A 72,089-nucleotide genomic window follows, 5' to 3' on the forward strand; every position below is an offset into this window, starting at 1 on the left:
AGCAGCCATCTTGATTTGAGTTCGGAATTGTGGTCGGATCAAGTCTGGATAGACCCCTCCCCCCATTGGAAATCCCAGTTCAGGTAGCATTCCAGATTACATTTTTGCTGAGGAAATAGGAAAGTCCCAGTTCCCAAGGCAACCGGAACACAGCATTAGCTTGGAATTTAGCATGGTATTCTTGTGTCACCAAAGGGACTGGTTCTATACCCCTTTGTCATACTCCTTGAACCTGATGAGTCTGTGAGATGATGGTCAAAGGATGGTGTGATAGTAAGGTGTAATAAAGGTTCTTTAAGATGTGATGGTATCCAAGTTAAGGACCTTGAATACTCTGGACACCGTAAACTAATGTCTTGCTCAGTTAGTACCTTTCCATTCTCCTGAGGTTCTTGTACTTCAGTGAGCATCTTGGGCTACGGGATTCTTTGTGTGAAGAGTGAGTTATTGGTGGAGATAAGACTCTTAAACTTAGAGGGTAGGTAGGTAGGGTACTTTATTAATCCCCGGGGTAAATTGTACAATGTTGCATAGAACAGATGGGTTGCATTTATTGGACAAACTATGTTGTAGAATTCCCTATTCTGTATCTCCCAATTTGAGTGATAATGCATGAAAGGAAACTGCCCCAAAACACAAATGGCAACTAACTTGTACAAATATAGTTGTGATATATTGTCACATCACTGTAAAGTGAGTTAAATTATTTTTCTCTGCTGTCTTACACAGCTATCAAGCACAGGGTGTACCCCATGATTTTGCTCGGTCTTGGACCAGCGACCTTTCGGTTAGTGGTCTGACGTTCTTGACCACTGCTCAAAAGCGCCACCTACCTTAATATTTGACAAATATATAATCACAATTTTCTAGCCTGGCTCCAGCCCCTGAATTTTCTAAAAATGATTTAGACTCTGGAAAGGCTCTGGTCTAGAGTGATTTCTTGGTTGGAATTCCAACCAGTTCAATCAGGGTCCTTTGAATGCAATGACAGAATTAAACTGTGAAATGTCATTGGTTAGGTGTTGAACTAATTTCTGAGCACTCCCTCTTCGGCAATGCCCATCTTGGAAAACGGCTGCAATGGGAGTCTGTTCAGACTAAACAATGAAGTGAAACGAAATGGCCATTCAGTCTGAGTGTCAGGCTACCAATTTTTTGCCCTTGCCCAAGCCCTTCAAATGTTCTTAAAATGAATTCAGGCAAGTGCATTTTACCACAACCACACCCAAAAGACAGCCTATTCCCTACAAAGCTGCAGGCGCTTCTACATCATTAATTTCATCTGCAGTGCAAAGTTGAACCACAATGGCAAAAATAGCCAGATTTATCCAAGACGACCTCTTGCCTCGTGAGACCATCCTGATCTCGCAAGCTCACATTCTGTTTCTCTCGCAAATCAGTCTGGATATTCTCCATAAAGATCCATTTGTGCTAGATCAGAAAACGATCTAGCCAATCAGCGTTCTATGAGGAAATACAAACAGTTATGCTGGGCGGGTTTAGATGTGACAACATTTGTGTGATAAATGTGATAGACAGATGGTTCATCCAATCACCTTCATTTTTTTGAAAGTGCCTGCCCTTTTCCAAACAGTTTCTAATGGAGAGTTCCCAGATGGTTATGCGAAGCAAACCTTCTGGCACCTCAGGTTATAAGACCTCTGGGCTGTGAAGTCATTTGGCGTAGTGGCCAGGCTCGCAAGTCTGCAAGTTGCAAGTCACATGACGAATTTGGGCCCAAAAATACAGTACTTACAGTACAGGATTTTAGAGTGCTCTGAAATAAAAAGGCGTGACTCTCGATCTTAAATTTGTATGACCCTCCCCTGGATTCAAATGAAAAGACAGTATACCCTCCCTCAGACTAAAATTTTAAAAGCATGACTATCCTGTATTCCTCAAGTAAATCCATACATACATTTTGAAAGGGTACCCAAAATATGACTTTTGCAAACAAAATGATGAACAGGATTGGTGTTTCACAAGCCTAAAACATTGGTACACACTCTCAAAACAAATTAATTAATTTTCAAGTAACAAGTTAAGTAAAGCTATTAAAGGCTGATCTCAAGGTTAAAAAAAATACCTACTGTGTGTACTGACTAGCAACACCATTGTTAGTTGCCAGTTGCCTTGTACAATCTGATTTCTTCAATTGCAGTGATTCGTCATGAACTCAATAGTTTTTTGCAACATCCATGAACAAGTGTCTGACATGAAAAAATTAATTCCTCCCATATCACAGGGATAGAATCTTTCTAGAGAGAAATTAAACAACTGTACATTTAACAACAGCTAACAATTGGGAACACAGCTCTGTGTAGCAGATCTTGTTCAAACAACACTCAAGTGATGAGTAGCCCTCACTGCAGCTCAAATGTTGCCCCAGACTTGGCAGTAGCAATACATTACCTTAGAGTCATTTAGCAGACACTTTTATCCAAGGCAACTTACAATAAGTACATTCAACGTAGGTAGTCAAGAGAACTACTACTTGCCAGAAATCATAAGTTAATTTACTTTCTATACAATCATCTTTCTAAGAACATAACTGTTGCTTAAAGTCGCACTGAAACGGACGTTTGAGATCATCTAACTTCCGTAGTTCTGACGAAAACAAGCTATGAGGGTGGGACATATGTTTAGAGGAATTTGATTGGAACATTGACAAGTGGACGGGTTTTAAGAACTTTAGACAGATTCGATAGAAGGATAGCGTTGATTGACGGGTGGATGACGTGAGATTATTGGCCTAAAATCTAAGGTACCTGTTATCGTCATTGCACGTGACCTACCATTTTCCAGGAAGTAAGAAATTATATACTTTGATATAAGATTACAACAAAAGTAGAATTTTGTAATTTTTTTGGCATACATCGTTGAATAGGTGAACACTATGACCAATTATGTGAACCAAAATGGGACAGAATGCTTTTTTCATTTCATTGCGACTTTAAGTTTAAGTGCAAAAACAAATAAATACCAATACCATAAGTGCTAAGATGAGGGGTCAGGGTAGTACTTCTGAGTGAAGAGGTGAGTTTTCAGCCTGTAACGAAATATGGGCAGCGACTCTGCTTTCCTGACGTCAGTGGGCAGACTTCATTCCACCCCTGTGGGGCCAGGACAGAAAAGAGCCGTGATCTGGTCAATCGGCTGCAGGGGCCTCGGAGCGATGAGGAAACTGGTTGCCTCAAAGCAGCAAAGCGAAGTGGTTGGCCTGGAGGTAGGAATGAGCTGTTTCACTGCCCTGTAGGCTAGCAGCAGAGTCTTAAACTGGATGGGAGCTGCGCTACAGGAGGACAATGTAGAGAACGGAGAAGGGAAGTTGTGAGAACTTTCTGGAAAGCTGCAGCTTTCTGGACGCGCTCCAGAGGTCTGAAGAAGGAGGGAGTTGCAGTAGTCCAGACAGGAGATCACAAGAGCCCGGATGAGCACCCGCGCTGTCTCGTCAGTGAGGAATGGGTGAATCCTCCTGATGTTGTAGAGCAGTAATCTGCAGGAACATGTAAACGATGCAATATTTGCCTCACAGTTTGTCGTCTAGGATAACACCCAGATTTCACGCAATCCGAGTTGGCGTCACCACTGTATCGTCAATGGTGACAGGTCACGCTGTGGGCATCCCTTCCCCAGGAGGAACACCATCAAATGTTTCAGTCTTGTCCAGTTCACTTCCACTTCCACAGTCCACTTCCACTTTGAGATGTCAGCCAAGCACACTGCAATGCGTGCCTCCGCTTGTGTGTCAGACGGTTGTCATCGACATAGGAGAAGTCATGGGAATGACAGAACCCAGAGAGGTCATGTAGAGGGAAAAAAGGACCCAGAACTGGACCTTGTGGAACACCCATAGTCAGCTTGCATGTTTCCCCACGGACCCTTTTCGTGTAATCTGGCAGGAGCGACCCGTCAGATAGGATTCAAACGGAGAGAGTGCAGAGCCTGAGACGCCCCTCCCCTTGAGGGTGGAGAAAAGCATCTGGTGGTCCACTGTGTCAAGCGCTTCTGACAGGTCCAGGAGTATCAGGACAGAGGAGAGAGTTCGCTCTCGTGGTATGAAGCGACTCTGTTCACTGGGAGGGCAGACTCTGTTGAGTGACCCACCTTGAACCCGGACTGGTGGGGTTCCGATTGTTCTGGTGGAGATACAAAGACAATTGGTTAAAGACAGCACTTTCAAGTGTTTTGGATAGAAAGGGTAGGAGGGAAACTGGTCTGTAGTTTTTGAAGGGCCAATTGATCGTTTCTTCAGTGGGGGGTGACTCTGGCAGTCTTGAAAGCAGAGGGAAAGCATCCTGACACAAAATATGTGTTGATGAAGTGGGTTAGGAAGGGAAGGAGTTCAGATGCAATAAGGGTTGCAAAATTCTGGGAATATTCATAAACGTCCCATTGGAATCAATGGGAATTAGTGAGTAATTAAGTCCCATTGGAAGTTTGTGAATATTCCCAGAAATTTGTAACTCTAGATGCAATAGACTGAAGAAGAGTGGAGGGGACCGGCTCAAGGGAGCACATGGAGGGGCAGCTAGATGTAACAAGGGGAGAGGGTTAAGATGGGATGTGCGAGGGGAGGGAGAGCAGAGGAAAGAGATGGAGAGGGTAGAGAGGGAGAGGTGGGGGTGAGGGAAAGAGGCTCTGATATAGTTTACCTTCTTGTCGAAGAAGTTGACGAAATCGTCAGGGAGAAGGAAGTAGGAGGAGCGGGTGGGGGTTGGAGGAGTGAAGAGAACATTTCAAAGAGTTTTTTGAGATTGGAAGCAGAAGAAAGTAGCTTTAGCAGCAGATAGAGGCAGGGCAGTAGAAAGAAGAGATAGGAAGTTAAGGTCTTCCAGGAGTTTGCCTGTTCTCCATTTACACTCAGCCATTCTCAGGCTCCGTCTAACAGTACGCACAAGTCCCACAACCAAGGGGCACGTGGAGTTGGCCATGCTGGCCTGGAGGTGAGGGAACAGAGATTGTCCAAAGAAGAGGAGAGAGTAGAGGAGATGATCAGCAACAGCAGCAGAAGGGTAGGAGAAAGAAGGATTTACGGGTAGGGATAGCAGAGGTAACAGAAGAGGAAAGATCAGTGGGGGAGAGCGAGCAGAGATTAATACGCGTAGAAACTATGTGGATAGGGGGAGGAAGTAAGGGGAAAGAGGAGAGGGAGAGAGTAGTACATGAAATAGTGGTCAGAGAACTGGATGGAAGTGACAGAGAGGTGTCTCGTAAAGATAAGATTCAGTTGGTTGCCAACCTTGGAGGATATGAGTCAGGTAAAGGTTAAAGGAGGAGAGGAAAGAGAGGTTCCAACTTCTCAGTCTGGATGCTGGAAGTCAGGATTAGTGCGGAGCTATCATCAGGGAAGTGTGCAACTAGTGTGTCAAGCTCCTCCAGGAACTCACCAGGGGGTCCTGGTGGGCCATACACTACAACAATGGTGATCTTGACTGGATAAGTGACAGTGACAACATCAAATTCAAAAGAGGGCGGGGGAATTATACAATACAGAACTTATGCGCTACCTGTTTGCTATGATGGTAAATATAATTTGTGACGGTAAATTCAGTCTGCTTTAGGGTTATGGTTCTAGGGTTTGGGTTCGCCCTCACTCCCAAATAAGGCCGTAGATGAACGCCTCGTGCTGCTGGTTGAATCTAAGCATGCGCACATGGTTTGAACAGACTATTCAGCAGGGAAACGAGTGGATTCACCTGTTTCTGTCACTTGATTTGCACAGAGGTTTTCACGTGATTCAAGAAGGGTATATATTTGCGAGCGCTTCTGAGGAGGGTAGGTGGGTAGGCCAAACAATCCCAATGTGAGTACAAAACTAGCTAGCTTACTAGTGTTCTTATTTAGTAGCTACCGTTCTTACTAGCTCACTAGCTAGCGTTTTTACTATCTCACTAGCTAGCGTTCTTACTAGCTAGCTAATGCTCTTACAAGCTGGCTATTCGCCATGTACACAAGCAACGTCCACGTGGACACAGGTCAGACATGGATACAGGGATCAGGCAAATTTATTAGGTTGGTCCCAGGAGTGAAATAACTCGGATGGCGCACTCCGCATATCGCAATACCCCTGCGTACCGCCATGCATTTCAACGTCACAAATTATCGTGTGCGTCGACCCGTTTTACCCGACATGTAGAACTGTGTGATATGACACGTATGATTGTGATGTTGTGTTGGGTTTGAAACAGGTGTAGCCATGTCTCTATGGGAGGAGGCACCCTCAGCTACAAGCTGCATTTTTCGAGCTCTGGAGTTGCAGCCTCGTGAGCCCATCCTGACCTTTTGAGCTCACATTCTGTTTCTCTCCACGGATCAGTCTGATTACTCAACCGTACAAATCGTTGTGCTAGAGGCTGGCAATTGGATCAACCCCATCTTCACTAACATTACCAGTGGAGTTTCCAAACCCAGTCGGTGAAGAGCAAAAAGTTCTCCCCTGGGAAAAGCCAGTTATTTGTTATTTGCAATAAATGTATGGCCACAAGTGCTGCTTTTCCGCATCAACGGCAAACTCCTCAAGAGAAGCCATACTGTTATGATTTTCAAGAGAAGGCGCTGATCGGTCAGTTCATCTGGAGCTGCTGTAGCAGGTGTCACTGCTATTGCTCGATAGCGTGGGTGGGCTGTATTTATACTGAACAGTATTTAAGCAATTCATACTCACCCCCCTAAACTCTCACCACAGCGACTCCAGCTGCTCAACCTAAGCCCAGTGTATGAGTCTCTCAGAGAGACTTGTGTGGGAATCTGCAGCACCAGGGGGGATCCTCTTCTTGCCATCCCCTAATCAAAAAGGGATTTCAGCATCTCCTTCAGGGTGGGAGTAATGGTGGATCTTCCTAAAACAGAATGAAACATACAGTATATATTATATATTTGGTCAATAAGTAACAATTATTGAATGTAAAAAGGCTACTTATTTATATTATAAATGAGAGGGAGTGGAGGACTGTAGTAGGACTCTTTAGGGGTGTGGTTTAACAGCTGGTGTTCTCCCTGGGGTGTTGGCCATGGTCACAACTGCGTAGAGTGGTGAACAGTTCTTGGAAACTGATTGAAGGTGGCAACATTGTAGGGGTGATGGTTGATGTCCAGCTGGGGGAATGTCTGTTAGAGATGGAGAGGAGCCACTTGCCTTACCCTAAACTTTCTCTCCCCACTAAAGCTTCCCAGCCTTTCTTACATATATAGAAAGCATAGGATTAGTTTAAATGGAGTATTATTCATTTAAGACACGCATTCAGTTGGCATTAACAATTCAATGCTTATATCCACCTAGGTTGTTATTGTTTCTGGGTGGTCTAATTATATTGGGTGTGGAGAAAGTAGTTTGCTAGCCACCAGGTGAACCCTTACTGAAATCATTAGCTGCTGCTGTCCACCATTTTGTTAACAGGCAGCAAACATGAAAAGACTCTCAGTACTCTCCTTTTCTGAATATTGTACTTTTGAGTATGATTCCTGACTTTGTTCTAACATTTACAGATATGCTAGAGGATTTTGACACAGAATTTCATTGTGCTGGTAGACACAAAGTATACAGGTTAATCAAGTTGACCTTTCCTGCTCATATTTCTAGACCAAATTACAGGCAAGTCATATAAGCATGGTCACCTAACCAGATGAGTTACATTTTGCTCACATTGGATCTACTCCTGTATGAAGATACCAAGGTGAGTCAGTTCCAACCAAGGTCTACTGCTTGCCACAAGATGAAAAGTCAGGTCTAGAGTCGGAGTGCCTTATTGGAGTCGACAGCACTATTTGTGATGCCGAGGTAAACACTCCACTCTTAACAGGAGTAACTATATTCTTAACAGGAATCAGAGTTCAGTGTATTAGAGGCGGACCATCCCTGCCAGAGCTCCCTAGCCTTACTTGAGTGAGCGTCTTGGGCTATGGGATTCTTTGTGATACTGCGAAAGGTGAGTTATTGGTGCAGATAGGATCCCTAAACTTAGAAGGCAAGTAGGAAGGTACAGGGGAAATTGCACAAAGTTGCATAGAACAGAAAGGTTGCATAGATCTATTTTATTGGACAAGAATGTTGTAGAACTGCCAATTTGAGTGATACAATAAATGAGAGGACACTACACCAAAACACAAATGGCAACTAATTTAAAAGACAAATATATAAATATTTGACAAATATACAAATTTGGTAATACTCATAATATATCTGGTGGGTGAGAGTCCGGTGTTCTTGGTATCAGGTCAGATTGCTTAGTCTTCCTTCTAAATTATCTGGGCAAAGTCCTCAGCCTACAGGTAACATTGAATATGAAGTAATTAAAAAACATGAAAATATCAAAGCTTTAAAAGTCATTATATCACTACTGTAAAAAAATATATATAAAAAAAAAATCACAGTTCGTAACATCAAAATTGTATTGCATGATAAAAAAAAGAAAAAGAAAGGGACCACAATTCCAGTAATTCACATTTCTTATCATCATACACAATATAGAGTACATATGATCAGGCTAATATGCCTACCCAAACTTTACTCTTACTTGATTCTTGTAAACTAGATGGCAGAATTGAGTCCTCATTCTCTCAATAACTTTGTCATGAACTGAGACATGCAAACGAAGACTGAATTCAATAGGAAATAAGAGGGAATTGGCTTTGGGTGAATTAAGTAAAGTTAGGTGCATAGTAATTAATAAAGGATTAAACATGGTCGTTGGTCACCTTCTAGGTTTTTATATCCTATTTTAGCAAGAGGGCATTGAAGAAATACAAAAGTATTTTTGGAAAAGTAGGCGTGTTAAATGTATCATCCTATTTTGAACCGGTTGAGAATGTTCTCCTCTTATCGTAGCTATCAATACTTATTCTAGCTAGCTTGTAAAAATTCATGATGGTTACAAACGTGTGGGGGGGGAAATTATGCACCCGTTGTTGTTGTTGCCTAAAGACAACTGGCAAGTGTCACATTCAACGACCATGTTAATCCTTTAACTACCCAATGCTGTCTGACCCATGGGAAGTCTGGTGCTGTAGAAACTTCTGCAAGCAGGAAAAATTCTCTGTGCACTCAGTGCATTCATAAAGAACTTTTCCTGAAGCCCCTTGATCACCCACAGGATGCTCCATGTCTTCCTCATCCTCCAACACCTCTACTTTGTCATTTTCATGGTCAGGGTCCTGATTGGATCCAGTAGGAGATGTTTGTCCTTCCATGTCTACTTCCCCATCCAACTGATCTGGGTGATTGTTGAGATGAAGCTTTAGTGCAGAAGATTGCTGGAAGCGACTTGGGCAACGAGGGCACTTCAGCAATTCACCGCTAGGTTGCCTTTTGTGGTACCTCAAATGCCTCTGGTACACACACAACAGCCCAAACCGTTTTCCGCATTCTTGACACTTGTAGTTCACCCTTGGCTTAGGAGCTTTCGATCTTTTCCTTGTGGTTTGTTCATTTTCACCCTCTATTTCTGCAACGTCTGAAGACTCCTTGGATTTACGTCTACGTCGTCCACTTGTCTCACTTTCAGAATACATTTGAGGACCACTTTCGGGCTTGGTGTGCAACGCCTTGTACTTCAAGCCTGGCTTCTTCTCCAATTCTTTTTTGTGATACATGGCTATGTGCCTTCTAACATCACAGCGTTGTGGAAAATGTCTCCCACAGAAAACACAAGTGTGAAGAGTCCCCTTGTGATATCTCATATGCCGGGATAGACTACTAGAGTGATTGAATGCACGGTGGCAATATTTGCATGGATGCAATTTAGAGCCAGGGCCTCCTCTTCTACGCGGCCTGCCCCTCTTTGCTGGTGTAGTGGTAGGCTTTTTCCGCTTTGGCAAAGTCTGATCAATATCTGTTTGTGTTTGATGGGAGAAGTGATGCTTCTTTAAATCTGCTAACTGCTGGAAACGATCCCCACACAAACCACATCTGTATGGTCTAAAAGAGGATTGAGTGGCAGTGCCAGAGAAGGCGTTGCCATCGTCAATCTTCATGTTAAATGATAGATCATTTTCATCGTTGTCAGTGTTGTCGTAACTGTTGTGTGAGTTCTCATCCAGCAGAGGCGGCACTTTGATTTCAGGCGTAGGGGGTTCAGTATCGTCTTTTCCCTTAGAGTGGCTGAGTGAGTGGCTCTGCAAGTCTGACAGCCAGAAAAAGTGCAGTCTGCACTTCTTACAAGGATATGTTTTCTCAATGCTGTTTTCTTGTTCACTGTCTGACTTTTTTACAGATCTAATCCCGGGTGATTGATGGCGCTCTTTCTGATGAGCATATAAGGTCTCTAGTTTCAGGAAGCGTTTTCCACAGTGACCACAGCAGTAGAATCGTTCGTGGGCATGCTCCTGCAGGTGTCCCTTTAGCTCCTCCTTATCTGAAAAGACCTTGCAACACAAAGTGCACTTGTGACCCTCCTCTGTTTTTCGATATTGCTGATGTTTTTGTAAATTACGCAGGCTGTTAAATGATTTGTTGCATGTTTCACATCCATAATTAGCTGGTGTAGGGGTTTGAACTTTAAATGTAGCTTCAATCGACTTGAACCTAGATGTGGGTTGGTGAACTGGATAAGGGGGGAGGGGCTTTGGAAGAGTTGGAGATGGAGGTTTCACAACAGAATCAGATCTTTCGACCACTGTGAGTGTTCCATTTTCATGCAGCATATATTCACGGGCAACATCAAACCCGTTAGAGGAACCATCTAAGGAAAATGAATCCAAGGGTCCATGAATAACCAAATGCTTTAACAAATCAGAGTAGAGGCTAAAGCCTTGGCCACATTCTGTGCAGATGAAAGTTGCTCCTCCAAGCTTGTTAGTACTGATGAGATCCATTGGATAGCATAAGATCAAATCATAGAGTCCATCTTCTTGATGCTGATGATATCAATCCTGAAGAGAGAAGGGAGAAAAGGTGAGAGAATATAAGTACATTTCTGTGGGCAGCTGACACTATTATAATATAGGCAACATCTAGTACTTGATAATGTAGTCCACCAACAAACCTAACCCTGACCACTGTTGTTTTTGCTGTTGTACTTTGGGTTTGGAGCATTTGAAAAAAAGGGGATTAGACAGCAGGGACCTTAAAATGTATGTCAGGGCAGCTAGTGAAGTAACAAAGCCGCAGAGAGAGCATCTCTCTGCCCATCAGCCAGAAATAGATTTCACTTGTGATCCTGCAAACAGAACTGTTTCGCAGAGTGAAGATCCAGTCCGAGTTGGAGACAAGTCAAAGTCCAAATTCAGAGAAATTCTACAGAGCTAACGGACAAGTTTAGGCATAGTGTTAGTTAGTTTTGCCAGCTAAAGGTGTGTAGATCAAATGGCCCATACTTTCTATTACTATTCATATTCAAGTTTTTTTTAATCATGGAACATCTCAATCCAAATGCAGCCTACCTGTTAAGGCCTTACTTTCATTATTATAAACCCCTATAGTCTTCTCACACACCTGTCTCTTAAAATAGCCAGCTGTCAAATACGTTGAGTAAGCCACGGTCTTCCATGGATGCAAAAATGTAATTTCAAGGTCCTAAATTCAGACCACCACTCTCCAAGAATAGACAGCAGATACAGTTGTGACCTTTCATTGGCATAATCTGTCCTATCAGTTAGAGTTGGACTCACAACTAGACACCGAAGACATTTGTTCAGATTTCGTTGCTAAAAGTGTGTGGAAACTAGGGATGTGCATGACTGAACAAAATCTTATCTTATCGAATATTCTACTGGTCTTATGACTGAATATTCAAAAGGTATTCAGCAATGTATTGATTAAAAAAACAAAACATAACACATTTTTTCACATCTTAACATATAACATCCCAATGATTTAAAAGGCAATTTTGTCTACCTGATTTATTTTGGTACACACAGAACAGATTTGTTTAAATCTTTTTTTACACAAAGTGCAAGTAAAAGGTTGAAATAAATATTTTTTCGGCATTTATCCTTTCTAAGCTACCAGTACTTTGATAGGCCTACCTTTCTCTCTCTCTCTCTCTCTTTGCATGATCCGCTGTGACTCGGAGCCAGATCAAATGAATGACTTGTAATTTATGTTATTAGATAAAAAAAATTACAAGTAATATTCATAATGGTTTAAATTAGGGTTGGGCCGATCACCGATGTCATCGTCCATCGCTCATGATGGCTGACAAAACATCCGTTACATCGTGTTAAAATTATTGCAGGGCACATTTTAAACACTTAGGCTGTCAAAATGAACAGTTGGGTATTATATTTGTGCAATTAATAAGTCCCTGTTAGTTATTTTCCATATTGTGTCCATCTTGAAGAATTTGAGCAGCGAACTGGAGCTAGAGGCGCCTTAAACCTGAGTTGCTTAATGTATAGCATTATTTCTGCCTCATTAAACATTCATGTATATGATTAGATGATGATGAACGCCACCTCCTCTACGGACGCGTACCCCCGGCCCAACGGCTGAAGTCCAGGAGAAGCTTTCTCAGCCATGTCCAGCCCCTAACAACATCACGGGAAGAAACCAGACTCCAACTATGGACTAAAAGGCTTGAGGACGACCCCCCCTCCCATTGAAATGGGTATCCCTCCCTCTGAAGCCCTCCCTCCAGGCTCAGAAGCACCATGGGTCCAGTGGAAGACGCTAAACCGCCTGAGAACAGGAACAGGGCGATCCAAAGCTGCCATGGCCAGATGGGGCTATGAAACTGGCCAAACCATCTGTGAATGTGGACTAGAGGAGCAGACAATGCAGCACTGCCTCGTCTGCCCTCTACTACCCAACCAGTGCAGCTCAAAGGACCTCGCAGTGTTCAATAAAAATGCAAAGGACTGTGTAAAGACATGGGAAACTGTCATATAACCAACCAGCTTCAAAGACACGAAAGAGAGAGAGATTAGATTAAAATATTTTTATGCTCCATTATACAACGGTTAGTTCTGGTTCTTGATTCTGGCTGGAAGACGTTTTAAAATACTTTTCCCATTTGATCCAATGCATTGTAGTTGTTGTTGTTGCTTGACAACCCTTTTGTTAGGGTAACTATTTTGCTCGGCGGAATTGAGGGAATGAAGCTTCGTTTTGAATAAATGTTAATATTTTACATTGCTGTGTGTTTATTTTACACTAATAGCTGTAGTAACCGTTGTATAAAAGCAATAAACCACTCAAGGCCGTGTGTTATAGTGATTTTATAACAGCTAGGGGGGTTTTAACAACGCCCCCTAGCTGTTATAAAATTCACTATAACACACGGCCTCTCGTGGTCAATTGCTTAATTCTACAACGGAGAGTTTGGATACTTGATTCTTATTGGCTAGCAGCCGTTGTAAAATACTCTGTAACCCACGGCTGCGACCACATAACAATTAGTATTAATGCACCGTCAATCTCATGGCCGAGGCTATTGATAAGATCTAGCGGTAGGCTACTATGCTTTGCATAGCAACTACTAACAGCAACCTCGCCTTTATTAATTACACCCATGTTTACTTAAAGTCCAGGTTAACCCAGTTCAAATTTTTGTTATGAGCTTCACACACCACAGGAAAACATGTCATTAACCACCCAGCCAAATCTGAGTGATTAAAAATGTCGCTAAGTATATAAAATAAGGCTTCAAAATCGGTTAAAAATCAGCAGCATTCTCTGGTCTGAGACTGTGGGGGCGTGTCTGCTGAAGGCACCGAAGCCACACCCAATTGCGTGGGGAGGGGGTGTGGAGGGAAGAACCTGTCAAATAGTACCGTTCTCTGGTCTGCATATTGTCACACTGGCACGCCGTCTCTTTTGTGGTAGGAAGGCACAGCTTTGTGAAAACAGAGAGGAGTTGAAATTACACTTGTCAAATGAGTCAAACGCACAGATGCTTCCTCCTAACCTACCTCCTGACAAACAACACAGGTAAAACTGTAGCTACTCTATACCAACGCGCCAGTGTTACTGCCCTTAGATGCAAAATACAAAAACAGGCAACGAGGAATGTATGAGTCTGTCCCTATTTTCTCCCTGCCACCTCCGGACCCATTCCTATCCCTCCCAGGCGATCCTGTCGTCCCTTGGGATCAATGGAAAAAGTTGTTTAAAATGTACCTTTTAGTCACTGTCTTGAACAGCGCTGATAGCGCGAAGAAGCGTACACTACCGGAGTTGATAATCGGGACAGACTCATCCACTCTCGTTGGCAATGTTATGTGTGAGAATAACGAGCCCTCGGCTTCAACTTTCCCGCAACATATCCAACAGAACTGGGATGTTCAGCCAGTAGCCGCCGAGCACCGCTTCCCTGGGAGAGGGTGCGTCTTTCTCCAGCTGCAGCTGGTCTACCTAACCATCCCCCTCGCTCCCGCCTCCCGGTCTCCCGCTGGACAAATATACTGTAACCATTACCGGTGAACCCATACGCACATCAGGTGCCACAAATATGGCAGGCAGTTTCTGTATAGTTAACGCTTATAGTCATAATATATCATCCGTAACGTTATTTGGTGGGTGGTCGCCTGGTCGGTGCTGCTAGCTATGTTAGCTAGACTAAGGTTATATACACACTCCCATCTGCAACAAGCTACATAGCTAATGTTAGCTATAATTCCTCCTAAGATTACATATAATTATTCATAGCTGACATTACCAAATAAATGTCAAGACACGTTTTGTAGATTAACGTAGCAGTGTATTTTCCTATTGCTTACGTTACCTAGCTAACGTTATAACGTTAATTAGCTATAAGCACACAAGGCAGCGGTGTCGGCACCAAAGGTTGATGCGACAGGAGGAGAATGGAGGCCGGGGAGGGAGATGGTTGGCTCCGCCGAATTCACCAGGACCAGTCGTGAGTCCGTGAAACCCAAAAGCCTCATATTATAATTGCAGAAGCTTTCGGGAGTGAAATGTTTGCTGCAGAGGCGGGCGCTAGCGGTGACAGACTCCTCTGTAACACCATGGCTCTTCAAAAATGCTAACCATTTGCTTCTCATTTCAGCTTTACTCAGGAGTGAAAGAAGGAGACCTTATCATCCCATTCCTGCTGGCATCCAGGAAGGATGCATTTTCGTTTAGTTCTATGCATAGGCATTGCTGACTAAGAAAAACTAGCTAATTCTAGACTGTTGGTTAAAACTAGCTAATTCTAGACTCAAGATTGAGCAGGAGAACCGAAGATTCAAATCCGTTCTAGCTTTATATAGTGTTAGGGCGGGGATATGCTAAGAACACCGCTCTACGTCATCCGGTACCGTTTTAAACCCGCCCAGAAAATCCAGAAATCAAAACTGGTCAAAAACACAAAACTGGTCTAACTTCACAATTCAGTACTACGCATGGTTCATCCCATTTTTACATGTTATCAGCAATGCATCACTAACACATAGAATGTGTTTTCAAGCAAATCTCTGATTTTGGTTAACTGGGACTTTAAGTACTTCAAAAATGGACTCATCAGTCCGACTCCAACACTTCCACACCTCTACCAGCAAAAACGAGTGCTCTGGCAATATGATGAATATATTGTAAATATCCAATGTATTTCTGAGATTGCGCATGCGGACACGTGGAAAATTCCGCCCCGAGCGGAAAAATGGATTCACAGCCCATCTGCACACCGGCAACCTAGAAAGAGCCAATCAGAACCTAGACTTGAAACCTAAAGATAGAGATTATTTTGAAATGCCCCGTTATCGTTTTGTAATTAAAAGGTAGCTTTGCCTAAAAGACAAAGAATACAGTGTAAATGCATCAGTAATAGGCCTATAAAATAATGAAAACCAGTGGGCTATTTTATAGGATTAGGTTTTTATTTTTATTTTTCAAACCATAATACTGATGTTTGTATGTGCACAATGTGATGTCATATTTGAGTACACATCACCCAACCCTAGTTTTAATAAACTATCTGGTAGTACAAGTAGGCTGGCACGACTATTCGAAAATGTCAATATTCTAACTCATCATCACGAGCCTCCCATTTTTGTCTCCAGCTATCCCGGTCCTCCATAACTCTGCCGATCTCATCAGTGGTCTCTATTCCCGCATCCATCTTGATTATGTCCACAAATGTTTTAGTAGGATGTCCTCGCTACTTGTGTCCACGCCATGGAGATGGCTCCCATAACACCAGCTTGCTGGCAGGAAGCTTACGGTGTCTGTAGCAGTGCGCAGCCAGCCTCATTCTCCTTGCTGCTATCTTCCCACTCACCCTTGGCCTCTCTCCATACAGATCTTCACTACTGATGTGCGCCTTATGACTTATGTCCAGTGCTGCATGGAGCATTCTGGTGTAGCATCCATCCAGTGACCTCTGCAGGGAGCGGCTCAAAGTCCAGCACTCACAGCCATACAGGAGAACAACCTCCACATTGGCATCGAAGTAGTGGAGCCTAGTTTCACAGGGGAGGTTAGATTTCCACACATCGCTCATGCCGTTTAGAGCTCTCCACGTGAGCACCTTCCTCACTTTGAGGTCCTGTTCCATTGAGTTGACCCAGGAGCCCAGGTATTTGAAGTTCTCAATTTCCTTCAGAGCAGTACCTTCAGCTGTCATTAGGGGCAATTGTGTTATAGGTGATGATGACCTGTTTTCTTTGCGTTCAGACCAAGACCCACCTTGGCACTAGGGTTGGGCGATGTGTGCTGAAATATGACATCACGATGTGGCCATCCAAACATCGCGATGGACGATGATATCGTCATTTTGTGGAAATAATAATAAAATAAAACGAAAAAAAGTAAAACATGTTTTATAGGCCTATTACGTATCCCGGGTAGGCTATTGTAGAATCAGGCTTAACATTAACTGGCTACCTGACGCAATCACGTTATATGAAATAACTTATATTTAATTTAGAGAGAAAATGCAAGTCTACAATAGCCTACCCGGGATACGTAATAGGCCTATAAAACATGTTTTACTTTTTTTTCCAACAAATATGATATTGACGCCACCATGGCTATCTTGCACAAATCAGCACTGCTTGATCCAAGATACCGAGGGGAACACATGCAGCCACCCGAGCTGAACCACGTCAAGACCGAGCTAGTTGCAGAGATGGTAGCAACAACGACCCGTGCAGAGCGCCCAACAGTCAGTCCCACCACGCAGGAAGATCAGTCCAGCGCTGCTGCTCCTAAGAGCAAAAGCTCGCTGGGCAGTCTTCTAGGGGAAAAAACAAACCATCTACGCGCACTGCTGCTGAAATCGCACAGGCAGAGATCACAGCCTACTTGCTGGGAGAGACAATTGACGGAGATAACGATCCACTCAGATGGTGGAAAGATAACCAAACGAGGTTAACTTTTATGGCTAGTATTGCGCGTAAATACCTCTCCATATGCGCAACCAGCACACCATCAGAGCGCGTGTTCAGCACCGCAGGTAGTGTTGTCACTCCTCTCCGCTCCCTACTAAAGCCTGATAAAGTGAACATTCTGGTTTTCTTAGCCAGGAATCTAGAATAGAAAGAGTAGGCCTAAACCCTGGGGTAAGAATATAGAGTCAGAGTGTGGAGTTTTTGTTTGCCATTTTTTATGCTATTTGTGGTATTATATTAAAATATGTAAATAACAATTATTTACAATTTCTTTATTATTATTTCTTTATTATTATTCAACGAAATATGCGGTTGATAAACACGGGCCCTATCCAATTTTGTGAGTTGTTTATTTTATGCATAATGGCCCAGAAGCCACACATTTAAATAAAGCCGAATTTACATTGTATTTTATTGTGGTCTTTTGATTAAAGTAGGCAAGTAAGTACGAAACGAAATTATTATTTAACCGAGTATCTACATTTCTACATGCATATTAACTTTGGTATCTACATTTCAGGTCCCGTTGGCGAGTCTAGTTTCTGATTGGCTCTTTCTAGGTTGTTAGCCCAGAAATGAGCATTTAGCTTGCCTGCATGTACGTGTTATAATAGCAACGAAACAAAATATTTTCTGTTCTACAGTAGGCCTAGTGTGTCATTTATTGATAGTTGTAGGCCTCAATGTGGCAAAAAGGTAAGAATTAAATTGCTAAAAATTAGGCCAATGCTATATTATTGTTGTAACAGGTAATATTTATGTTGCATGTGGCTGATCATGGCAGGCTAAGTTTGATGAAATCGTTTATCAAGTCGAGTCCGAAGACCCTACTATTATAGGCCTAGTCATAGGCCTAGTTATAGGCCTAGTCTTGTATCATAAATGACTGAGGGAAGAAGTTACAAATGTTTGCCTATGGCCTTCCACTACATTGTTTATGTGTCATATAATTTAACAGATTAGAATTTATACAGCTAAACAAACATGATGTTCACTCCGTGTCCGTGCGTAAAATGTTCCATGTGCGCACGGGCTGTTGAACTACATCAAATTGAGATGTTTGTTAAGCTATAGATACATTCTAATCTGTTACATTTTATGACACATAGGCCTAGAATTAGTAGATTACGACTCAAATGAGTTAATCTAATTAGGGCCCGAGCACTGGCGGTGCGAGGCCCTATTGTATTTCGAAGGATTATTATTAGGGCCCGAGCACTGGCGGTGCGAGGCCCTATTGAAACTCGAAGGATTATTAGGGCCCGAGCACTGGCGGTGCGAGGCCCTATTGAATTTCGAAGGATTATTATTATTATTATTATTCTCCTCCTTCTTCCAAAACAAATGCATTTTTGGCGGCCTAAACATCGATGAAAACGGATGAAACTTTGCAGATACGTCAGTCCCGGTGAAAAATTTGATAATTCATGGGTGACGGAAATGGGCGTGGCAAAACGGCTCAAGAGCGCCCCCTGGAAAATTTAAAATGGCGAGCCCCACCTTTCAGTTTGATGTAGGGGAACGAAATTCGGAGGGCATATGTATTTCATCGAGCCACACTTAAATGTCTCTTGGAGCTATACCCAACATGCAACAGGAAGTCCGCCATTTTGCTCTTAATGTGCCATTTTGTCCTTGTTTTGACCATTTCCATGCCTCGTACTTCGACGAACTCCTCCTACAGATTTCATCCGATCAACTTCATATCGGGTCATCTTCATCTTAAGACCTTTGTGATCAAAAGTTATCAAAAAAATTGAGTTTTCACCAAACACCCTTGCCGTGGCGCCCCGCCAAAGTTTGACATTTCGCCATAAAACACGAAGTCCTCATAACTCCTCCATACATTATCCAATTTGTCCGATATATCTCACGCTTCATGACGGTTCTGTCCTGAACACATCTATGTGTCAGTATTGCATCATACTTATAGCGCCACCTATTGGTGAAACAGGAAGTCCCCATAACTCCTCCATACACTATAGGATTTGTCCGATATATCTCACGCTTCATGACGGTTCTGTCCTGAACACATCTATGTGTCAGTATTGCGTCATACTTATAGCGCCACCTATTGGTGAAACAGGAAGTCCTCATAACTCCTACATACATTATCCAATTCGTCCGATATATCTCACGCTTCATGACGGTTCTGTCCTGAACACATCTATGTGTCAGTATTGCATCATACTTATAGCGCCACCTATTGGTGAAACAGGAAGTCCTCATAACTACTACATACATTATCCAATTTGTCTGATATATCTCACGCTTCATGACGGTTCTGTCCTGAACACATCTATGTGTCAGTATTGCATCATACTTATAGCGCCACCTATTGGTGAAACAGGAAGTCCTCATAACTCCTCCATACATTATCCGATTTGTCCGATTTATCTCACGCTTCATGACGGTTCTGTCCTGAACACATCTATGTGTCAGTATTGCGTCATACTTATAGCGCCACCTATTGGTGAAACAGGAAGTCCTCATAACTCCTGCATACATCATCCGATTTGCACCAAATTGCTGACGCTTCATGAAGGTCACCTTCTGAACACATCTATGCGTCGGTATTGAGTAACACTTACAGCGCCACCTACTGGTGAAACAGGAAGTACTCATAACTCCTACATACAATATCCGATTTACTCCAAATTGCTCATGCTTGATGAAGGTCGCATCTTGAACACATCTGTAGGTCAGTATTGCGTCATACTTACAGCGCCACCTACTGCTTACAGGAAGTCCTCATAACTCCTACATACTTTTTCCGATTTACACAACATTTCTCACACTTCATCAAGGTACTGTCCTGAACACATCTATGCGTCGGTATTGAGTCACGCTTAGAGCGCCACCTACTGGTGACTGGACGTTTCTGTCAGTACTGGACACCGAAATAGCACACCCTTTAACGGCGCCACACCCCGACCCGCGTGGGGTGCGAGGGCCCGCTCACTGCTGCTCGCAGCACTAGTTAGGGCCCGAGCACTGGCGGTGCGAGGCCCTATTGAAACTCGAAGGATTATTATTCTCCTTCTCCTTCTCCTTCTCCTTCTCCTTCTCCTTCTTCTTCTCCCCAAACAAATGCCTTTTTGGCGGTCTAAACATCGATGAAAACGGATGAAACTTTGCAGATACATCAGTCCCGGTGTAAATCGGATATTTCATGGGTGACGGAAATGGGCGTGGCAAAACGGCTCAAGAGCGACCCCTGGAAAGTTTAAAATGGCGAGCCCCACCTTTCAGTTTGATGTAGGCGAACGAAATTCGGTGGGCATATGTATTTCATCGAGCCACACTAAAATGTCTCTTGGAGCTATACCCAACATGCAACAGGAAGTCCGCCATTTTGCTTTTAATGTGCCATTTTGTCCTTGTTTTGACCATTTCCATGCCTCGTACTTCGACGAACTCCTCCTAGAGATTTCATCCCATCAACTTCATATCGGGTCGGCTTCATCTTAAGACCTTTGTGATCAAAAGTTATCAAAAAAATTGAGTTTTCACCACACACCCTTGCCGTGGCGCCCCGCTAAAGTTTGACATTTCGCCATAAAACACGAAGTCCTCATAACTCCTCCATACATTATCCAATTTGTCCGATATATCTCACGCTTCATGACGGTCCTGTCCTGAACACATCTATGTGTCAGTATTGCGTCATACTTATAGCGCCACCTATTGGTGAAACAGGAAGTCCTCATAACTCCTCCATACATTATCCAATTTGTCCGATATATCTCACGCTTCATGACGGTTCTGTCCTGAACACATCTATGTGTCAGTATTGCGTCATACTTATAGCGCCACCTATTGGTGAAACAGGAAGTCCTCATAACTCCTCCATACATTATCCAATTTGTCCGATATATCTCACGCTTCATGACGGTTCTGTCCTGAACACATCTATGTGTCAGTATTGCGTCATACTTATAGCGCCACCTATTGGTGAAACAGGAAGTCCTCATAACTCCTCCATACATTATCCAATTTGTCCGATATATCTCACGCTTCATGACGGTTCTGTCCTGAACACATCTATGTGTCAGTATTGCGTCATACTTATAGCGCCACCTATTGGTGAAACAGGAAGTCCTCATAACTCCTCCATACATTATCCAATTTGTCCGATATATCTCACGCTTCATGACGGTTCTGTCCTGAACACATCTATGTGTCAGTATTGCGTCATACTTATAGCGCCACCTATTGGTGAAACAGGAAGTCCTCATAACTCCTCCATACATTATCCAATTTGTCCGATATATCTCACGCTTCATGACGGTTCTGTCCTGAACACATCTATGTGTCAGTATTGCGTCATACTTATAGCGCCACCTATTGGTGAAACAGGAAGTCCTCATAACTCCTCCATACATTATCCAATTTGTCCGATATATCTCACGCTTCATGACGGTTCTGTCCTGAACACATCTATGTGTCAGTATTGCGTCATACTTATAGCGCCACCTATTGGTGAAACAGGAAGTCCTCATAACTCCTGCATACATTATCCAATTTGTCCGATATATCTCACGCTTCATGACGGTTCTGTCCTGAACACATCTATGTGTCAGTATTGCATCATACTTATAGCACCACCTATCGGTGAAACAGGAAGTCCTCATAACTCCTACATACGTTATCCAATTTACTCAACATTTCTCACGCTTCATCAAGGTACCGTCCTGAACACATCTATGCTTCGGTATTGAGTCACGCTTAGAGCGCCACCTACTGGTGACAGAAAGTTTCTCTCAGTACTGCACACCGAAATAGCACACCCTTTAACGGCGCCACACCCCGACACGCATGGGGTGCGAGGGCCCGCTCACTGCTGCTCGCAGCCCTAGTTATTATTAGGGCCCGAGCACTGGCGGTGCGAGGCCCTATTGAATTTCGAAGGATTATTATTATTATTATTCTCCTACCTTCTTGTTATTCTTCTTCTCCCCAAACAAATGCCTTTTTGGCGGCCTAAACATCGATGAAAACGAATGAAACTTTGCAGATACGTCAGTCCCGGTGAAAAATTTGATAATTCATGGGTGACCGAAATGGGCGTGGCAAAACGGCTCAAGAGCGCCCCCTGGAAAGTTTAAAATGGCGAGCCCCACCTTTCAGTTTGATGTAGGCGAACGAAACTCGGAGAGCATATGTATTTTATCGAGCCACACTAAAATGTCTCTTAGAGCTATACCCAACATGCAACAGGAAGGCCGCCATTTTGCTTTTAATGTGCCATTTTGTCCTTGTTTTGACCATTTCCATGCCTCGTACTTCAACGAACTCCTCCTACAGATTTCATCCGATCAACTTCATATTCGGTCAGCTTCATCGTAAGACCTTTGTGATCAAAAGTTATCAAAAAAATTGAGTTTTCACCAAACACGCTTGCCGTGGCGCCCCGCCAAAGTTTGACATTTCGCCATAAAACACGATGTCCTCATAACTCCTCCATACATTATCCGATTTGTCCGATATATCTCACGCTTCATGACGGTTCTGTCCTGAACACATCTATGTGTCAGTATTGCATCATACTTATAGCGCCACCTATTGGTGAAACAGGAAGTCCTCATAACTCCTCCATACATTATCCAAATTGTCCGATATAGCTCACGCTTCATGACGGTTCTGTCCTGAACACATCTATGTGTCAGTATTGCGTCATACTTATAGCGCCACCTATTGGTGAAACAGGAAGTCCCCATAACTCCTCCATACATTATCGGATTTGTCCGATATATCTCACGCTTCATGACGGTTCTGTCCTGAACACATCTATGTGTCAGTATTGCGTGATACTTATAGCGCCACCTATTGGTGAAACAGGAAGTCCTCAGAACTACTGCATACATCATCCGATTTGCACCAAATTGCTGACGCTTCATGAAGGTCACCTTCTGAACGCATCTATGCGTCGGTATTGAGTCACACTTACAGCGCCACCTACTGGTGAAACAGGAAGTACTCATAACTCCTACATACGTTATCCGATTTACTCCAAATTGCTCATGCTTGATGAAGGTCGCATCTTGAACACTTCTGTAAGTCAGTATTGCGTCATACCTACAGCGCCACCTACTGGTGAAACAGGAAGTCCTCATAACTCCTCCATACATTATCCGATTTACTCAAGATGTCTCACGCTTCATCAAGGTACCGTCCTGAACACATCTATGCTTCGGTATTGTCACGCTTAGAGCGCCACCTACTGGTGACAGGAAGTTTCTCTCAGCACAGGACACCGAAATAGCACACCCTTTAACGGCGCCGCACCCCGACACGCGTGGGGTGCGAGGGCCCGCTCACTGCTGCTCGCAGCCCTAGTTATTATTCTACCTTCTCCTTCTTCTTCCAAAACAAATGCCTTTTTGGCGGCCTAAACATCGATGAAAACGGATGAAACTTTGCAGATACGTCAGTCCCGGTGAAAAATTTGATAATTCATGGGTGACGGAAATGGGCGTGGCAAAACGGCTCAAGAGCGCCCCCTGGAAAGTTTAAAATGGCGAGCCCCACCTTTCAGTTTGATGTAGGCGAACCAAATTCGGTGGGCATATGTATTTCATCGAGCCACACTAAAATGTCTCTTGGATCTATACCCAACATGCAACAGGAAGTCCGCCATTTTGCTCTTAATGTGCCATTTTGTCCTTGTTTTGACCATTTCCATGCCTCGTACTTCGACGAACTCCTCCTACAGATTTCATCCGATCAACTTCATATCGGGTCAGCTTCATCTTAAGACCTTTGTGATCAAAAGTTATCAAAAAAATTGAGTTTTCACCAAACACCCTTGCCGTGGCGCCCCGCCAAAGTTTGACATTTCGCCATAAAACACGAAGTCCTCATAACTCCTCCATACATTATCCAATTTGTCCGATATATCTCACGCTTCATGACGGTTCTGTCCTGAACACATCTATGTGTCAGTATTGCGTCATACTTATAGCGCCACCTATTGGTGAAACAGGAAGTCCTCATAACTCCTCCATACATTATCCAATTTGTCCGATATATCTCACGCTTCATCACGGTTCTGTCCTGAACACATCTATGTTTCAGTATTGCGTCATACTTATAGCGCCACCTATTGGTGAAACAGGAAGTCCTCATAACTCCTCCATACATTATCCAATTTGTCCGATATAGCTCACGCTTCATGACGGTTCGGTCCTGAACACATCTATGTGTCCGTATTGTGTCATACTTATAGCGCCACCTATTGGTGAAACAGGAAGTCCTCATAACTCCTGCATACATTATCCGATTTGTCCGATTTATCTCACGCTTCATGACGGTTCTGTCCTGAACACATCTATGTGTCAGTATTGCGTCATACTTATAGCGCCACCTATTGGTGAAACAGGAAGTCCTCATAACTCCTCCATACATTATCCGATTTGTCCGATATATCTCATGCTTCATGAGGGTTCTGTCCTGAACACATCTATGTGTCAGTATTGTGTCATACTTATAGCGCCACCTATTGGTGAAACAGAAAGTCCCCATAACTCCTCCATACATTATCGGATTTGTCCGATATATCTCACGCTTCATGAGGGTTCTGTCCTGAACACATCTGTGTCAGTATTGCGTCATACTTATAGCGCCACCTATTGGTGTAACAGGAAGTCCTCATAACGCCTCCATACATTATCCAATTTGTCCGATATATCTCACGCTTCATGACGGTTCGGTCCTGAACAGATCTATGTGTCAGTATTGCGTCATACTTATAGCGCCACCTATTGGTGAAACAGGAAGTCCTCATAACTCCTGCATACATCATCCGATTTGCACCAAATTGCTGACGCTTCATGAAGGTGACATTCTGAACACATCTATGCGTCGGTATTGAGTCACACTTACAGCGCCACCTACTGGTGAAACAGGAAGTACTCATAACTCCTACATATGTTATCCGATTTACTCAAAATTGCTCATGCTTGATGAAGGTCGCATCTTCAACACTTCTGTAAGTCAGTATTGCGTCATTCCGACAGCGCCGCCTGCTGGTGAAACAGGAAGTCCTCATAACTCCTACATATGTTATCCGATTTACACCACATTGCTCACGCTTGATGAAGGTCGCGTCCTGAACACATCTGTGGTTAGTATTGAGTCCTACTTATAGCGCCGCCTACAGGTCAAGCAGGAAGTCATCATAACTCCTACATACATTGTCCAATTTACTCAACATTTCTCACGCTTCATCAAGGTACCGTCCTGAACACATCTATGCATCGGTATTGAGTCACGCTTAGAGCGCCACCTACTGGTTACAGGAAGTTTCTCTCAGTACTGGAAACCGAAATAGCACAGCCTCTAACGGCGCCACACCCCGACACGCGTGGGGTGCGAGGGCCCGCTCAATGCTGCTCGCAGCCCTAGTTAGGGCCCGAGCACTGGCGGTGCGAGGCCCTATTGAAACTCGAAGGATTATTATTATTCTCCTTATTCTCCTTCTTCTCCTTCTTCTTCCGAAACAAATGCCTTTTTGGCGGCCTAAACATCAATGAAAACGGATGAAACTTTGCAGATACATCAGTCCCGGTGAAAATCGGATATATCATTGGTGACGGAAATGGGCGTGGCAAAACGGCTCAAGAGCGCCCCCTGGAAAGTTTAAAATGGCGAGCCCCACCTTTCAGTTTGATGTAGGCGAACGAAATTCGGAGGGCATATGTATTTCATCGAGACACACTAAAATGTCTCTTGAAACTATACCCAACATGCAACAGGAAGTCCGCCATTTTGCTCTTAATGTGCCATTTTGTCCTTGTTTTGACCATTTCCATGCCTCGTACTTCGACGAACTCCTCCTACAGATTTCATCCGATCAACTTCATATCGGGTCAGCTTCATCTTAAGACCTTTGTGATCAAAAGTTATCAAAAAAATTGAGTTTTCACCAAACACCCTTGCCGTGGCGCCCCGCCAAAGTTTGACATTTCGCCATAAAACACGAAGTCCTCATAACTCCTCCATACATTATCCAATTTGTCCGATATATCTCACGCTTCATGACGGTTCTGTCCTGAACACATCTATGTGTCAGTATTGCATCATACTTATAGCGCCACCTATTGGTGAAACAGGAAGTCCTCATAACTCCTCCATACATTATCCGATTTGTCCGATATATCTCACGCTTCATGACGGTTCTGTCCTGAACACATCTATGTGTCAGTATTGCGTCATACTTATAGCGCCACCTATTGGTGAAACAGGAAGTCCTCATAACTCCTCCATACATTATCCGATTTGTCTGATATATCTCACGCTTCATGACGGTTCTGTCCTGAACACATCTATGTGTCAGTATTGCGTCATACTTATAGCGCCACCTATTGGTGAAACAGGAAGTCCTCATAACTCCTCCATACATTATCCGATTTGTCCGATTTATCTCACGCTTCATGACGGTTCTGTCCTGAACACATCTATGTGTCAGTATTGCGTCATACTTATAGCGCCACCTATTGGTGAAACAGGAAGTCCTCATAACTCCTGCATACATTATCCGATTTGCACCAAATTGCTGACGCTTCATGAAGGTCACCTTCTGAACACATCTATGCGTCGGTATTGAGTTACACTTACAGCGCCACCTACTGGTGAAACAGGAAGTACTCATAACTCCTACATACATTATCCGATTTACTCCAAATTGCTCACGCTTGATGAAGGTCGCATCTTGAACACATCTGTAGGTCAGTATTGCGTCATACCTACAGCGCCACCTACTGCTTACAGGAAGTCCTCATAACTCCTACATACTTTGTCCGATTTACACAACATTTCTCACGCTTCATCAAGGTACCGTCCTGAACACATCCATGCGTCGGTATTGAGTCACGCTTAGAGCGCCACCTACTGGTGACAGGAAGTTTCTGTCAGTACTGGACACCGAAATAGCACACCCTTTAACGGCGCCACACCCCGACACGCGTGGGGTGCGAGGGCCCGCTCACTGCTGCTCGCAGCCCTAGTTATTATTCTACCTTCTCCTTCTTCCAAAACAAATGCCTTTTTGGCGGCCGAAACATCAATGAAAACGGATAAAACTTTGCAGATACGTCAGTCCCGGTGAAAAATTTGATAATTCATGGGTGAGGGAAATGGGCGTGGCAAAACGGCTCAAGAGCGCCCCCTGGAAAATTTAAAATGGTGAGCCCCACCTTTCGGTTTGATGTAGGCGAACGAAATTCGGTGGGCATATGTATTTCATCGAGCCACACTAAAATGTCTCTTGGAGCTGTTCCCATTATGCAACAGGAAGGCCGCCATTTTGCTTTTAATGTGCCATTTTGTCCTTGTTTTGACCATTTCCATGCCTCGTATTTCAACGAACTCCTCCTACAGATTTCATCCGATCAACTTCATATTCGGTCAGCTTCATCTTAAGACCTTTGTGATCAAAAGTTATCAAGAAAATTGAGTTTTCACCAAACACCCTTGCCGTGGCACCCCGCCAAAGTTTGACATTTCGCCATAAAACACGATGTCCTCATAACTCCTCCATACATTATCCGATTTGTCCGATATATCTCACGCTTCATGACGGTTCTGTCCTGAACACATCTATGTGTCAGTATTGCGTCATACTTATAGCGCCACCTATTGGTGAAACAGGAAGTCCTCATAACTCCTCCATACATTATCCAATTTGTCCGATATATCTCACGCTTCATCACGGTTCTGTCCTGAACACATCTATGTTTCAGTATTGCGTCATACTTATAGCGCCACCTATTGGTGAAACAGGAAGTCCTCATAACTCCTCCATACATTATCCAATTTGTCCGATATAGCTCACGCTTCATGACGGTTCGGTCCTGAACACATCTATGTGTCCGTATTGTGTCATACTTATAGCGCCACCGATTGGTGAAACAGGAAGTCCTCATAACTCCTGCATACATTATCCGATTTGTCCGATTTATCTCACGCTTCATGACGGTTCTGTCCTGAACACATCTATGTGTCAGTATTGCGTCATACTTATAGCGCCACCTATTGGTGAAACAGGAAGTCCTCATAACTCCTCCATACATTATCCGATTTGTCCGATATATCTCATGCTTCATGAGGGTTCTGTCCTGAACACATCTATGTGTCAGTATTGTGTCATACTTATAGCGCCACCTATTGGTGAAACAGAAAGTCCCCATAACTCCTCCATACATTATCAGATTTGTCCGATATATCTCACGCTTCATGAGGGTTCTGTCCTGAACACATCTGTGTCAGTATTGCGTCATACTTATAGCGCCACCTATTGGTGTAACAGGAAGTCCTCATAACGCCTCCATACATTATCCAATTTGTCCGATATATCTCACGCTTCATGACGGTTCGGTCCTGAACAGATCTATGTGTCAGTATTGCGTCATACTTATAGCGCCACCTATTGGTGAAACAGGAAGTCCTCATAACTCCTGCATACATCATCCGATTTGCACCAAATTGCTGACGCTTCATGAAGGTGACATTCTGAACACATCTATGCGTCGGTATTGAGTCACACTTACAGCGCCACCTACTGGTGAAACAGGAAGTACTCATAACTCCTACATATGTTATCCGATTTACTCAAAATTGCTCATGCTTGATGAAGGTCGCATCTTCAACACTTCTGTAAGTCAGTATTGCGTCATTCCTACAGCGCCGCCTGCTGGTGAAACAGGAAGTCCTCATAACTCCTACATATGTTATCCGATTTACACCACATTGCTCACGCTTGATGAAGGTCGCGTCCTGAACACATCTGTGGTTAGTATTGAGTCCTACTTATAGCGCCGCCTACAGGTCAAGCAGGAAGTCATCATAACTCCTACATACATTGTCCAATTTACTCAACATTTCTCACGCTTCATCAAGGTACCGTCCTGAACACATCTATGCATCGGTATTGAGTCACGCTTAGAGCGCCACCTACTGGTTACAGGAAGTTTCTCTCAGTACTGGACACCGAAATAGCACAGCCTCTAACGGCGCCACACCCCGACACGCGTGGGGTGCGAGGGCCCGCTCAATGCTGCTCGCAGCCCTAGTTAGGGCCCGAGCACTGGCGGTGCGAGGCCCTATTGAAACTCGAAGGATTATTATTATTATTATTAGGGCCCGAGCACTGGCGGTGCGAGGCCCTATTGAAACTCGAAGGATTATTATTATTCTCCTTATTCTCCTTCTTCTCCTTCTTCTTCCGAAACAAATGCCTTTTTGGCGGCCTAAACATCAATGAAAACGGATGAAACTTTGCAGATACATCAGTCCCGGTGAAAATCGGATATATCATTGGTGACGGAAATGGGCGTGGCAAAACGGCTCAAGAGCGCCCCCTGGAAAGTTTAAAATGGCGAGCCCCACCTTTCAGTTTGATGTAGGCGAACGAAATTCGGTGGGCATATGTATTTCATCGAGCCACACTTAAATGTCTCTTGGAGCTATACCCAACATGCAACAGGAAGTCCGCCATTTTGCTCTTAATGTGCCATTTTGTCCTTGTTTTGACCATTTCCATGCCTCGTACTTCGACGAACTCCTCCTACAGATTTCATCCGATCAACTTCATATCGGGTCAGCTTCATCTTAAGACCTTTGTGATCAAAAGTTATCAAAAAAATTGAGTTTTCACCAAACAGCCTTGCCGTGGCGCCCTGCCAAAGTTTGACATTTCGCCATAAAACACGAAGTCCTCATAACTCCTCCACACATTATCCAATTTGTCCGATATATCTCACGCTTCATGACGGTTCTGTCCTGAACACATCTATGTTTCAGTATTGCGTCATACTTATAGCGCCACCTATTGGTGAAACAGGAAGTCCTCATAACTCCTCCATACATTATCCAATTTGTCCGATATATCTCACGCTTCATGACGGTTCTGTCCTGAACACGTCTATGTGTCAGTATTGCGTCATACTTATAGCGCCACCTATTGGTGAAACAGGAAGTCCTCATAACTCCTCCATACATTATCCAATTTGTCCGATATATCTCACGCTTCATGACGGTTCTGTCCTGAACACATCTATGTGTCAGTATTGCATCATACTTATAGCGCCACCTATTGGTGAAACAGGAAGTCCTCATAACTCCTCCATACATTATCCAATTCGTCCGATATATCTCACGCTTCATGAAGGTTCTGTCCTGAACACATCTATGTGTCAGTATTGCGTCATACTTATAGCGCCACCTATTGGTAAAACAGGAAGTCCTCATAACTCCTCCATACATTATCCGATTTGTCCGATATATCTCACGCTTCATGACGGTTCTGACCTGAACACATCTATGTGTCAGTATTGCGTCATACTTATAGCGCCACCTTTTGGTGAAACAGGAAGTCCTCATAACTCCTCCATACATTATCCGATTTGTCCGATTTATCTCACGCTTCATGACGGTTCTGTCCTGAACACATCTATGTGTCAGTATTGCGTCATACTTATAGCGCCACCTATTGGTGAAACAGGAAGTCCTCATAACTCCTGCATACATCATCCGATTTGCACCAAATTGCTGACGCTTCATGAAGGTCACCTTCTGAACACATCTTTGCATCGGTATTGAGTTACACTTACAGCGCCACCTACTGGTGAAACAGGAAGTACTCATAACTCCTACATACATTATCCGATTTACTCCAAATTGCTCATGCTTGATGAAGGTCGCATCTTGAACACATCTGTAGGTCAGTATTGCGTCATACCTACAGCGCCACCTACTGCTTACAGGAAGTCCTCATAACTCCTACATACTTTGTCCGATTTACACAACATTTCTCACGCTTCATCAAGGTACTGTCCTGAACACATCTATGCGTCGGTATTGAGTCACGCTTAGAGCGCCACCTACTGGTGACAGGAAGTTTCTGTCAGTACTGGACACCGAAATAGCACACCCTTTAACGGCGCCACACCCCGACCCGCGTGGGGTGCGAGGGCCCGCTCAATGCTGCTCGCAGCCCTAGTTATTATTATTCTCCTTCTTTACTCCAAACAAATGCCTTTTAGGCGGCCTGAACATCGATGAAAACGGATGAAACTTTGCAGATACGTCAGTCCCGGTGAAAAATTTGATAATTCATGGGTGACGGGAATGGGAGTGGCAAAACGGCTCAAGAGCGCCCCCTGGAAAGTTTAAAATGGCGAGCCCCAACTTTCAGTTTAATGTAGGCGAACGAAATTCGGAGGGCATATGTATTTTATCGAGCCACACTAAAATGTCTCTTGGAGCTGTACCCAACATGCAACAGGAAGGCCGCCATTTTGCTTTTAATGTGCCATTTTGTCCTTGTTTTGACCATTTCCATGCCTCGTATTTCAACGAACTCCTCCTACAGATTTAATCCGATCAACTTCATATTCGGTCAGCTTCATCTTAAGACCTTTGTGATCAAAAGTTATCAAAAAAATTGAGTTTTCACCAAACACCCTTCCCGTGGCGCCCCGCCAAAGTTTGACATTTCGCAATAAAACACGAGGTCCTCATAACTCCTCCATACATTATCCAATTTGTCCGATATATCTCACGCTTCATGACGGTTCTGTCCTTAACACATCTATGTGTCAGTATTGCATCATACTTATAGCGCCACCTATTGGTGAAACAGGAAGTCCCCATAACTCCTCCATACACTATCGGATTTGTCCGATATATCTCACGCTTCATGACGGTTCTGTCCTGAACACATCTATGTGTCAGTATTGCGTCATACTTATAGCGCCACCTATTGGTGAAACAGGAAGTCCTCATAACTCCTACATACATTATCCAATTTGTCCGATATATCTCACGCTTCATGGCGGTTCTGTCCTGAACACATCTATGTGTCAGTATTGCGTCATACTTATAGCGCCACCTATTGGTGAAACTGGAAGTCCTCATAACTCCTCCATACATTATCCAATTTGTCCGATATATCTCACGCTTCATGACGGTTCTGTCCTGAACACATCTATGTGTCAGTATTGCGTCATACTTATAGCGCCACCTATTGGTGTAACAGGAAGTCCTCATAACTCCTCCATACATTATCCAATTTGTCCGATATATCTCACGCTTCATGACGGTTCTGTCCTGAACACATCTATGTGTCAGTATTGCGTCATACTTATAGCGCCACCTATTGGTGAAACAGGAAGTCCTCATAACTCCTCCATACATTATCCAATTTGTCCGATATATCTCACGCTTCATGACGGTTCTGTCCTGAACACATCTATGTGTCAGTATTGCGTCATACTTATAGCGCCACCTATTGGTGAAACAGGAAGTCCTCATAACTCCTCCATACATTATCCAATTCGTCCGATATATCTCACGCTTCATGACGGTTCTGTCCTGAACACATCTATGTGTCAGTATTGCGTCATACTTATAGCGCCACCTATTGGTGAAACAGGAAGTCCTCATAACTCCTCCATACATTATCCGATTTGTCCGATTTATCTCACGCTTCATGACGGTTCTGTCCTGAACACATCTATGTGTCAGTATTGCGTCATACTTATAGCGCCACCTATTGGTGAAACAGGAAGTCCTCATAACTCCTGCATACATCATCCGATTTGCACCAAATTGCTGACGCTTCATGAAGGTCCCCTTCTGAACACATCTATGCGTCGGTATTGAGTTACACTTACAGCGCCACCTACTGGTGAAACAGTAAGTACTCATAACTCCTACATACATTATCCGATTTACTCCAAATTGCTCATGCTTGATGAAGGTCGCATCTTGAACACATCTGTAGGTCAGTATTGCGTCATACCTACAGCGCCACCTACTGCTTACAGGAAGTCCTCATAACTCCTACATACTTTGTCCGATTTACACAACATTTCTCACGCTTCATCAAGTTACTGTCCTGAACACATCTATGCGTCGGTATTGAGTCACGCTTAGAGCGCCACCTACTGGTGACAGGAAGTTTCTGTCAGTACTGGACACCGAAATAGCACACCCTTTAACGGCGCCACACCCCGACCCGCGTGGGGTGCGAGGGCCCGCTCACTGCTGCTCGCAGCACTAGTTATTATTCTTCTCCTTCTTCTCCTTCTTCTCCTTTACTCCAAACAAATGCCTTTTAGGCGGCCTGAACATCGATGAAAACGGATGAAACTTTGCAGATACGTCAGTCCCGGTGAAAAATTTGATAATTCATGGGTGACGGAAATGGGCGTGGCAAAACGGCTCAAGAGCGCCCCCTGGAAAGTTTAAAATGGCGAGCCCCACCTTTCAGTTTGATGTAGGCTAACGAAATTCGGTGGGCATATGTATTTCATCGAGCCACACTTAAATGTCTCTTGGAGCTATACCCAACATGCAACAGGAAGTCCGCCATTTTGCTCTTAATGTGCCATTTTGTCCTTGTTTTGACCATTTCCATGCCTCGTACTTCGACGAACTCCTCCTACAGATTTCATCCGATCAACTTCATATCGGGTCAGCTTCATCTTAAGACCTTTGTGATCAAAAGTTATCAAAAAAATTGAGTTTTCACCAAACACCCTTGCCGTGGCGCCCTGCCAAAGTTTGACATTTCGCCATAAAACACGAAGTCCTCATAACTCCTCCATACATTATCCAATTTGTCCGATATATCTCACGCTTCATGACGGTTCTGTCCTGAACACATCTATGTGTCAGTATTGCGTCATACTTATAGCGCCACCTATTGGTGAAACAGGAAGTCCTCATAACTCCTCCATACATTATCCAATTTGTCCGATATATCTCACGCTTCATGACGGTTCTGTCCTGAACACATCTATGTGTCAGTATTGCGTCATACTTATAGCGCCACCTATTGGTGAAACAGGAAGTCCTCATAACTCCTCCATACATTATCCAATTTGTCCGATATATCTCACGCTTCATGACGGTTCTGTCCTGAACACATCTATGTGTCAGTATTGCGTCATACTTATAGCGCCACCTATTGGTGAAACAGGAAGTACTCATAACTCCTCCATACATTATCCAATTTGTCCGATATATCTCACGATTCATGACGGTTCTGTCCTGAACACATCTATGTGTCAGTATTGCGTCATACTTATAGCGCCACCTATTGGTGAAACAGGAAGTCCTCATAACTCCTCCATACATTATCCAATTTGTCCGATATATCTCACGCTTCATGACGGTTCTGTCCTGAACACATCTATGTGTCAGTATTGCGTCATACGTATAGCGCCACCTATTGGTGAAACAGGAAGTCCTCATAACTCCTGCATACATCATCCGATTTGCACCAAATTGCTGATGCTTCATGAAGGTGGCCTTCTGAACCCATCTATGTGTCGGTATTGAGTCACACTTACAGCGCCACCTACTGGTGAAACAGGAAGTCCTCATAACTCCTACATACTTTGTCCGATTTACACAACATTTCTCACGCTTCATCAAGGTACTGTCCTGAACACATCTATGCGTCGGTATTGAGTCACGCTTAGAGCGCTACCTACTGGTGACAGGAAGTTTCTGTCAGTACTGGACACCGAAATAGCACACCCTTTAACGGCGCCACACCCCGACCCGCGTGGGGTGCGAAGGCCCGCTCACTGCTGCTCGTTATTAGGGCCCGAGCACTGGCGGTGCGAGGCCCTATTGAAACTCGAAGGATTATTATTATTCTTCTTCTCCTTCTTCTTCTCCTTTACTCCAAACAAATGCCTTTTAGGCGGCCTGAACATCGATGAAAACGGATGAAACTTTGCAGATACGTCAGTCCCGGTGAAAAATTTGATAATTCATGGGTGACGGAAATGGGCGTGGCAAAACGGCTCAAGAGCGCCCCCTGGAAAGTTTAAAATGGCGAGCCCCACCTTTCAGTTTGATGTAGGCTAACGAAATTCGGTGGGCATATGTATTTCATCGAGCCACACTTAAATGTCTCTTGGAGCTATACCCAACATGCAACAGGAAGTCCGCCATTTTGCTCTTAATGTGCCATTTTGTCCTTGTTTTGACCATTTCCATGCCTCGTACTTCGACGAACTCCTCCTACAGATTTCATCCGATCAACTTCATATCGGGTCATCTTCATCTTAAGACCTTTGTGATCAAAAGTTATCAAAAAAATTGAGTTTTCACCAAACACCCTTGCCGTGGCGCCCCGCCAAAGTTTGACATTTCGCCATAAAACACGAAGTCCTCATAACTCCTCCATACATTATTCAATTTGTCCGATATATCTCACGCTTCATGACGGTTCTGTCCTGAACACATCTATGTGTCAGTATTGCGTCATACTTATAGCGCCACCTATTGGTGAAACAGGAAGTCCTCATAACTCCTCCATACATTATCCAATTTGTCCGATATATCTCACGCTTCATGACGGTTCTGTCCTGAACACATTTATGTGTCAGTATTGCGTCATACTTATAGCGCCACCTATTGGTGAAACAGGAAGTCCTCATAACTCCTCCATACATTATCCAATTTGTCCGATATATCTCACGCTTCATGACGGTTCTGTCCTGAACACATCTATGTTTCAGTATTGCGTCATACTTATAGCGCCAACTATTGGTGAAACAGGAAGTCCTCATAACTCCTCCATACATTATCCAATTTGTCCGATATATCTCACGCTTCATGACGGTTCTGTCCTGAACACATCTATGTTTCAGTATTGCGTCATACTTATAGCGCCACCTATTGGTGAAACAGGAAGTCCTCATAACTCCTCCATACATTATCCAATTTGTCCGATATATCTCACGCTTAATGACGGTTCTGTCCTGAACACCATCTATGTTTCAGTATTGCGTCATACTTATAGCGCCACCTATTGGTGAAACAGGAAGTCCTCATAACTCCTGCATACATCATAGGATTTGCTCCAAATTGCTGACGCTTCATGAAGGTCACCTTCTGAACACATCTATGCGTCGGTATTGAGTTACACTTACAGCGCCACCTACTGGTGAAACAGGAAGTACTCATAACTCCTACATACATTATCCGATTTACTCCAAATTGCTCATGCTTGATGAAGGTCGCATCTTGAACACATCTGTAGGTCAGTATTGCGTCATACCTACAGCGCCACCTACTGCTTACAGGAAGTCCTCATAACTCCTACATACTTTGTCCGATTTACACAACATTTCTCACGCTTCATCAAGGTACTGTCCTGAACACATCTATGCGTCGGTATTGAGTCACGCTTAGAGCGCCACCTACTGGTGACAGGAAGTTTCTGTCAGTACTGGACACCGAAATAGCACACCCTTTAACGGCGCCACACCCCGACGCGCGTGGGGTGCGAGGGCCCGCTCACTGCTGCTCGCAGCCCTAGTTATTATTAGGGCCCGAGCACTGGCGGTGCGAGGCCCTATTGAAACTCGAAGGATTATTAGGGCCCGAGCACTGGCGGTGCGAGGCCCTATTGTATTTCGAAGGATTATTATTATTCTCCCTTCTCCTTCTCCTTCTCCTTCTCCTTCTTCCAAAACAAATGCCTTTTTGGCGGCCTAAACATCGATGAAAACGGATGAAACTTTGAAGATACGTCAGTACCGGTGAAAAATTTGATAATTCATGGGTGACAGAAATGGGCGTGGCAAAACGGCTCAAGAGCGCCCCCTGGAAAATTTAAAATGGCGAGCCCCACCTTTCAGTTTGATGTAGGCGAACGAAATTCGGTGGGCATATGTAGTTCATCGAGACACACTAAAATGTCTCTTTGACCTATACCCAACATCCAACAGGAAGTCAGCCATTTTGCTTTTAATGTGACATTTTGTCCTTGTTTTTACCATTTCCATGTCTCGTACTTCAACGAACTCCTCCTACAGATTTCATCCGATCAACTTCATATTCGGTCAGCTTCATCTTAAGACCTTTGTGATCAAAAGTTATCAAAAAAATTGAGTTTTCACCATACACCCTTCCCGTGGCGCCCCGCCAAAGTTTGACATTTCGCCATAAAACACGAAGTCCTCATAACTCCTCCATACATTATCCGATTTGTCCGATATATCTCACGCTTCATGACGGTTCTGTCCTGAACACATCTATGTGTCAGTATTGCGTCATACTTATAGCGCCACCTATTGGTGAAACAGGAAGTCCCCATAACTCCTCCATACATTATCCGATTTGTCCGATATATCTCACGCTTCATGACGGTTCTGTCCTGAACACATCTATGTGTCAGTATTGCGTCATACTTATAGCGCCACCTATTGGTGAAACAGGAAGTCCTCATTACTCCTCCATACATTATCCAATTTGTCCGATATATCTCACGCTTCATGACGGTTCTGTCCTGAACACATCTATGTTTCAGTATTGCGTCATACTTATAGCGCCACCTATTGGTGAAACAGGAAGTCCTCATAACTCCTCCATACATTATCCAATTTGTCCGATATAGCTCACGCTTCATGACGGTTCTGTCCTGAACACATCTATGTGTCAGTATTGCATCATACGTATAGCGCCACCTATTGGTGAAACAGGAAGTCCTCATAACTCCTGCATACATCATCCGACTTGCAACAAATTGCTGACGCTTCATGAAGGTGGTCTTCTGAACCCATCTATGTGTCGGTATTGAGTCACACTTACAGCGCCACCTACTGGTGAAACAGGAAGTCCTCATAACTCCTACATACGTTATCCGATTAACTCAACATTTCTCACGCTTCATCAAGGTACCGTCCTGAACACATCTATGCTTCGGTATTGATTCACGCCTAGAGCGCCACCTACTGGTGACAGGAAGTTTCTCTCAGTACTGCACACCGAAATAGCACAGCCTTTAACGGCGCAGCACCCCGACACGCGTGGGGTGCGAGGGCCCGCTCACTGCTGCTCGCAGCACTAGTTCTACCTTCTTGTTCTTCTTCTTCTTCTTCTTCTTTACTCCAAACAAATGCCTTTTAGGCGGCCTGAACATCGATGAAAACGGATGAAACTTTGCAGATACGTCAGTCCCGGTGAAAAATTTGATAATTCATGGGTGACGGAAATGGGCGTGGCAAAACGGCTCAAGAGCGCCCCCTGGAAAGTTTCAAATGGCGAGCCCCACCTTTCAGTTTGATGTAGGCGAACGAAATTCGGAGGGCATATGTATTTCATCGAGCCACACTTAAATGTCTCTTGGAGCTATACCCAACATGCAACAGGAAGTCCGCCATTTTGCTCTTAATGTGCCATTTTGTCCTTGTTTTGACCATTTCCATGCCTCGTACTTCGACGAACTCCTCCTACAGATTTCATCCGATCAACTTCATATCGGGTCAGCTTCATCTTAAGACCTTTGTGATCAAAAGTTATCAAAAAAATTGAGTTTTCACCAAACACCCTTGCCGTGGCGCCCCGCCAAAGTTTGACATTTCGCCATAAAACACGAAGTCCTCATAACTCCTCCATACATTATTCAATTTGTCCGATATATGTCACGTTTCATGACGGTTCTGTCCTGAACACATCTATGTGTCAGTATTGCGTCATACTTATAGCGCCACCTATTGGTGAAACAGTACGTCCTCATAACTCCTCCATACATTATCCGATTTGTCCGATATGTCTCACGCTTCATGACGGTTCTGTCCTGAACACATCTATGTGTCAGTATTGCGTCATACTTATAGCGCCACCTATTGGTGAAACAGGAAGTCCTCATAACTCCTCCATACATTATCCAATTTGTCCGATATATCTCACGCTTCATGACGGTTCTGTCCTGAACACATCTATGTGTCAGTATTGCGTCATACTTATAGCGCCACCTATTGGTGAAACAGGAAGTCCTCATAACTCCTCCATACATTATCCAATTTGTCCGATATATCTCACGCTTCATGACGGTTCTGTCCTGAACACATCTATGTGTCAGTATTGCGTCATACTTATAGCGCCACCTATTGGTGAAACAGGAAGTCCTCATAACTCCTCCATACATTATCCAATTTGTCCGATATATCTCACGCTTCATGACGGTTCTGTCCTGAACACATCTATGTGTCAGTATTGCGTCATACTTATAGCGCCACCTATTGGTGAAACAGGAAGTCCTCATTACTCCTCCATACATTATCCAATTTGTCCGATATATCTCACGCTTCATGACGGTTCTGTCCTCAACACATCTATGTTTCAGTATTGCGTCATACTTATAGCGCCACCTATTGGTGAAACAGGAAGTCCTCATAACTCCTCCATACATTATCCAATTTGTCCGATATAGCTCACGCTTCATGACGGTTCTGTCCTGAACACATCTATGTGTCAGTATTGCGTCATACGTATAGCACCACCTATTGGTGAAACAGGAAGTCCTCATAACTCCTGCATACATCATCCGACTTGCAACAAATTGCTGACGCTTCATGAAGGTGGTCTTCTGAACCCATCTATGGTCGGTATTGAGTCACACTTACAGCGCCACCTACTGGTGAAACAGGAAGTCCTCATAACTCCTACATACGTTATCCGATTTACTCAACATTTCCCACGCTTCATCAAGGTACCGTCCTGAACACATCTATGCTTCGGTATTGAGTCACACCTAGAGCGCCACCTACTGGTGACAGGAATTTTCTCTCAATATTGCACACCGAAATAGCACAGCCTTTAACGGCGCAGCATCCCGACACGCGTGGGGTGCGAGGGCCCGCTCACTGCTGCTCGCAGCACTAGTTATTATTATTATTCTCCTTCTTCCAAAACAAATGCCTTTTAGGCGGCCTAAACATCGATGAAAACGGATGAAACTTTGCAGATACGTCAGTCCCGGTGAAAAATGTGATAATTCACGGGTGACAGAAATGGGCGTGGCAAAACGGCTCAAGAGCGCCCCCTGGAAAGTTTAAAACGGCGAGCCCCACCTTTCAGTTTGATGTAGATGAACGAAATTCGGTGGGCATATGTATTTCATCGAGCCACACTAAAATGTCTCTTGGAGCTATACCCAACATGCAACAGGAAGTCCGCCATTTTGCTCTTAATGTGCCATTTTGTCCTTGTTTTGACCATTTCCATGCCTCGTACTTCGACGAACTCCTCCTACAGATTTCATCCGATCAACTTCATATCGAGTCAGCTTCATCTTAAGGCCTTTGTGATCAAAAGTTATCAAAAAAATTGAGTTTTCACCAAACACCCTTGCCGTGGCGCCCCGCCAAAGTTTGACATTTCGCCATAAAACACGAAGTCCTCATAACTCCTCCATACATTATCCAATTTGTCCGATATATCTCACGCTTCATGACGGTTCTGTCCTGAACACATCTATGTGTCAGTATTGCGTCATACTTATAGCGCCACCTATTGGTGAAACAGGAAGTCCTCATAACTCCTCCATACATTATCCAATTTGTCCGATATATCTCACGCTTCATGACGGTTCTGTCCTGAACACATCTATGTGTCAGTATTGCGTCATACTTATAGCGCCACCTATTGGTGAAACAGGAAGTCCTCATAACTCCTCCATACATTATCCGATTTGTCCGATATATCTCACGCTTCATGACGGTTCTGTCCTGAACACATCTATGTGTCAGTATTGCGTCATACTTATAGCGCCACCTATTGGTGAAACAGGAAGTCCTCATAACTCCTCCATACATTATCCGATTTGTCCGATTTATCTCACGCTTCATGACGGTTCTGTCCTGAACACATCTATGTGTCAGTATTGCGTCATACTTATAGCGCCACCTATTGGTGAAACAGGAAGTCCTCATAACTCCTGCATACATCATCCGATTTGCACCAAATTGCTGACGCTTCATGAAGGTCACCTTCTGATCACATCTATGCGTCGGTATTGAGATACACTTACAGCGCCACCTACTGGTGAAACAGGAAGTACTCATAACTCCTACATACATTATCCGATTTACTCCAAATTGCTCATGCTTGATGAAGGTCGCATCTTGAACACATCTGTAGGTCAGTATTGCGTCATACCTACAGCGCCACCTACTGCTTACAGGAAGTCCTCATAACTCCTACATACTTTGTCCGATTTACACAACATTTCTCACGCTTCATCAAGGTACCGTCCTGAACACATCTATGCATCGGTATTGAGTCACGCTTAGAGCGCCACCTACTGGTGACAGGAAGTTTCTGTCAGTACTGGACACCGAAATAGCACACCCTTTAACGGCGCCACACCCCGACCGGCATGGGGTGCGAGGGCCCGCTCACTGCTGCTCGCAGCACTAGTTATTTACAATGTTTAAAGAAGCAGAAATAACTCCGGTATAGGGCGTCGACTCGCACCATATGCCTCTCGCTCAGTTTGCTGTCCAAATTCTTCACGAAGGACACAATAACTGTGGGAAACGTATTAAATGGTCTTCATTAATGTAGGCCTACACATATATAATACCCAACTGTTCCATTTTCACAGCTCAAGTGTTTAAAAAGTGCCGATGTGACGATGGTTCTCAACCATCGTATTTTTCTATCAACCATTGGCGATGGACGATGATATCGTCCATCGGCCCAACCCTACTTGGCACATTCATTTTCCACTCTGGCGAGGAGCTCTTGTGCTTGCCTCACGTGGTTAGATATCAGGCTGATGTCGTCGGCGCAGTCCAGGTCTGTTAGCACTACAGAGGGAAATCTTTTCGACCTTCTAGGGGTTATAGTGAAGCCGAGATCCTCCTCTCTTCTCTGGATTACCTGCCTCAGTGCGTAGTCCAGGACTATTATAAAGAGGATGGGTGCGGGGGTATCCCCTTGTAACACTCCCGCCATGATGTCAAAATCCTCACTGTTGCCGTCCAGAGTCACATCCCTTGTCCTTGTGTTAAAATACATTATCCCTATGGCCTGAAGTAAATTGGAGGGAGCACCATAGGCCTTAAGGATTTTCATCATGATACTGTGTATTAGGGCTGGGGATCGATTAGAATTTCAAGAATCGATTCGATTCCGATTCACAAGGTTAAAAATCGATTATCACGATTCAATTTGATTCGATTCGGTTAGTGTTATTAAAACCGTTTTTTTTTTTTAGCTGCAACCTTAATTACATGACTGCCAGGTTATGCAACACATCAATACTAGGGCTGGGTATCGATACTGATTTCCCAAAATGAATGAATCATTGAATGAATTAATGAACTATTCATTCCTTAATGTATTCATTCATTCATTAAATAAAAGATTGATTTTGGGATTCATGAATCGATTTAGAATCATTTGATTCAGAATTGATTCAGATTCGATTAATCGATTTTTTAAACCCAGCCCTGCTGTGTATTGAGTCAAATGCCTTTTTGAAATTAATAAAGCACAGCACCGCTGTTATGTTGTTCTTTTTTACCTCCACAATTATCCTCCTTAGGGCCAAGATCTGAGTTACTGTGGACCTCCCCTCTCGAAAGCCATTGTGGTTCTCTCTCAAGTGTGGGTCGATGGCGCTCCGCATCCTGTCAAGTATCATGCGGTTGTACATCTTTGCAATGATACAGGTCAGGCTGATGCCGCAGTAGTTGTCCGGCTTTGAGAGATCCCCAACTTTAGGCACTGGGATGATGTTGGAGAGAGACCATATATCAGACTTATTATTTTTCCTTAGGGAATGGTTGCAGATGTCCAGAGTGAGGTGATCAAGGTCGCAGTTCTTAAAGACCTCTGAGGGATTGCCATCTGGCCCAGCACTATTTCCCTGCTTCAGAGTGGATTTCACCCTGGCGAGCTCTGCAGCTGTAAAGGGGACATCGTCAATATTGAGATTTTTGAGGACCGCAGGTATCTCCTCCTCTGCTTCCTCCACTGTCGGGTGGGTGCCTAGGAGGTTCCTGAAGTGAGCAAACCAAGTGTTCACCCTCTCCACTGGGCTGTTGCCTGCAACTTGGCCTTCCTTTGCCCTCTTTCTTCCACTCATCTTGTTAATGACCTTCCAGGCCTCCTCTCTGATCTTATCGTAGGTGTTGAAGGGCTGTTGCTTAGCCTCATTCATTGCCAACAGGCTCTCCATAGTCTTCTCTTGGCCAAGACGTCGGCGAGCCTTCTCAACTTTTTCCCATGCCGCTACAACCTCCGGATGCCTGGACCTTGGGGAAGCTCTGGTGCTCTCCACCACTGGCACACACTCCCTGGTTGCCTCCACATGTGCTGCTACAAACCGATCGCACATTGCATTAGGATCTTCCTCCACGTCCAGCAGTTGAAAGCGAATTCTCACCTCCACTGTAAATCTGGACTGGAAATCCGGTCTAAACCTTCCAGTCATGCAGGGTCTTCAGGTTTAGCTTAGTCAAGGTCAACTTTATTCATATAGGACATTTAAAAGCAACCGAAGTTGCACCAAAGTGCTTTACAGTATAAATAAAATAAAAACAGACAATACATACAAACAATACTGAATATAAAAGTGCACAATTTAAAACTACAGTCATACCAGGGCCAGGGATGTATGGCTTAACTAGCCTCAGAAAGCCAGTGAAAACAGGTGAGTCTTAAGCTATGATTAAAAAATGTCTAGCTTAAGCTCAGCCTCACACTCATGGAAACCACTTGGTGGTCTGAGCCCAGTGCTGAACGTGCTGTAAGGTTCTGCATTGGTGACTGAGTTCCTCCACTTGCGCCTTACCAATATGTAGTCTAGCTGTCTAAACAATAGGGGTGTTACGATTCCACTAAGACACAATCCGATCTGATTCCGATTCCTGGGGTCACGATCCAATTCCAGAATTGATTCTCGATTCCAACGATTCTCGATTCCAGAATCTAGAATCGTTTCTCAATTCTCAGTGGATCTACAAAGATGGATTTTAGGATCTACTCCAGTCCACTGTGCGCCAAGAAGGCGGAATATAGCAGATTAGGTGTATAACATTATGTAGTTTCATATTGTAATAGCACACAAAGGCAAGTCTAAGACAAAAAAGTTCAAAAGTATTAATGGCATGCTGAACTTGACATTCAACCTCTCAAGTAAGTCATGAACTTTAAACTTCCAGTTTTTCTCTATTCAGTCAGTGACCATGCTGAACTTTAATACAACTCTTTAAGTATTTCTCAATTCAGTTAGTTTGCTGAACTTAGGAGCCTTTCACACCTATGTTGTTTAGTCCGGACTTTCAGACTTTACAGTTTGATCCGAACCAAATTCACAGGTGTGAAACCTCCTGGACCACAGTGCGCGGATCAAAGACACGGTCTTTGGTCCGACCTCAAGAGGTGGTCTTGGCTCGAACCAAGGTTCGCTGCTGCCTAATGTGAAATCAAAGGTTCGCACTTTCGGATCAAAAAGACGTGCGTGCATCTACAAACCAATCACTGTCAAATATAGGGAGACGCACCCCCATGCAAGCGATGACAACAATGTAGGTCTGCCATCAAAAATCCTTTGGTCCCTGGTGTGAAAGCAAAAGTTATGGAACTAATCAATAAAAAAAACAAATGTGAAAGCACCAAACGGGATTCTGGTTCAGACCTTGGTCTAGACCAGGGGTATTCAATAGGGCTGTCAAAAGTGCCATGAAATTGAGTTCAAATAATATTCGAATTTATATGTTTTTTTGTTTTTTTTTGATTTTTCATGAATATAATAGCCCAATAAAATAAAATAATAAAATAAAATAATAAAAAGTGCTGTCAAGGAAAACAGTTGTAATGCAAAAAATAAAAAGGCAGTTAAATTAATAAAATTGGAACGGTTAGGCTAGCTGCCTTTTTCATTTATCAGAAGAACCTTGCCTCTTTCAAAAATAAAATCGCAATTCTTGCAGATGATATGAGCCATGTCAAGCTCCTTCTTGCCTGAGAGAGAGTAGAAGCCCCAACGTGTCCAAATGCCTGCCTTCAGCTGTGACGGGGCAGGCTGTATTCCTTGCTTGTCCTCGTTTCCCATGATTTTCAGCAACTAGCGTTCCATGCGACACCATACCAGATAAACTTTCAAAGTAGGGATGTCAATTTTAGGCATTTATCTTATCGATAATTGGTAATATTAACGATCAGTTAATCGATTAATTCAATAAAAATGCTATAATAATATTAATAATAATAATAAAAATCGTTTTTGTTCCTCAATCCGTTTTATTATTTTCTCATCAACATTCCTCAATCAGTTTTATTCCTTTCTCAACATTAGGAATTAGGTTATTAAAATGAAAATAAAACATTAACTTAACATTCCTCCAAAATGAACTTGGTTAATAAGGAAAAACTGTAACGAATTATTCTGTTATTTTAACAAAATCTGCACATCTGACATTTAGTGGCCTACTTGTTCTTGTTAAGGAAGATTAGCATGTCAACGTGTTCGGGTGTGAGTTCTATTAATACATCCATGGTCGGGAGCAGAGCCTGGTAGCAAGCAGTCCAGCGTTAGAAAATACCCTCACAGATGGCACTGATGTCGCGGGAATGCAGAGGTACTGGCGTGCTAACTGTGTCAATCTGGGGAATCTCGTGGCGTTAACGTTCCACCAGTCATCCGGATTTGTATCCAGTTGTGGGGGCATGTCGCGTACAAAGTTCTCAACCTCCATGTCGCCAATAGCAGGAGCGGTTTGTTTAGAGGACACTTTGAGCTACAAAGAAAGCTAAATTGTTATCACCAAACGTTGTCTGGTTATATACATTTACAGTTTTTGTGGCGTTGTCGCCTCAGAGTGTGCATAGCCACTTCCACTAAACTTTCACTTTCTTTTTACATACCGGTAGGCCTCTTTAATTTGTTTTGTTGGATGACACAGGGCATATTTTTTGGTTTGTGCAACGTTTTTGCAATAAAAGTTCTGAAATTAAGTGATTATGTCCATGAGAGTTTAATTTTAAGAAATAAAGGCCTGCCTCTAATATAGGCCTACCTCCAATAAAGGCCTGGGGCTCTCTGCAGCTCAGTAAATAAAGGCCCTGGCCACTATTAGAGGATTTACAGTACACAATCCTATATCAAGTAAAATCCCATTATCGAGTAACTCCTTAACGATCAATTTCGATTTTAGATTAATTGATTGCATGTATTTCAAAGTAGAGGTAAATTTGCTAAGTAACTGTTGTGAACGTTTGAGCTACTTGTTTTTTTCAAGTTAATGCTAGAGCTACGCTGCTAACGTTAACATAGCCTTTACTAGCCACACTGCCTAACCACACACGCTCTGCTGCAACGACAACCCGGAAAGGGCGAACGGCGGTGGTGAAACAACGCAGAGGAGGGAAGGGGAGAGAGAGAGGAAAAAAAAGAAGAATTGATTCTTCGGAGATGGGAATCGATCCAGGAATCATGGCATTAAGAATCACGATCCTTTCAAGAATCAATTCTTTGGAGCACCCCTACTAAAAATACCGGAAGCCCGGTCCTGGAAGGTCTGTCTCTTTCCTCTTCTTTTCTGGAACAAGGTGTTAGCAGCCAATAGCTCATGTTCCGTCAGAAGGGTCGCAAGAAGTTTGCCGTTTCGGTTTGTTGCATCGTAGTACATGAAGCGTATCTTCTGGTCCAAGCCTTGCATTGAAATCAAATCTCCCAGAATTGAAAGGAAGTTGTGTGCTGTATCGGCAGATTTTGCTACTCTAAGGTCCTCGTAGAACCTCTCCACTTCCTCGACTGGAGCCACGTTGTTGGTGGGTGAGTACACAGCCATGATGGTAGTGACCGAGTTGCCGTCAAACTCTGCTATAACGATCCTTTTGAACCCGAATGAGAGCCTTACGCGCGCGGGAGCTCAGCATTAGTCCCACACCACCTGTCGTTGCCTGGGCCTCATTGCGTCATGCAGTCGAGGTGACGAACGAGCTCCTTCCCACTCTGCTGTACATGATTGGGTCTGAGTTCCGGTTTACTCTCCGGTTCTCCTGGACACCCAGAATCTCCACTCCACACTCCTTGGCACAGCGTGCAAGTTCCGCCAACCTTGCATCCTCCCTCACTGTGCAAGCGTTGTAGTGGAAACAACTTGAAAGATTGGAGAACCAGTTCTTGCTAGTTGAGAATTTTGTTGTACAATCATTTCATCATGTTTGTAGGTAGCCATTTGCTCCAAACATAGTCTATAGCCTACTCCACAAGGAAGTCTCGAAAGTGCACTATGCCATTGCTTGTTCAAACTCCTGCACGGTCACGTTCAAACCTTAATACCATTTCATAGATTGTTGTCAAAATAAACACGATGTGTCCAAATCGGAGCATCCCTACATAACACAACAACACACAAAATCTGTTTATACCGTAAAAATTGAGGTATGGTTACGGCTACTTTTACCGCTTCATACTGTATAACAAAGCAACACATTGAACACTATCAATGGACAAAATGTCCTCACATTTAGGCAAACAGAATACCTGAAATAAATATATGAGTAACCCATATTCAAATAGTGAATTCTTACAATTATTAGGGTCAGGGTTGTGGTTTCAGAGAATGACAAACAAAGGGGATAGACAAAAATGTAGAAAAACTTGGATAAAGGTGAGATACAAGCAGGCTGTACATGAGGCTACTTTGTAACGTTTTAAGGTTACTTATGATCATATACAATGGCTCAGATCAAAACGTTGACAAAACTAGCACTTTTGAGAAAGTCGGATAATTGCTCTACCACCGTTTTGGTCATACAATGGATGACTTGAAACATGTTAAACTCTCGATTTCAAAGACAAGAAGCTCACTGAGGGGGTAATTGGTGTTCTGACATCAAATTCAAGTATGAATCCTGTAGGGTTTTATTGATCATTTTATGAAATCCATTGACTTGTTGATGCGATCGTTGTAGATGTGTAGATCAATCCGCAGAGGGGATTCAGGAAGCGGAACTACTTACGCTAGCTATTGTTATTGTTTATGTTGCTAGGCTACCTAGTTTGCGGAAGTTTACACATGTATGTGCTGCGACTAAATAGTTCTATGCTAAATATTTTAAAAAGCCTTTCCAGATGAACTAGAATCTTACTTTATGGCGAATCACATGTCAGAACGCAAACTAACACCTCGGTGAGTTTATTGTCTTTGAAATGTTTTAAGTTTAACATGTTTTTGAATGATTTTTCAAGGTGCCCACCCACATTCATTGTATGACCAATACGGTGGTAGAGCAATTATCAGACTTTCTCAAAAGTGCTAGTTTTGTCAACGTTTTGATCTGAACCATTGGATATGATCATAAGTAACCTTAAAACAGGGATAAACATGCTTTCCCCTTTACTACTCCTTTAAGTGGAGTCTTTTCATTTGAGCCGCTAACCATATTTTATTCTGTGCATAAATCTTCCATTAATTTGGGTGAAATAGTAGGCCTAGTAATATCAATATTAAAATAACCCACTGGGCTTGGAAAAATACTGATGCTGACAATTACAAAATAAACTATTTTATTTCATTTGAGAAGAAGTGCAGCACTTTGGGTTTTATTTTTCTCCCCAACAATGAAAACGATTTTAGAGAGATCTTAATTGACTGTGATGGACGCCCCCTCTAAAGCAAAATATCCACAATAGCATATTATCAAGGGCAGATCACGAGATTCCGTTCAAATATCCATATAGCTAACGTTAGCTCTTGGAAAACCACCTCAAGTGTGATAATTGTAGAAAGATGGTAGAACCTTTGCTCACCATTTTAATGTTCGCTTTAGATCACATTCCGATTCTGATCAGAGCCATTATAGCTAGCCATCACCCTGTATCACTGCACCCGTTCGCGTAAGTAATAGGCGTGGAATGTGGCACTTACGAATGTAAGCCCTAAAAATATCAATAAGCCGTCGTTTTAACACTCTTATTTGCAGCGAGTATATTGTGTTTGCTCTGATATCTACACACGTTAACGTTAGCAATAACGTTAGAGGCATGCTAGCTACATACTAGAATACTTCTACTAGCTACCCTTCTATATAGCTAGCACTAGTTAACGTTAGGCTATGTTGTAGCAAACGTTAGCAAACGAAGACTTATTTTGTGTCGAATTCACTTACCAGTAAGGTCCGATTCTTTAAAATATACTTCGAAACCTCTCCTTTATTGTATTACATAGTTAACTGTTGCAACAGCTATCGTTTTGTTAGCATCCATTGTGGGAAACTAGCTAGCTACGGCACGCCAAAGCACATAGTCAAAATTGGGTAAATTCGTTTTGTTGCACCAGACGATTTGGTGAATCATGTGATGTAATATAATGCCAATCCGGCGCTTTGGAAAGCGTTGTAGGGTCTAATCATGGAGGGTATACTATTCATTTGATATCAGATATTTCACAAAATTAAATTAAGAGTCACTGGTCTATGGAAACTCTCATTTTGAAAATGGACTCAAACATAGAGAGCAAACAGTCCAGGCAACACATCCTGCCAAATTATCATGTATAATAAAATAATATTGTAGGAATTCCGAAAAAGAATAACAGCAAAGTCTCTACACTCGCGGTGTGCCTTGTATTAGCCTACAACACCACAAACTCTACAAACTACAAATGGTGTTATGCCATTTTCTGCACCCCCGCCACCAAACGCACCCCCTGAGCGCGCGCGGTTACTACCAGACATCCTGCAGCTGTACAACGATAAACGATATAATCTTCTTTGTGGGTGTTCATCAAAGTTGGAAAATGATCTGACGTCTATGATTCGAACATTTATGGTAAACTCATCTTCTGTAAACGGAGCTTGGATTTGCAATACATTGGCATAGCCTACATCCACCAGTGCACTGTAAACGTAGCCTGGATTAGCAATATATTGGCATATATGCACCAAATACACTGTGAACGTAGCACGTTCTTCTCAATCAATCAATAAATCAATCATCAAACTTCATGTGTATAGCATATAGGCTACACGGAGGCAACACAATGCGCTTCACAAAAATGGGGGTGGGGATATAGACTAGCCTATACTTAGCCTGTAATTATTGAGACTCCGTAACACTGACAATTTTCGATATCTGATACATTTTCACAAGCCTTTAATTTAAAAAGCGATGGCGATGCCTATATGAGCCCATGTCAGAACAAGTAGGCTACTCGGTCTAGGTTCCCATTCATCCTCGATCAGTTCAACTTAAGTCGTTTTCCCAGGCGTGATAATAGCACAAAAGGCCATTCACGTCTGAGAGTAGGCTATGTGATAGATTCGAGAAATAACTAATTTATTCTAATCTAGAATGGATTTCTGCGGCAGAACGAATTGCCTTCAAAAACACCAGAGTTCGCCCTCGGAATTGACAAATCGCCTAGGCTACCAAGGAAATAGTCTACTTCTGAGTTTAATAAAACATAGCCTACATGTTCATATCATAGACGCCAAATCATTTTCCAACATTGATGAACATCCACAAAGATTATATAGGTTTTATATCATTGTAGGCTACAACTTCAGGAAGCATGAAATCAATGTCTAGTAGTATCCGCGCGCGCTCCAGTGCGAGGGAGTGCATTTGGTGGCGAGGGTGCAAAAAATGGCATACCCCCGGAACCCCATTAGAACCGTGCGTGGATTTAGTGCGACAGAACAAAAAGCTCCGTCCACATGAGGGTGAATATGCACTTTTCCTGAACGGCATACGGAAAAATAATATATGGCCATATATTCAGATACAATATATTGCATATACGTAGCCTACATATATGGGTATAGCACATATCCTAGCATGTATTTTAGAATACATGAGCACATATGTGACATATTCCAGAATACATAAGAAATGTATGTTTTAATATATTTAAATATGTTGCACTTATATCTCCATATATAAACATATTTCTAATTAACATTTCTAATTAACATATTTAACATAAAAGTGTGACGTGTATGTGTATTTATATATTATAGGACTGCATATGTTACATATATCGTCTATATGTGCAATGCATGTCTTGTTTATATATGAGGACTGCATGTCTATACTAGGGATGCACGATATATTTGCATTCATATCGGTATCGGACGATGGTAGTTGTTTTTTAATATTGTATCTGTCCGATGTGCAAAACCGGGCCGATGTGAACAGTAGATAACTATTTCTGTCTAGCTGCTGTTGTGTGTAGTTGTTGAGAGGAAACAATGCGGTAAATCTATGGTTTATCGGCTTTTCCGAATGTTTTGGAAATATAGACAGTGTTTCCATGTGTTTTTCAGTATGTCTATGATTTGATTATCATAGAAACTTGTTTTTATACAGATCATATATACCCTTTAAGTAGAAAAGAAAGATGCTTTTTATCCATTTAATTTAATGCTTTATTTAATGGTTAGTTTGCCATAAAACGTGTGGTCAAACGTGTGGACTCTAAACAGATCCTGTGGACTCCTCCTGTCTCCTGCAGGCCACCCTGTAGCAGGTCCAGGAGAACCTCCCAAGTCCTCGGCCAAAGTCCACCGTCCACAACTCGTGACTAGCTCCTTCCCACTCTGTCGTCAGCTGTCCCTTTCCAGTCAACCCCACCCCTTTTTACCCATGGCTCTCTGCTTTCTGTTTCCCCACCTCTGCTTTGTGGCATTCTCTATGAGCCTATTCTGCTAAGTGCTTACTGTGCTTTGTTATATGATTCACTTAAATATCATATTAGAGACTACCATGTAGGCACCTTCTCTGTAACTATTTGTGCACTCTACTGTTAGTCATGTCTCTCTTATGAAGTATTTAGCCCATGTTTACTGCTCTGTATGGTCTTACCCAATAGCCATTTTCCAGGAGCTTGCTTGATCGTCTCATTGAGAGAGGTCAGAAGAATTTTTACAGCTCACTTTTCTGGCCCTCGGGTGAAACTGTTTTTTTTGCTTCCCTCTGGAATATGTAGGGGTGGGTCCTAGGCCCACCCCCCCCCCCCCCTTCTTCAGTATTGGTCTGTCTTGGAAGAATGTTGATACTGATATTTCCCTTTCATTAACTATGAACAGATGTGGCAATCCACAAAAGAACCTTTACCATAACACTCCATTTGCACAGTTGTACTGGCGCTGTCATGCCAAATAGTGGCTTTCTAATAACATTTTGTGAAAATTTTTGGTTGCTAGCTATCAACATATAATATCAACATTTCAAATTAAATTGAATGAAAATCATATCTATAGAATAAAAAATCTTGTCCATGAAAGCTAGATGGGGAGCTTGTCTAAACCTAATGCTAGCATTAGATAGCTAGCTAACGTTAGCTCCCAACTAGCTAACTTTTGTGGACAAGACTTTCCAATTCTATACATATTTTTCATTCAAATTTAATTAGAAACGTTTAGATATGTTTACTGTCATCCGTGACAAGTTAGCTGGCGAGCTAGCAACAAAAATGGTCAAGAAAAGAAGGCGGCCACTTGTTTGTCCAATATTTGCTACCATTGAGTAATGTTAGCTAAGTTAGCTAGCACTAGCATTGTCTGGTGCTAGTCAACGATGACATAATGCTAGTCCTACTGTGTCTATAGCTAGTGTTAGATAACTGCTGATGTGCTAGCTGACAATAAACATGAGTTACATTATTAGTAACCTGTCTGAGGAGTCCATCATTGGTCCATGTTACAATGATGTCAGAAGTGGGATGGGCTCCTCTATTAAAACTAAGAAATTAGGAGGGCGAAGCGATATTGTGGCGGAGACTGTGTCCCGGCACTTAAGCAGTCTTCCCGATGGGAGCAGTGTTGCGCATACTCGGATAGGTGGAGAGTCAACCTGGGATTCTCCATTCAGGATTCTGACTAAGCCAAAGGTCGGAGGGCGTATCGGAACGGCCAAGACAGCCGGGGGGTGGATCGAACAAATGTCCGAGGAAATCGCGACTCTTGAGGTGGAGATCAGGAGACTGGTCACCCCTCCGGGCGAGAGCAGCGCAACGTGGACTCAGAGAGGTGGAGACCTGTGCCAACCACTGAGTCAGGTAGACATGCTGGGTACTGTCACCCATGGGGGCGGTGTCCCGGGGGCAAGGAAAAGCCTTACCTTTGCAGGCCTCCATTGGAGCGTTCCTGCTGCAACCAGACCTACCCCTGGGACCCGCTGGACCAACCAGACCTTCTGGACCTCCCAGACCTTCCGGACTTCCCAGACCTTCTAGACCAGGGGTGTCAAACTCAAATACACAGTGGGCCAAAATTTTTAACTTGAACAAAGTCGCGGGCCAACATTGAACAAATGAAAATTTTAATATGGACCCAAACAAGTTTTGCTTTAACATTGAATATGCACTTATCACTTTTGCTTTTGGTGCGCATCAATGGTGTGCACTAACATATGTGAATACGCCCTCTGACACAAGTGTTGGTGGTCCATCTGCTCAGTAGAGAAGCTTGTAAAACCCTGACTGTCCTACAGCCAGGCAGACAGACAGACAGCCGGCATGCAGACAGACAGCCAGGCAGACAGGCCGGCAAGAAGGCAGACAGGATTGAATGAACAGGAACAGAGCAAACACAGCGGCCGGCTGGGTCAACACAGGTGTCTCTATCACAGTGAGACGTTACATAACGTAAAGCTTCTGTTTTCAGCCTTTCTTTACGCCATTTTTAAGAAGGGGTAACACGGTTACAGTTGTAGTATGAGATTTCTATGACTTCTGTCACAGAAGAGAGGGCGTTTCTGGGTCGTGTCTTGATTGACGCGCCAAAACAACAGCAGAGCATTATGGGATTTGTAGTATTAGCGGTGAATGCGCTGTATAATACTGGCGGGCCAGCTCTAGTAGTCATTTGGTATTGCCTCGCGGGCCAAATATAATTACACTGCGGGCCAAATTTGGCCTGCGGGCCAGAGTTTCAGAGCGATCACCAGTCGCTTATCAGCCTCCGAGACCAGCTCCACTCAAGGAAGAGGCGAACCCAGGAGAAGTTGGGGACTCTAGCATCCGACATCCACCGCCTTGTGAACCGGGCATACGCTGACATGCCCCCGTCGGTCTCACAGTGCCTCGTCTTGGACTACTTCCTGCGCAGCCTACAGCCCCTTCCCCTCCGGCAACAAGTGCAACTCGCCAAGCCAGCTACGATCGAAGAGGCCTTACGGACTGCAGAGGAAGTGGAGGCCATCCTAGCCAAAGAGGGAACGGCTAACATAACCCTGGCCCCATGCCATCAAGTATGGTCCCTACAGGAGGGCAAAGAGGAATGTCCCAGGCCTGTGCAGGCAGCCCGGATAGAGGGGCCCCTCTTGTGCTGGGGCAGTGGACAACCAGGGCACCGAATACGGGAATGTGAACATGCCAGAGTCCGCTCCCGACCACGACAGAGACCTCCCTACCAGCCAAGACGAGAGAACACCCCCCAAGCACCAGCCACAACCACCCCCGCGTGGGGAAACGAGCAAGGGTTAGCCTAGATGGGGATAGCCCGGCCCATGAATTACCCCCACCACATCACCATCCTCCAGTCGTTGGACGGGTTGGCCTGGGCCTCAGCCTCCATGTCCCCTGCAAGCTTAATGGTAAAGATTGTGTGTTGGTGTTGTCTTGGTGGACACTGGAGCTACTATTAGCGTGGTGCGACCAGGAGTCCTGGGAAGAGAGATAAAGTGGGCACTTGCGGGGATCAGGATGGAGACTGTCACAGGCCAGAGTGCTGTCATCAAGGGGAGGGGTGGATTAGCCCTGGAGATGGGTGACACAACAGTGCGGCAGGACTTTTGGCTGGCAGACATACGGGAAGACTCCATCCTGGGCCTGGATGCCCTGGGGGTCATGGGTGCCATGATACGGGCGGCTGGACCCCAGTTGGAGGTAGGCAGGCATGTGCTGGGGGCCCCTACATGCCACCAGGTACCCAGGGGCAGTGGAAGTGAATCCCACCTCCGGCGCAAGCCCCCAAATCCTTGGGCGGATGTCCCGCCTGAAACAGCCGCTGCCCTGGAGGAGCTATTCCAGCGGAGCGCGTAAGGCTTAAGCCTAGAAGAGAGAGAGAGCAACTGCGAAGTCTCCTGGTGGAATACAGACACCTCTTCGCCTCAAGTGACCTGGAGTGCGGACGCACCAGTCTAGTGCAGCATCACATAGACACTGCTCAGTGTGCTACTAACCGTTTTCTGCCTCCCCTAGTGCCTCTCTCTCTCTCTCCTACCTTCTAACCAGGTCCAGTGGATGCCCCACTGTCGCCCGCAGACCACCCTGAGTCCGATAGATACCCCCGTGTCAGCTGTGGATGTCGTAGTATTTAGTTAACACACACACACGTACACACAGACACACATCAGTCCACATCCGGCTTAGGCCTGGACCTGATGCTCTTAGCCTTTCTTGCTCTGAAAATTTTATTTAATGTAATTTATTGCTCTATAAATGTTCTTAGCCATTAGACAAATATATTCCAAGAGCTTGCTCTAGGTTGCCTGTTTTAATATCTGTGTTGCTTTTATGGCTCTGTGTGCTACTAACCCTGTTCTGCCTTCCCTCTCCCTAGTGCCTCTCTCTCTCCCTCATATCTTCTAACCAGGTCCAGTGGATGCCCCACTGTCACCAGCAGACCTCCCGGAGTCCGATAGATACCCCTGTGTCTGCTGTGGATGTCGTAGCATTTAGTTAACACACACACACGTACACACAGACATACACCAGCACACTTCCGGCTTTTAGGCCTGGGCCATAGCAAACACATACCAGTATTTGCCATGTCTCTCCTATGATGCTTTTTTAGCCTCTCTTACTCTGAAATGTAATTTAATGTAATGTATTGCTTTATAAATGTTCTTAGCCAGTAGACAAACATACTCCTGGAGCTTGCTCGACCGCCTTGTTGAGAGGGGTCAGGGAAGAATTTTTATTTGATATGATTACTGTTTTTTTGCTTCCCTCTGGAATATGTAGAGGTGGGTTGTATGCCCACCTCCCTTGTTCTCTGTAAAGCGCTGGACTGTGTAGCTGGTTCCAAGTGGTTCAGCTCCCTGGACTTCAGGAGCTGATACTGGCAGGTGGAGCTGGACCAAGAGGCCCCTGGGCCAAGACTGCATTTACATTTGGCTGAGGACTGTGGCAGTTCACAGTCATGCCATTTGGCCTCTGTAACAGCCCAGCAACCTTTAAGGACCTCATGGACCGTGTCCTGCGCCCCATCCCCCTCTCCAAGTGTGTGGTGTACTTGGAGTCCCTTCGAGGGATCCCTCTCCAATCTCCAAAGAAATGCAACCTACTGCGGAACTGTGTCCCAGTGCCTGGGATATGTCTTTGGGCCCAAGGGAATCTCCACGGATCCCGCCAAGGTCAAGGCTGTACAAGAGTGGCCCACCCCCACCTCCTGGCTGGCGGGCTACTACTGCCGGTTCATGCCCGCCTTCTCCGACAAAGCCCATTCCCTCAACCAGCTCATGGAGAAGGGTCGGCAGATCCAGTGGAGCGAGGCCTGCAAAAGCTCCTTCCAGACGCTACGGAAGGCCCTGACCGAAGCACCAGTGCTAACCCTCCCAGACATACGCCAACCCTTTATCCTGGACACAGATGCCAGTGAGGGAGGTGTGGGAGCACCCTGGTGAGGCAGGAGAACGGGTGGCCTACTACAGTGAAGCACTCAACAAAGGGGAGAGGAACTTCTGTGTGACCCGGAAGGAGCTGCAGTGACGGCAGGCCTGTTCTATGTAGGGGCGCCAGGAGAGGGCATCAGCGTGGGTGTGCCTGCTGCCTCAGCGGTGCTCAATAGGAAGGTAAACCCCTGTAAAGCTTCGATCCATCGAGCCATCTGTCCCTCCGGGTCTACAATGAAGCACTCAACAAAGGGGAGAGGATCTACTGTGTGACCCGGAAGGAGCTGCTGGCGGCAGTACAGGCGGTGAAACACTTCAAGCCCTACCTGTATGGGAAAGCCTTCCTTCTGCGAACGGACCATGTTTCACTCCGCTGGCTGCTCAACTTCAAAGACCCAGAGGGACAGACGGCTTCTAGTTTGAAAAAGCAACCATGACCAAACATCTTAAGCCATTTGATAGGGTCCCGGCTGTGAGAGTGGGGGTCAAGCTAAGCTAGCGAGGTGAATGCTAATGCTTAGAGTAGCCGCTTGCTGACGTGCTAGCTGACAATAAACATGAGTTACATTATTAGTAACCTATCTAAGGAGTCCATCATTGGTCCACAATATGATTCCCCAGTTAAAAGCTGCATGACATTAATCATCCATCTCGGTACAGTGTTCTTTGAATTGAGATTTCCAACATGAATATGGAGATGGTTGTGTAGTGCAGAAATGTCTGTAGTCATTCTTGAGTAAATACTTTTGGATTCATCACAAACAAGAATCACAGGCAGTAATGTAGTTCGCTTATGACCACAAAATGAAACGATTTCAAGTTGATCAGGAATGTTTTGAGGGTAACACAGAGGGTTATGATAATGTAAAGGGGATTTGACTCAGCCCAAAATGTATTTACATGTAGGCCTACAAGAAAAACACCAAGTAAAATTGAAAATAAAAATAAAAAGCCCCACACCCATAAGAAATATGTTTTGACGTCAACGTAACGTGAGGGGCGTAAGTGATATTGAAGTGTCTGGTTCACTACACTACATAGGGAATAGTGAGAGTGATTCTCAATGGAGTGCAATGAGTTGACAGTTCTGTCTGATATCAGCCTCTACGGGTATCTAAAGCGGTTTTTGTCCAGTCAAACACTGCAATCATTCGTATTTAGGCTTGGCATGGAAAATGAATGGTTTATTGACCATTGGATTTATATTGGATTTATGCTCAATGCTTATGCTTAAGCTTATGCTTCTATGTGAATTAGCTTTTGCTACCATCATGTGGTTGGTATGGTGAATAGCATTCCAAATGGATAAAGTTGTCAAGTCTCCCACAGTAGTCAGTAGACATTTATATAAAATACATGAACAAATATGAAAACCATACAGCCTAATGGAATAATAAAAGTACACAACGAATAATCTGTTATTAGGCTGCTGTACATACATACATACATACATACATATTAACAAAAAAGCTTTAAAAAGTTGTAGAGGTAAGGCTATTGTAAGTGTAGGCTAAATTATACAATGTACTAATAATCAATATTTTCTCCTTTAATGTTATCCTGAATAGCATTCTGATAATTTAGTAGACTACTAAACATTGCTTAAACATAATATTTATCTAATTTCCAGTCACTAAAATCCCCAAGACATTCCTGCTGATTTGAACAACAGGGACCCTTATGCAGTGAATTCTAAAACCTAAACTTCAAACCAGCTGTAAGTCAACGAATTTTGAGTTGTTCATACCTCAACGGCTCACATATTGTACACACTGTACATAACACCGCTCATCCACCACATTACACTCTGCACACACACTGTACATACACCCACCACACTCCATTCTGTATATAGTACGTATAGTGCATTTTGTGCCTCCCCTTCCTTTTTTAACAGTATATCCGTAATTTGTACATTGCACTGTATTTTGTTGCAATGTTGATTGTATTTTGTACTTCGTATTTGCACTGTTTTTGTACTATTTTGCACTGTCATGTCTTTGCATTGTCCTGTCCTGTCCTGCACCCTGTCCTATGTGGTGTGCACAGCGTATGCCTGAACCAGGGCTGAAAATTAACACCTGCCATCGGCCAAATGCAGGTAAAATTTCCAATTGGCGACTAGATTTCGGAAGGCTATATGAAAAAAAAAAGAAACTTGGCCGGTAGATTTTTTCATCTACAGTCCCCTTGGCAGGTAACTCACTGTGAGCCAAAAAGTTAATTTTCACCCCTGGCCTGAACCCTAGTCAAATTACTAGTACAGTATGTGTGAACCATATACATGGACAATAAACAGATCTTGAATCTTGAAAATTGAAAAACCTCCATATAAGCCCCTATACTTCAGCATCAGAAAATGACTTCTCCTTACTGCGACTGGTGATTCCTGAATTTGTATAGGTGTTTGAACGAGAGACCTCCTCAGCAAAGGCATTCTCCAGCACCTTCAGGATGGACTTGCGTACCTTGTCTTTAAAGTCCTGACCCATGAACACATACAGCAAAGGATTCAGACAGCTGTTAAGAAAGGCCAAGCTTGTGGCTATCGGGACCCCAATGGTGGTTACATGGTCTAAAGTGTCGCTGAACTCTGCAGACATATGGTTCACCATTTCTATCAGAGCCATGATGTGGTACGGAGCCCAGCAGAGGAAGAAGGCGGTGACGACTGCAGCGATAATCTTGAAGGTGCGGCCGGAGTGACTGCCCAGGGAGCTTTTCCTCTTCAGCCGGTGGATAATGATGGTGTAGCAGGACACGATGATGGTGAAGGGGACTACAAATCCCAGTAAGAAGCGGGTGATGGTCATGGCTTGGTGACGGAACGCCCGCAGCTGCACCACAGCGGGCGTGTTGTAGTCGTCGGAGAAGGCAAAGTTGTTGAAGCAGTTGATGATGTCGTTGTTGTGGTAGGCCGCCCCGACGTCCCTGAAGACGAAATAGGGCGAGCTGAGGACCAGGGCCAGAAGCCACACGCCCAGGCTCACAAAGGAAGCCCTACGCGCGCTCCGGTGGTTCTGAGCCCAGACTGGACACACCACAGACACACATCTGTCCACGCTGATGACGACCAGTATATAGACACTGGCAAACATGTTGAGGAAGCTGACAGTGCTGTTGAGCTTGCACATGAACCTGCCAAAGGGCCAGTGGAAGTCCATAGCGGTGTAGGTCACGCTCAGGGGTAGGAAGGCTGTGAAGAGGAAGTCGGCCACAGCGAGGTTGAGGAACCACACGGTGTTCACCGTCTTCTTCATCTTGAAGCCCGTTACCCAGATCACCACTCCGTTTCCAAGCACCCCCAGCACAAAGGCCAGGCAGTAAATGATGAGGCTCATGATGTTGAGAGACTTTCTGAGATCAGAATGGGCATCATAGTCATCATACTCATCGTCAGTATGGTTGCCAGGGTAGGAATCGTTTCCTAGAGATGACTCTGTCCAGGTGCTGGTATAAACAGGAGTGGTGGTGGTCAGAATGGTCTCCATCATTGTTTTGAAGCCTGAAAGGATAAAAAGAAAAATTAGTAGGCTAAATACATTGAAGCTGAGAGTCTAATCGTATAATCGTGAACTTATACCGTCATTTATATTGTAAAAAAAACAACATATACCGATACATTTATTTAAAGAATAGAAATTAATATATAAATCAGTTTTCCACTGATGTACACATTATCATGTTTTATCATACACGTAAACCCTTCTGTCTTTGTTGTTAAGTGTGTGTTGCATTTGTTTCACAGTATGCGTTTGCTGCTGTTCCGCTCCTCTGTACCTGTTGTTCCTCTAAATGTCCCCTAGAGGTCGCTGACTGACTTGCTCAGAATAGCCTACTGTCGAAAGGGCTCGGAAACTGTTGACAATTCGTGTTGTTTTTGCGAAAATGTGGAATTTGACTCTGAGCCTTCAAAGTTTGCGCAAAAACTAAAATGCAATGCTTACGTGTAGGTACAATGCAGTCTACTGAGATTGTGCAACTCATCTACAACATCAACACATCTACTCCACTCATGCATTCCTGTGGAGATTCTTTTTGGGAGGCAGTTTACATGGTTTGGTGCTTACCTTCAGTTTTGCCCACATGCGGAGTGAAACTCATTACCCGAATTTACTCATACAAAAACCAGCGAATGCTGCATAATCTAAAATAGGCTTTGCTTAGACTAACCATCACTTCACCAGATTAACATTCAAAATTAAATTTTCTTTTCAACTCACATAGCAGGGTAAAACCAGCATAATGGCTACTTTATAGTTATTAAACGATCTATCTAAATAATCTGACCAAGATTGTGACACAGATGGGAACACATTATTTAAACATCAATTTGTGAATTCGTAGGCCTATACATGTGTAGACATACCTTGATCAACGAGTAGCCTATTCAGATTATTCCACCTATCTTCCTTGGCCGGAGCAGGTCAGATTCGTAAACTTCAGGGTAGCCTACTTCAGTCCCAGTTGCTTTGTCCTAGTACAGTGAAGTTTGGAGTCAGAGCGCAGTCCTAGTATGTGGGATGTGTGACGTCAGCGGTGTTGGAACTGGAATTGATGCTCTTGCAATTTGCCAAGGAAAACACTTGTGGTAACATGTTTATCGTCACCATCGCCTATGGCTGTCCAATGACAACTGATTTGTTACGCTCCTGTGACCAACATAGCTTAACAAATTATACTTTTGTAAAAGTACCAGATAGCCTATACAGTAGGACCCCACTTATCCGAACCCAACGGGACCGAAGGTCGTTCGTATTTCTGAAATGTCCGGATGACTGAAACTTATGTTAAAATGCACAAAATTCAATAAGTGGTATACTTGTTTCATATAGACTCATAATATACCAATAAATACCCTTAATTAGGCTACTTGTGAAAATGCATCAAAATTGCAACCAAATAGCCAACTAAACTCATATCCTAGCCTATAATAGACCTACAGTAGCCTATAATACAAATAAACGAATGTCCACTTGAGTGCGTGCTTTGATCAAATACAGTAGGCTACTTTATTCTCAGATGAGGCGTACGCTGCATCGATAGGCTACTGTATTCGCAGAACAAAATGGTATAGCCTAAAAACAACCCAACATTAGAACAATTAGAGCAAATGATAATCAATAAATAAATAAATGAAATGACAGACAAGTTGTCGTGTCTTAGGCTATTGTAGCCTAAAAGAAAGTCTCTAAAACAACCGATGTAGGCTAACGTGGCCTAGGCTGTAGGCTATTATTTAACAAATACAGTAGGTCTAGTAGGCTAATCCACATGCCCACAACACGTCTGTGTTCCTGAAGTCCATTAACTGGGAACGAAAAATGACTCGTTGCTCCTCTGCTTCAGGTTGCTGACGCGCTTTCTGGCTACCAAGGAATGCAGCTCTCGCGCAGCAGACTAATTTGCGTCTTATGCTCGACATTAGAGTAGCCTAACAAAGAAATGAAACGTGACAGTAGGCTACAGCCTACAGGCAACATACAGTTCTGTTTTTATTCACAGTAGGATACAGTACTTTAATGAAAATCCCACCAGTAACCAGAAAGCAGGCGAAAAAAAAGAAAAGAAAAGGTTTTTAAGCCTGTCCGGTAGACCGGGAGGTTCGGATCTCTGAAGTTCGGATGAGTGGGGTCCTACTGTATGTAACCCTGGATAATTATTGTATTTCATTATTTGGTAGTGTTGTCTATCATTGATTATTTACTACATTTGTATTTTCATTATGTTGTGAGTTTGTATTTTATTATTTTGGATAGAGTTACATCCACACTTATTCCCCTTCGGGATATGTTAGTTCCTACAGTAGAGAGCCCCCTGGGGACTTGAATGTAGGGTACACACCTGTTAGGGGTGGAGAAGAACGTGTTCTCAGGTCTGAGCGTTTTGGCTATGTTGTAGGACTGCCGTATCTGCCGTATCCATTAATAAAGAACTGGGTGTTTAACCCTAACCCTTTGTAGCCCTGTATAATTCCCTTCAACGCCCCAGGAGACTCGGAGAGTAAGCTACTCGATTTTTAGGGCTACAGACTGGTGACAGCGGTTTTTCTTTTTTTCCCTTCCCGCTGAAAGTTCTTTTCGGAGTTTCTAGCCGAGGCAGTGGACTATGATGGCTTATTTTTCAATTCGCCGAGAAGCTTAGTGGTGAGTGGACTTGGCAAATACCCCTGGAATTGATCAATTCTGTAGAGGGAAAGGACATTCTAGTACCAGTTGCTTCTTTATAGTTGGACGATAGCCAAGCTAGCAGGCATATATCAAAGTGCGAAGCTGAAAACATGTCAGACGAGGACGGATCAGAGGAAGACGCTGCAGTGCAACGTCAAGACAACGTGACTTCATCTACAAGAGTGATTCACTACCGAATTGAACTCCCTCCATGCTTTCACGGAGACGGCAAAGATAAAGAGAGTTTTTCTCTATGGAGAGCCAGGTTAGAACTCGCAGTGAATGCTTGCACTGACGCAGAGAAACATGATCTAGCCACCATTCTTCCGACTAGGCTAAGTGGAGACGCACTTGCATACTGGCTGTCTTTAGCGCCTGCTACGCAGAAGAATTATAAGGACTGTGTCGCCAAACTGAATGACGTTTTTGGAAGGAAGGAATTTTTGCTACACTTCCAGACTTTTGTCAATGCTAGACAGCGGATGCCTAAAGAGCCTTTGGAAGTGTACGCGGCTGAGGTCTCGAGACTTGTTATGGAGGCATTTCCAGATTATGGTGAGCCAGCCATAGCCATGGAAAGGTTCAGACGCTTCATAGCCGGTCTTGACCCAGTTCTCCAGTCAAAGTGCCATGAGCATGGGGCCACAAGCCTAGAAGAAGCCCTGGTCATTGCATGTCAATGTGAACGTGCGCAAGAAGCTCTCAGGATTGGCCCTCCATATCATGCGAGCCACATGACACCTATGCCGGGCACGTCTGCTACCTCGTCCCAAGGTGGCCAGCTCTCAGCGATGGTGTCCACAAAGACTTTTTCCAACTCAGATAAGTCGTCTGAACTCATGTCTGCCGTCAAACAGCTGACATCTGATGTTAAAGCTCTCAGACTGGAAGTGAGTCAGTTGAAGGGACAGCGTGATCCTGCTTCAAGTGGTCATCAAGATGATTTCCCCAGACAGAGACATTCCTCACCTGATTGGTCCAGATCGCAGCGTGGTGGAGACATGCGTGGCCCCTCTCCACATTCATCTCCAGAGAGGCGTGCACACACTCCCAGGTCTCACCAGTATCGCTCCTCGTCTCATGCTGTTTCCTCCGGCCGCAATCACTCGCCTGACTACCGTGGACGGCACTACTCACCGTCACCGTCATCATCTCCTCGTCGACCGGAGGGGTACTACTCCCCCACCCGCCGGGATCACTACCGTCGCCAGAGTCCGGACCACCGACGCTATGACAGCCCTTCCTACCGTCATCCAGATCATCGAGAGGCGCCCCGTCACACCAGCATGCCTGCATCCAGCAGATCACACAGCCCTGGTTCTTCACGAGAGTGGCCGCCTCATCACGTCAGCTTCCACGATGAGGAGGGAAACGACTGGTAGCAGGTACTGAGGGCCAAGTGTCTGCTGCTTCTGAGAACAGGCCCAAACGACATACTGAACTAGTAACTACTGACACTCCTGTATCCTATGTATTTGCTGTCATTGAGAATACTGCAGTCCAAGCTTTCCTAGACACCGGCTCAGGAATTTCATTGATAAGTGAAACATTAAGAATGTCAATCCCTTCCCTCATGAACAAGCCCATTCAAAAGTCTTACCTCCTAGCAAAGTCAGTCACTGGTGAATATCTTGACACTCTTGGTATGCTTACCATTACCATTAGACTTGGGGAGGAAGTCTTTAGCCATGATGTCCATGTAGTTAGGAATGCTACTCAGTCATTTATCCTAGGTTGGGATTTTCTCAACAAACATCATGCTGTAATCGACCTAAGAGAGAAGCATCTGAAACTTTGGAACTGGACTGTCCCCCTGTTATGTTTACAACACACTGCCCCACTGAAATGTAGCGCTGTGACATTAGCACCCATTCATGTCCCTGCCATGTCAATGATGAACATTGTGGCCAAAGTTCAGTCCCCTGTGGGTGAGCCAGAGCTCACATGCAACTATACTGGTCTCCTAGAGCCTGAAACCCAAACTGTGCCCGGTCTTCTTGTAGCACGCACAGTGACCCCTGTAAAGAAAGGTCTAGTTTATATTCGTGTCATGAATCCCACAAATGCTGATTGTCATGTGCCATGTAACACTAGGCTGGGTGAGGTTCATTCGTTAGTCAGTCAGAAAGGTGAGGAGTTCTCTATGGTGGAGCCTACAGTAGCTCAAGTGCAGACACAGAGGGAGCCTCAGTCACTACCTAAGGTGGATTTAAATCTGTCAGCACTGGACAGTGAACAACGACAACAGTTAGAAACTCTGATTTGCCAGTATTCTGATGTGTTCAGTGCCCATGACCAGGATTATGGCCATACTGATGTAGTCAAGCATAGCATTCGTACAGAAGATGCTCAGCCTGTCAAACAACGTGCTTACCGAACATCGCCCCGCATGCGAGCTGAACTAGACAGGCAAGTTGAACAGCTCCTTTCTCAAGACCTCATTGAAGAAAGTTGTAGCCCATGGTCATCCCCTGTCGTTTTAGTAAAAAAGAAAGACAACAGTTACAGATTTTGCGTGGACTTTAGGAAACTGAATGCAGTCACTGTCAAGGATTCATACCCCTTGCCACGCCCAGCAGAGGCATTGGATAGCTTGTCGGGTGCATGTTGGTTCAGTACAATGGATTTATCATGTGGATATTGGCAGGTTGAGCTTGATCCACAGGACAGGGAGAAAACCGCATTCAGTACCGGTAGTGCCTTATACCAGTTCACTGTGATGCCGATGGGTTTGACAAACGCCCCACCTACTTTCCAGCGGCTTATGGAGTTGGTGCTCCGTGGTCTCCATTGGAAAGAGTGTCTGATCTACCTCGATGATGTGCTAGTGTTTAGCCGGACTTTCACTGAACATGTCAAGAGCCTTGAGGAAGTTTTCAGCCGTTTCCGTTCTGCGGGTCTTAAGCTTAAACCTAGTAAATGTCACATCGCTCACAGCCAGGTGTCTTTCCTAGGTCATGTGATATCTCGCCAAGGTCTTCAGCCCGACCTGAAGAATCTGGACAAGGTCCGGAACTGGCCAGTTCCCAGGACTACCACTGAAGTGAGAGCCTTTGTGGGTCTGTGCTCCTACTATAGGAGGTTCATTAGGAACTTCTCTGCTCTTGCCTCTCCCCTCCATGCTCTCACACACAAAGGTGCAGTTTTCAAATGGTCCATGGAATGCGAGGATGCTTTCCAGTCACTGAAGCACGCCCTCACCAATCCTCCTATCGTGGCTCATCCGGTTTTCACGCAGCCGTTCCTGTTATACACAGATGCCTCACAAGATTGCATCGGCTCAGTGCTTTCCCAGATTCACGACAAGAAGGAACGTGTCATAGCATACGCCAGTCACACTCTCACCCCCTCAGAGAGAAAATGGTCCACCTACGACCGTGAGTTGTGGGCTGTGGTATGGTCAGTGCGACACTTCAAACATTTTCTGAGTGGAACCTCATTCAGCATCATCACTGACCATAAGCCTCTGCTGAGTCTGAAGAAGGCCGCTGTTGACAATGATCCAACCGGTAGAAGAACACGCTGGATACTCGAACTGGATGTCTTTGACTTCATGATCGTTCACCGGGAGGGCAAGCGACATGATAATGCAGATTCCATGTCTAGACGACCCAGCTCTCCTGAGCAACGCATGGAAGCAGTGCAGTGTGTCAGGGCCAGTTCAGAGCCGCCAGCAACAGCGCCCCCTCCTGTTCAAAGGCAAGGCATCGAGAGCACCTCAGTCCCAGATACCAGCCCCACATTGTCCATTAATCTAGTGGAACTTGAGGCCCAACAACAGGCTGATTTCTGTCTGGGTACAGTCAGGTTATGGAAAGAGGAAGGCAACAGGCCTCCTCTTGGAAAACTCAAACGGTCTCCTGCCACTTTAAAGAAACTCTGGCATGATTTCCCTAAGTTGTCAATTGTGAATGGTATATTATGTCGTAGAGTTAAACAGTCGGCTCACTCCGCACATACTTACCAAGTAGTCCTGCCTGACGCTCTCATTCCCACAGCTTTGAAGAGTCTGCATGGAGAACAGTTTAGTGGCCATTTAGGTGCAGAGCGCACTTTGCTTAGAGCTAGGCAAATCTGTTATTGGCCTTTCATGTCCCGTGACATTCACAAATTCTGTGCAGAGTGCTTACCATGTCAATCACGCAGTTCTCCGAATCCTCAGGAACGAGCTCCATTGCAGTCCATTCACTCAGTCAGACCATTCCAGAAGATTGCTGCCGACATTACAGAGTTACCTGTTACCTCACAAGGGAATAGGTATGTTTTAGTGGTCGTGGACTATTTCACCCGCTTCGTCAATCTCTACCCTCTACCTGATCAGCGAGCCACCACGGTCGCACAGCGCATCTTTGAAGATTACATCCGGCAACACGGCATCCCTGAATCCATCCATACTGACCAGGGTAGACAGTTCGAGTCTGACTTGATCAAACAGCTGTGCACCTTACTTGGCATCGAAAAGACGCGCACCTCGCCGTATCACGCACAATCGGATGGCATGGTCGAAAGACTGAACAGAACCTTGAAGGACCAACTTGCGAAGTACATGTATCAGAGTGGTGGTGAATGGGACAAATACCTGCCTCAAGTGGAACTAGCCTACAACTCCAGTATCCACTCCAGTACCGGGTTCTCGCCCTTCTTCCTGGCTCATGGGAGAGAGCCCAACTTACCAGTAGACATCCTCCTGAACTGTGGTCCTGCTATAACATGCTCTACACCAGGCACGCCGGCAGCTTATGCCAGTGACCTGAGCACGCGTCTGTCTCATGCTTTCAAGGAAGCTGCTGCACAGTCCACTGCATCTAAACTGTGCCAGAAGCACCAGTATGACAAAAAGATGGTGTTTCATCCACACAAGGAAGGTGATCTAGTGCTCCTGGATGATCCAGCTCAAAGACAGAACAAGCTTGCCCCCAGATGGAAAGGACCGTTTAAGATTCTGAGGAGGATGGACAAGGACGATAGTCCAGGTGTGACCTATGAGATCACAGACCCAAGCAGGGCTCAGTCACGGAAGTGGGTTGTTCACCACAATCGCCTGAAGACGTACAAAGGCTCACTATCTGACTTACCTGCCGACTCTCCCCAGTCACTGGCGCAGGTTGATCGTAATAGCGCTGAAGCCCCTAGCTTACTTCCCTTCAATGCATTATCAGGAGCGTTGCCCTGTTGCCCTCCAACCCCCCCTTACGTGCCTACCAGGACTGGGAGACAGCCTACTCCTGCCCACGGGATTGCACATCCACACCTAGCTGCCCAACCTCAGCCTTTGCCGGAGCCTGTCTCTAATCCCGGTCCTTGCCCCTCTCTGTCCCCGGGATTTTCTGATTGTGCCGAGGTGCCCCCCCCTGCCCCTGTGCTGCCTAGAGCTACCCGGGGTGGTCGTGTGGTGAGGACACCCTCCAGGTTCAGGGATTTTGTTACTTAATGGGTGATAACTGTATGGACTGTTCATATGTCCTCCACATTACGGGTTGTTTTTCCCATACATGCTTTTTCAGTATTTTCATGATGGTTGTTTTCTTTATTCATTTTGCTCATGTTTATGGGGTTTAGGAGGTGATGGTGTTTGTGGTCAATTAGAGTTATGTTATATGTTTGTTTCCTGCGTACTGCACTACCTGGATCATTACCTTGTTTCAGTCTTGTGTATTTATTTATTTTCTCTGTGACTTTGAGTACAACTCTCTAGAACTTATGGTTCCTGAAACGAGGACGTTTCTTTTTGTAGCCGGGGAAGACTGTAACCCTGGATAATTATTGTATTTCATTATTTGGTAGTGTTGTCTATCATTGATTATTTACTACATTTGTATTTTCATTATGTTGTGAGTTTGTATTTTATTATTTTGGATAGAGTTACATCCACACTTATTCCCCTTCGGGATATGTTAGTTCCTACAGTAGAGAGCCCCCTGGGGACTTGAATGTAGGGTACACACCTGTTAGGGGTGGAGAAGAACGTGTTCTCAGGTCTGAGCGTTTTGGCTATGTTGTAGGACTGCCGTATCTGCCGTATCCATTAATAAAGAACTGGGTGTTTAACCCTAACCCTTTGTAGCCCTGTATAATTCCCTTCAACGCCCCAGGAGACTCGGAGAGTAAGCTACTCGATTTTTAGGGCTACAATGAATTGCACATATTCAAAACGTTTATCCAATGTTGGGTTTGTAAATGCGACGCCACCATCAGCCTGTCTGCTTCCTACAGAGTGCACAAGTACAAATACATGTATTTCTTTCGGAAAGTATCCTAGACGCAGCGCTAGTTGTCACGCACTCTCGCCACTCCGAGCCCGTCTCTCTCTCTCTCTCTCTCTCTCTCGCTCAGACACACACAGACTCTCGCTTTCTGATTAAGAATAATGAACTGTAGCCTACTATAAATGAATGTAGCCCATATTGAAGGAAACGTCTATTGGAAATGTGTTTTTGTATCATAGACAATAAAATCTGAATTATTGATAACTCATCCGAATGGCACTTGTATATTAATTCAGGACTTCTCCCCAATATGCAGATATATATCTGACTTTTACAGTATTCAGGACCTCTACCTCTACAAACCCATGCAATAATATTTGGCGTCTACAGTGTAGTTTTAGAGAAATTCCATTGCAAAGTCTTACTGTACGCAGATCAGAAATGTCTCTTTCTCATCTTTGACAGTCCATAAAATCTGATTTATGCATAGCTCATGTGGAAGGCCTATGGATATGTGTTCAGGACCTCTCTGTGCACGAAACCATGTAAGAATATTTGATTTCTACAGTGTATTTTTGGAGAAAATCCATTACAAAGTCTTACTGTACACATCAGAAATGTCTCTCATATTTGACAGTCCATAAAATCTGAATTATGCATAGCTCATGAGGAAGGCCTGTGGATAAGTGTTCAGGACCTCTCCCTCTACAAATCCATGCAAAATTATTAGATTTCTACAGTGTAGTTTTGGAGAAATTCCATTACAAAGTATTACTGTACGCGGATCAGAAATGTCTATTTCTCATGTTTGACAGTCCATAAATTCTGAATTATGCATAGCTCATGAGGAAGGCCTATGGATATGTGTTAAGGACCTCTCTGTCCACGAAATCATGTAATAATACTTGATTTCTACAGTATAGTTTTGGAGAAATTCCATTACAAAGTGTTACTGTACGCAGATCAGAAATGTCTCTTTCTCATCTTTGACAGTCCATAAAATCTGAATTATGCATAGCTCATGGGGAAGGCCTATGCATAAGTGTTCAGGACCTCTCCATCTACAAATCCATGCAAAATTATTTGATTTCTACAGTGTAGTTTTAGAGAAATTCTATTACAAAGTCTTACTGTACGCAGATCAGAAATGTCTCTCTCATCTTTGACAGTCCATAAAATCTAAATTATGCATAGCTCATGGGGAAGGCCTATGCATAAGTGTTCAGGACCTCTCCCTCTACAAATCCATGCAAAATTATTTTATTTCTACAGTGTAGTTTTAGAGAAATTCTATTGCAAATTCTTACTGTACGCAGATCAGAAATGTCTCTTTCTCATCTTTGACAGTCTGTAAAATCTGAATTATGCATAGCTCATGGGTAAGGCCTATGGATATGTGTTCAGGACCTCTATGTCCACGAAACCATGTAAGAATATTTGATTTCTACCGTGTAGTTTTGGAGAATTCCATTACAAAGTCTTACTGTACACACATCAGAAATTTATTTTTCTCATCTTTGACAGTCAATAAAATCTGAATTATGCATAGCTCATGGGGAAGGCTTATGCATAAGTGTTCAGGACCTCTCCCTCTACAAATCTATGCAAAATTATTTGATTTCTACAGTGTAGTTTTAGAGAAATTCCATTACCTCGGTACCTTGGTACCTCGGTTCCATGTACCTCGGTATGGACGTCTCGGTTCGGTTCAGGAGCTGCACGCCTGCACTACTCTGATTCCTTTTCTATTCTTTGAAAATGATCTTGATTCAATCTTTTTAATATAATTGTATTTACAAACAGCAATACATTTCAGGCTGCATCACTGCCCCCCCCCCCCAAAAAAAACCCAACAACCCAACAACAACAACATAACAAAACAAAAAAACTATGTTGACCAGTGGAATAGCCTACAATGCTGTGTCAAGTAACTTTGCTGTTTCTTTTTCTTTTAAGTGTTTCCCCCTCATTCATACCCCATTTACCACACTTCACTCAACCTTCATATTTTTGGCCAGAAAAATGTCAACACTGTCAGCAGACAGGGAAGACCTGCTGGCAGTGATGATGTCCCCAGCAGTAGAAAATGAATTAAAAACGAATAGCCTACTCAAAAATATGTTTTTGAATCACTTATTTAAAAAGAATTAAATGCAATAAAAATTTAAACTAAATAAATTAAAATCTTTACTAAAAAATAAATCTGCCTTTTTACCACAGAGACCGACTATGTGTGCAAACGTGCGTGTACAAACGAGCGCGCGCTGTGTGCAACTTCGGAGTTTAATTTCTCTCATTGCAAGGACCATGGGCGAATTTATAGGGGGGGCAGGGGGGGCAAGTGCCCCCCCTGATTGGCCAGCCCAACTCTGCTCAAATTCAACAACAACAACAACAACAACAAAAAATCTTTTTTTTTTTTTTTTTACTAATTAACACAATTATTAAATACATAATTGTGGTTTGTACCAGTTTGTGTTAGGTCATCATTCATTTTAAAAGTGTATTTATTACTTAAACTAGGCTACCTTTAAAAACTATATATATATCATAATCCACGAATGGCACAACTCGTCCTTCGACCTCAAATATTTCCGGTTTGATCTGTTAACGCAAAAAAATTAGATCTGACTTTACTGCTCAGTGCTCAACAAGCTACAACTAGCCAACCTGCTCACAATGGCGAAATGAGCTATATAAATAATTGGCCACTTATTCATAACAAAAAAAAAAAACTGGCAATGCTAATGAAGAAGCTACCACTCGAAATGACACCGCAGCAGGTGCAATCAAATGCAGAAGTGCTCCAGAGGCTATCGAAGCTAGCACTAGCACTAGCAACATCACCATCGGCGAGGAAGCTAGCACCAGCAGGCAGTTGCAGTTTGATGTTGTGATGTTGGGTATGGCCTAGTGCTCGGTCATAACATCATATTGACATGCTCGTGGTGTCTAGATGAAGTTTGATGCGTTGTGCATATTGAATTGTCATACGGATTTATTATTAGCATACTGTTCACAACTGGCATTCTTTGTAAATAGATGGACGGGAGAACT

At 44.0% G+C, this 72,089-nt stretch overlaps 2 protein-coding genes across 2 annotated transcripts; both read right to left on the reverse strand.

The window, feature by feature from the left end:
• Positions 1-8,737: 8,737 nt before the first annotated feature.
• Positions 8,738-49,324, reverse strand: LOC311312308 (uncharacterized protein). The gene is made up of 2 exons (XM_084442230.1): positions 49,207-49,324; positions 8,738-10,869 (listed from the first exon to the last, which is right to left on the reverse strand). The coding sequence occupies exon 2, from the start codon at positions 10,810-10,812 to the stop codon at positions 8,968-8,970; it is 1,845 nt and encodes a 614-aa protein (XP_084298356.1). The 5' UTR covers positions 10,813-10,869; positions 49,207-49,324; the 3' UTR covers positions 8,738-8,967.
• Positions 49,325-58,995: 9,671 nt separating this feature from the next.
• LOC311312309 (chemerin-like receptor 1) lies at positions 58,996-61,117 on the reverse strand (the record flags this gene model as incomplete). The annotated part of the gene is made up of 2 exons (XM_084442231.1): positions 61,026-61,117; positions 58,996-60,161 (listed from the first exon to the last, which is right to left on the reverse strand). Exon 2 carries the CDS (start codon positions 60,148-60,150, stop codon positions 58,996-58,998), a length of 1,155 nt encoding a protein of 384 aa, XP_084298357.1. The 5' UTR covers positions 60,151-60,161; positions 61,026-61,117.
• Between the last annotated feature and the right edge of the window lie 10,972 nt (positions 61,118-72,089).

This window comes from Borostomias antarcticus (assembly GCF_949987555.1).
Source record: "Borostomias antarcticus genome assembly, chromosome: 8".
Classification (NCBI taxonomy): domain Eukaryota; kingdom Metazoa; phylum Chordata; class Actinopteri; order Stomiiformes; family Stomiidae; genus Borostomias; species Borostomias antarcticus.

What these genes read in the sequence shown, in the direction of transcription:
- LOC311312308 (XM_084442230.1), bottom strand. Translation starts at nt 10,812, where the DNA reads ATGGATCTCATCAGTACTAACAAGCTTGGAGGAGCAACTTTCATCTGC.